Source organism: Theropithecus gelada, chromosome 1, assembly GCF_003255815.1.
Source record: "Theropithecus gelada isolate Dixy chromosome 1, Tgel_1.0, whole genome shotgun sequence".
In the NCBI taxonomy this organism is placed as follows: Eukaryota; Metazoa; Chordata; class Mammalia; order Primates; family Cercopithecidae; genus Theropithecus; species Theropithecus gelada.
In genome coordinates, this window is record NC_037668.1 from 143,520,285 (window position 1) to 143,592,373 (window position 72,089).

Below are 72,089 nucleotides of genomic sequence, written 5' to 3' on the forward strand. Positions count from 1 at the left end.
AATTGAGGTTTTTGCAACTAGAAGTAATGGCAAAAACCGCAATTACTTTTGCACCAACCTAAATTTAATTGCAAACTTAAATACACAGAGGAATTATCCAGGGATCACCTTAAAAGCCATTGATTGCAAAACCTCAACTGCAAAAACTTCAATTACTTTTGCACCAACCTAAATAGTTTGTTTCATAAGTGTAAATGTTATTGACTGTCAGGAAACCTTTTACATTTTGGGGGGAATGGGGAAGTTGCTATATTTGTGTGATGCTGAAATAAGCCGTTGGAAATGAAAAAAATAAAATTACACAAATAAATTGGTTATTTGCCTCTCTGCCGGTAAATGTAGTCTGACTGATTTTTTACTTTTTACTTTCAGCAAGAATTAACTTTTGGTTTTGGTACATGAATATGAAGCTTCACTCTCTCCCTTCTATCCTCAACACACAATAAAAATGGCAAAATCATTGCCACTCCTTTTTTCCAAGGGTTGTTGTAAAATTTGGCAAAATCATGGAAGTACTTCCAAATAAATTACTGTAGTCACCTAAGAATCACTTCAATTTCTTTATCTTCTTTATCATTAACTGAGTTAGAAGCATTAACATTTCCATTATCATCTATGTATATCATCATCTTTGTTTATTTAATCTTTGACTTCCTTGTATCTTCACAGCAGAGAAATTCCAAAGCCAATTTCTTGTACACTTCAGATGTGTTCCTGAAAATCTCTATGAATTAAACCGTTTTCCACATTACTTGACAAGATCATGACAGAGATATCTGTAATTTGTTAAGAGATATCTGTGATGTTAAGTACTCCTTCTTTCTAACATTTAGATTAAAGATCCTCTGATTCTAATCTTATTATCAAGTAATTGATCTGTAAACCAATACTGATGTATATTGTGCCAGTGCTGAAGGAGTGAAGGATGTGCTATCCCAAAATATGCTGAGTTGGTGTATTGATTATTTTGAGTTAAAAACATTGAAGAAATTGTAGTTTCAGAAAGGGCAAGCTGACCTATCTCTTCCAGCAGACATTAAGTCACAGGGATTCCTCTGGAAGGGACCCCCTCCCTGTACCAGGGTGACAAAACAGCCCTTATCACAGAGATTGGGAACTGGGGACTGCAATGAACCATAATAAACATACTTACCAAGGTAGCCCTTATCTTTCACTACTTCTCCACCCCTCATATATCTCCTAGTGAACCCTGAAGAAATTTATTGCCCCTAGCCAGATCCTCTTTGTCCTCTCAAGTTTATTGGTTTTTGTCTAAAAAGTATAAAAGCATCTTGCTCTGGCCACTTCAATTTTCACTCTTGTGAAAATCCCCATGTACATGTAAAATTAATAAAGTTTGAATGATTTTTTTCTTGTTAATCTACTTGATGTCAATTTGGCTCCTAGGTCAAGCCATAGAGCCCACTAAGAGTTAAAAAGGGTTTGGAGGTGACCTCTGGTTCCCGCACACTGCCAAGCAACAAAAACCTGCAGAAAATCTTTTTGACATTTGAATCGTTATCCTTGCATTACTTTTTCAAAGTTTCCATTTTCAGATTCTGGGCCATCCTAAGATTTGGTGGTTTTAAAATGTGTCTGCAAATTCTTTGGTGTGTCTCCCCTAAAACATGTGGAATCTAATTCCCTTCCCCTTAAGCATGGGTTCAGCTTTAGTGGCTTACTTCTGATAAATAGAATATACTCGGAGTGATGTTGTGTGATTTATGAGACTAGGTCATCAACATCATATGGCATCCTTCTCGCTCTCTCTCACTTTCACTCTCTCTCTTTCTCTCTCTCAGATCATTCACTCTAGGAGACACTGACTTCCCTGTTGTGAGGACACTCAAGCAGCCATATTCAGAGGTCCATGTGGTAAGGCATGAAGGCCTCCTGTCAATTCTAGTGAGAAACCTAGTTTTCTTGCCAACAACTGTGTGAGTGAGCCATATTGGAAGCAGATTCTCCCACCCCAGATGAGCCTTCAGATGACTGGAGTTCTGGCTGACATCCTGACTGCAATCTCATCAGAGACTTCAAGCCAAAATTACCCCGCTTCCAAATTCCTGACCCTACAGAAACTGTGCGAGATAATGTATGCTTATTGTTTAAGCCACTAAGTTGTTCTTTTTTGGGGGGAAGGGTGATTTGTTATGCAAAAACAGAAAACTAATACAGAAATTATACCTGCCATTATCAAAGAGTCCTCCAGTGAGGGTTAATGGTATCCTTGAATGTTTAGGGAAACTAGGCATGTTAAGTGTAAATATAGAAACGGTCTTTGTCAAAACTAAATAAAGCAACAGAAATGGAACTTGAGTGGCTGAAAATAAAGATTCAATGAAAACTCTCTAATCCCTTGATCAGAAGCCATGCATAATAAATGACCACTATGTATTTAGGTCAGTGGCTCTTTCTATCATTAACTATTACACGTTTTTCTGCATTTCCCAGAACTGAGTGGGAGATGAGAAGGGAAGGAGTTTTGGAGAGCACGTTTAGAAGAAGAGTATGAGGGGCGGCTGTGACCACTCCTGCCATGTGGACTATAGAGTTTTGTGATCCATTACCCTCACAAAATAGAAATGACACTATATACTTAGTCACCATCTGTTCCTCATTTATACACTCAGGTCCACTGTGGTTTGAGTACATTGCTTTATTTGATTTACATTAGTTCACAAAGCAACAAACGGGGGAAACCTGTTATGAGGACAAAGGGTTCCTGCTAAGCTTTTTTTCTCTCCAATGTCAGAAATGTCCAGTAGTGCAAATGGATCCTGCAGAGTTCAAGGAGAAGAGCCTTTCTTTTGGAAAGTCCTCTTGTGCACTCCATCTCTTTTCATCTGATAGGGCTCTGTGTACTTTTTTAGAGGGGAGGCTGGAGCCCTGGCAAAGGTTCCGAAATAATAACCAGCTCCTGTTTGAGTTCATTAGAGCAAAGTCAATTTTTCTTTTTTCATTATTTTCTTTTTCTCATCTTCTTCCAGTGATGCAACTTGGACCAATTTCCATAGAGCTGAACCTCAGGGACATATTATATAGATGGAGACATATGGTTCTGGGTTTTTTTTTTTTTTTTAATATTTTCGATGTTGAATCATAGACTATTAGAGCTGGAGAATGTCTGTGGAATCCCTTGATCTAGCGGTTTGCAAACTGAGTCCCGCAGAGCCCTGGGGTTCCTCAGAAGTGCTCTGGGGCCAATCCAGTTTTATCTCTTTTCATATACTTGTGTTCTAGCCATATTAAACAGGAAGTTCTGAGGCCTCTGATTTAGTCTATTGCACCCACATTTAAGATGTTTGAACTGAGGTTAAGAGAGAGAAATTGATTTGTGCAGTCATATAGTTTGTGATGGTTGGTTTGAGCTGAGCCTCCAGCCTGGAGTTTCAGACTGCCTGGAGGGTGGTCTTCAAACACAACATACCATTTTCCAAATATCAGGATAAATATTACATATCAGGGTCTCAGCAGTAGAACTGATTCTGATGAAATGGAAGGATATGGCCCATTTTTGATGGCTTTCCTCTCCTCCTTCTCCCCAGTGCATTGATTTACGAAATCGTTCAAAAGATACTTTATCTTGCTAGATTTTTAATTACTAGTGCCTTCTGGCATTTATATATCTAGTCAAATCATTTTTTTAGAAATTATACTGCAGATAGAAAAAATCCCTTTCTTAAAGTCGTGGACTCATTTAATATTCTAAGAATTTTGAATTATTAAAAATATCATACCCCTAGCTCCCCCAAAAGGCCTATCTTTACCTGGGTTGGATCTGGACAATGTGAAAGTGACACAGTAGGTGGCTCCCTTGAGCAAAAGTGAAACCATTTTAATTCACTGTGCTCCTGCAGCTCCTCTAGAATAGATGAGAACACCTGTGGCTTTAGGAATTGGAGATCCCTCAGGCTGCCTGCAGGGGCTGCTTATCAAAGAGAAACAGCATAAGGCATTAAATTCCCTCCAGTCCTGTCCGGCTATAATTCGGAACTCAGCGACTATGGGAAACTCATCTGTAGAGATTTTCCTCTTTCTTTCTTTCTCTCTCTCTCTCTCTTTCTCTCTCTCTCTCTCTCTTTCTTTTCTTTCTTTCTTTCTTTCTTTCTTTCTTTCTTTCTTTCTTTCTTTCTTTCTTTCTTTCTTTTCCTTCCTTCCTTCCTTCCTTCCTTCCTTCCTTCCTTCCTTCCTTCCTTCCTTCCTTCCTTCCTTCCTTCCTTCCTTCTTTCCTTTTCTTTCTCCTTCCTTCCTTCCTTCCTTTTTATTTTTATATTTTTTTGAGACGAAGTCTCGCTCTATCACCCAGGCTGGAGCACAATGGCGTGATCTCGGGTCACTGCAACCTCTGTCTCCCAGTTCAAGCAATTCTCCTGCCTCAGCCTCCCAAGTAGCTGGGATTACAGGCACCCGCCACCATACCCAATTAATTTTTGTATTTTTAGTAGAGATGGGGTTTTGCCATGTTGGCCAGGCTGGTCTCGAACTCCTGGCTTCAAGTAATCCACCCGTCTCAGACTCCCAAAGTGCTGGGATTACAGGCGTGAGCCACTGCACCTGGCAGAGATTTTCAATATAAAAATTTTCCACGAAGTTCTAAAGGAATCAATTTAATTACAAAGCAAATCGTAATTAAAATTATTTCTAATTTTTCCATGTGAAAAACATTTCAAACTTTGGTGGTAGCTTGGGTCAAGTTTATGTTGTGAACTAGCCAGATAAAAGCAAGTGGTGCTTTCTGGATTTTTCTCAGCCCCCATGTCTCTGGTTCTTTATTTCCCTGCCAGCAGATGACAATTCATTTTGATATTTGTAACCGACTGAAAACATTCCTTCTGTGAACCTAAGTTGGATAAAAATGTCCACAGTGAAAGTATTTTTCACCTGATGAAAATGAAAGTAAATTCTGGATAATATTTTTGTCTTTCTTAGTCTGTGAAAAGACTTTATCATGAAACTCTTGAGTTATTTATCAGTATGTAAAATTGAGTCAAACTTATGTTTTGACTGAGCACATCCCACAGTTCTTGAAATACTTCAGGATTCTTATTTACTTGATCAAATTGATCAATGGCTAGCAATGGACCTGTAATTATGTATTTTAATGCGATTGAAACTAATTAAATGTTTTTAAAAGTGGAATGGTATTTATTTAGAAATTTTATTACTAGATACTCCAAATAAATTGTTACAGATGATTTACTTAGAATGAAAAAGGGGCTAAGCTAATCCCAACACTTTGCAAAGCCACGGCAGGCAGATTGCTTGAGCCCAGGAGCTTGAGAGAAGCATGGGCAAGATGGTGAAATCCTTTCTCTACAAAAAATACAAAAATTAGGTGGGCATGGTGGTATGTACCTGTAGTCCCAGCAACTTGGGAGGGTAAGGTGAAAGGATCAATTGAGCCTAGGAAATGGAGGCTGCAGTGAGCTGAGATCATGCCACTGCACTCTAGCCTGAGCAATAGAGTGAGACCCTGTCTCAAAAAAAAAAAAAAAAAAGAGAGAGAAAAAGAAAATGAAAAGAAAAAGGAATGGAAAACAGCAGATTTTACAAAATATTATGCTACTAAGAAAATATTTACAGTTGCTACTATTTATTGAATACTTGTCATGTATTAGATTCTGTATTAACAATACCTAACGTATGTTAGTGATATGTTGCATAGAATATATAGAATATTATTTAATTTTCCTGTTAGCTCTGTGAGGTAGATATTATTAGTGCCATTTTGTGCATGAGGAAACTGAGACTCACAGATGTGGGTCTCCTGACATCACACTGTGGTCACACTGTGTGTGTTTCCACACTGTGGAAAGGTACCCAACTCATCTTCAAACCTATACTTTTAACCATACTACTGTATTGCTTCCCTACTGCATACATGTTGAGTAAATGTACCAGTAATCAAAATTCCTCATTTATTTTTGAAATCACTATCAAAATTGAAATCCATGGAGTTCATGAAATAGAAAATCTCTCTCTTTTAGTAAAAGAAAAGGCAGCATTTCTTTTTAGGATGGCAGTAAGAAATCTGTACCTGATTAACTTCATTCTACTTTTCTACTGAAGCAGCCATGATAATTCAGATGCCAAGTGACAACAACCAGAAATTAAGGCTATCAGTCAATTATTTGCTAATTTCTGGAAAGAATAACACATTAAGAAATACTCAATGGCAAAACAGGTCCTCGACTCAACTCAAATTACTCAAGGATGAGCAAACAGAAAGATAACAACATGAAACCAATAAAAATAGTCTGGTATTTCAGCCGTCTGTATTGTCCAAGAGACATGCCAAACAAACAACCTACAGAATGGGAGAAAATACTTGCATTTGAAACAGGCAAACGGGCAGTTTTAAACATACTTATGACAAAGGTCTAATCACCAGAATCTATAAGGAACTTAAATAAATCAATAATCAACAACAATTATTAAAAAATGGCAGAAGATATAAACAGACACTTCTCAAAAGAAGACATATACACAGTCAACAAGCATATGAAAAAATGCTTAACATCAATAATCATTAGAGAAATTCAAATCAAAACAATAAGATACTATCTCACACCAGTCAGAATGGCTATGATTAAAAAGTTTAAAAAAAAAAAAAAACTGGCTAGGCACCCCTGTAAGTCCAGCATTTTGAGAGGCCAAGTCAGGAGGATTACTTGAGCCCGGAAGTTTGAGACCAGCTTGGGCAACACAGGGACACTACATCTCTAGAAAAAAAATTAAAAATATTAGCTGGATGTGGTGACATGCGCCTATTGTCCTAGCTACTTGGGAGGCTGAGGCAGGAAGATTGCTGGAGTCCGAGAGGTTGAGGCTGCAATGAGCCATGATCATGCCACTGCATGCCAGTCTGGGCGATGAAGTGAGACTCTGACTCAGAAAAACAAAACAAAACAAAACAAACAAAAACAGATGATTGAAAGGTTGTGGAGAAAAGGGAACACATACACATCCTGCTGGGTATGTAAATTAGTTCAGCCACTGTGGAAAGCAGTTTGTAGGTTTCTCAAAGAACTTAAGACAGAACTACCATTTGACCCAGCAGTCCCATTCCAGATACATACCCAAAGGAATATAAATTGTTCTACTATAAAGACACATGTGTACATATGTTCATTGTAGCACAATTCACAACAGCAAAGACATGGAATCAACCTAGATACCCATCAATGGTGGACTGGATAAAGAAAAGGTAGTGCATATATGCCATGGAATACTACACAGTCATGAAAAGAACAAAATTATGTCCTTTGCAACAACGTGGAAGACACTAGAGGCCATGATCTAAGTGAATTAACACAGGAACAGAAAACCAAATACTGCATGTTCTCACTTATAAGTAGTAGCTAAACATCGAGTGCACATGAACATAAAGATGAGAACAATAGACACTGTAGCCTACTTGAAGATGGAGGGTAGGTGGAGCATGAGGATTGAAAAACTGCCTATTGGCTCTATACCTGGATGACAAAATCATTTGTACATCAAACCCCAGCCACATGCAAATTACTCATGTAACAAACCTGCACAGGTACTCCCTGAATCCAAAATAAAAGTTAGAAGAAAAACAAAAAAAAACTAAAATAACATTTTGAGAAAAAAATAAAATAAGTGAAGAAAAATAAACTAGATGATGTTCTCTGTATTTCTCAACGAAAGTGAGGAAGCATGGACTTATGGGACAAGAGTGGAGAGAAGACATAATACTGGCTCTCTGGAAAGCCAGTAGATATCTGAAAGGATTTTATAAGGACAATAAGAGAATTCTGGTAACTTACAAATAGAATAACAGAATTAAAAGGTACCTTGAAGGTAATGAATAGGAGAATAGATACCACAGAAAATCAAGTCAATGACGTAAAAGGCAAGCTACATCTTTCTATAAATGCTAAGGCAATAGGTTTAAAAAACAGAGAGAGAAAGTTGATACGGAGAATAGAAACCAATTTTAAACAGGGAACATTCAGGAGAAATAAACCAAGAGAAAAGAAGGAATAAGAAAAGATATATAGAAGAAAACTTTCCTGAGCTAAAATTGTCTTCATCGTCATCACCATTACTACCACTGTTACTCCCAATGTCATCGTCACTATCACCATCCATCATGATGATCATTTGAGCTGTGATCCAAGGGGCTAAACATCTTCCAGGATAAACTGCTGATAGAGTATCACATTCTTACACTTCTTCAGAAATAATTTTAAACACGTACTTTAGCAAAGAAAAAAACTATACTGCTCACAGGTTTTTCTTCATAATACTACATAAAAACTTCATAAGATAGTTTTTGAAATCTGGAGTTTTTATGCAATATGTTAACTCAAGAATTCTACAGTTTTAACAAGATGTTGTTGTCTTACGTGTTATTCATGTTTAAAGGCAAAAGAAAGGCGTTTTTAATTAGCGAAGGATTTAAAAGAGAAATAGCACTCTTGTATCCTTTAGGAAAAATGCCTGAAGACATCTGTCAGGTGCCCAAAAGATGGGTGAAAAGCTTTTATCCAAGAGTGAACAAATTGAACTCTGAAAAAACTTTAGTGTAAACTGGTAACATTGAACACAAAATGTTAATTCTAAATAATTGTTATAGTTATGGTTTATAACTTGAACGGAAAGTGATATGAAAAAGATATTTAAAGTAAAAATTCAATCAAAATAAAATTTTGATTTTACAAATATTATAAACATTGGAAAATGGGAAGGGAGGCAGCAGAGTTTAAAGTACTCTAATTTCTTTTATTACCTACGGAGTTATTGCAGAGTACTTGATTTTTATATTAAAAAAAGTAACGGCAAAACAGCATCAAAAGTAATAGCAGAAACCGCAATTACTTTTGCACCAACCTAATAATTAAGTGTGTAGTTTCAAATATATTTTTGAAAATTTGAGGTACAGAAGTAAAGACATAGATTAATTAAAAATGTATTCAGTTGCAAGTACACAATAGCCAACTAACAGTAGCTTCAATCAATAGAAATTTAGTTTTCTCTGATAAGAGGAATTCCAGAGGTAGATACTTGTTTATGCTGTTTCAGTAAGTAAATAATGGTGGAAGGTATAACTACAAGTCTTGGTCCTTCCCTCACGCTTACAAAGTGACTGCTATAGCTCCAGCCAGCTGACTGCATCCAATAAGAAGAAAGGAGAAAGGGCCGGCACGGTAGATAACGCCTGTAATCCCAGCATTTTGGAAGGCTGAGGTGGGCAGGTCACTTGAGGTCAGGAATTTGAGACCAGCCTGGCCAACATGGTGAAACCCCATCTTCACTAAAATACAAAAATTAGCCAGGCATGGTGGTGGGAACCTGTAATCCCAGCTACTAGGGAGGCTGAGGCAGGAGAATTGCTTGAACTCTGGAGGCAGGGGTTGCAGTGAGCCGGGATTGCGCCACTGCACTCCAGCCTGGGCAACAGAGCCAAACTCCTTCTCAAAAAAAAAAAAAGAAGCAGTCACTCCAGTGGACTTCTGCCTACACCTTACTGGCCAGAACTCTAGCACATGGCTCTGCCAGCTGATACTGATACAGAGTGAGTACTGAATATTTGCTAAATGACTACATGAATAAAACAAGATGCCTAAAGTAAACCCAGGCATATATTTTAATAAGTTAAAGCCTCTAAAATTTACCTGAAAAACAAAAGAGACACGTAAGATTAGAGAACATAGAGAGGACATGGAAATGAATTGAAGTAAAATTGTTGTAGGAAAATTTACCACATGCCTCTCATACTTTGAAACATTAGGTAGCCAAAAATCAAAGACAAAGATAGATTGACAATATAACTTAACAGAATTAAACTAATAAATACTATTTGACAAGAATGAGTTAATACATCTATTAATAAATAGAATATACATTTAAAATACATACAGATTAAATATATGAAGAAAATCTCAATAAATTTCAAAACACAGATGTAGCATAATTATATTTTCTAACAACTTTGCATTTTCCTCAGATATTAACCATTAAAATTTAAACAAAAACATTAAATCACATGATAATTTCTTCTTTCAGTTTTAAGAGACAGTGTTTTGCTCTGTGGCCTAGAATGGAGCATAGCAACATGATCAAAGCTCACTGCAGCCTCAAACTCTGGGTTAGGACTCAAGTGATCTTCTCAAGTCAGCCTCCGGAGTAGCTGGGACCACAAACATACACGCCGCTACACCCGGCTAATTTTTGCTTGTTTGTTTGTTTGTTTGTTCCGTAAAGATGAAAATCTCCTTGTTGCTCAGGTTGGTCTTGAGCTTCTGGCATCAAGTGATTTTCTTGTACTGGTCTCCCAAAGTGCTGGCTTTATAGGTGTGAGCCACAGTTATGTGGAACAGTTACATGACAATTTATTTAAAATTTGTTAACCACTATGCTAAAAGAAAAGTACAATTATTGCTAGAGACCATGAAATCATATTAAGAGACTTACTTAGAAAATTATGATATGTGGCTAGGATTATACTTATAGTAACATTTAGTACTTTACATGCTTTTAGAATTAAGTAGAAAAGGGTGAAAATGACTGTTTTAAATTGCAAAAAACAATAAAACTAATTTAATTAAAATAGAAATGGAAAGAAATAATAAAGATAAAAGCAGATATTAAATAGGCAACAGGAATAGAATAATTAAATCAAAAAGTTAAAGGGCTAATCAAAAAGTTAAAGGGCTAACTTCTTTAGAAACACTTACAAAATAGAGGATAATAAAGGAAAAATGAAAGGGGTATTCATAAATAAAACTGAGAAATCAGAAAGGGGTTATATAACAGATATGCTAGAGAAGAAAATTGTAGAGATTTAGTTGTTTAACTATGGCATTTGTTTGAAAATCTGGGTACTTTGGGATGAAAACGTAATTGACTCAATGTGATTAAAAAAATAAGTAGAAGACTATAAAATTAGCTTTTGAAGAAAATAAGTAAGGTATCAATGCATTATTTCTACAAAGCCTCTTATTTTATTGGTATTTTTTCCATATTGTCAAGACATTGATAATTCATATGCTATGTAACTTTTCCATATCATAGAAAATCAAGGACAGGTATTATGCTGGCTTCATCTTGGTATTCATATTTGAATGAGATAAAGCAAAATAGCATAGCTACAGAACTGAGATTTTCAGTGTGTTTCCCAACCACCTACGCTGAATTTTCTGGGGATATTTGTAAAAATGTCAGTTTCCTGGGTTCCACATCTCACCTTTTGAATCATTAAGGGTGGAACCTGGGAATATGATATTAAATTTTTATTATAAATTTAATATTAAAAAGTACTTAGAAGCAAACAAACTTTAAAAATGTCAGAAAACCTTTGTTGATATTACATTTTAGTGGAGGTAATATAGAAGATTCAGACAGTGCAGAGAGTACACAATAAAAAGTGTCCTTGACCTCCTTCCGTCTCACGATCTTATTATTATCTTTTTTTTTTTTTTTTTTTTGAGACAAAGTCTCACTCTTGTTGCCCAGGATGGAGTGCAATGGCAGTATCTTGGCTCACTGCAACCTCCAACTCCTGAGTTAAAGCAGTTCTCTTCTGCCTCGACCTCCTGAGTAGCTGGGATTACAGGCACCCACCACCACGCCCAGCTAATGTTTTTGTACTTTTAGTAGAGGTGGGGTGTCACTGTATTGGCCAGGCTGGTCTCGAACTCCTGACTCCAAGTGATCCGCCCGCCTTGGCCTCCCAAAGTGCTGGGATTACATGGTGGCGTGAGCCACCGTGCCTGGCCTTACTGTCTTATTCTTATACCTATTTCCTAGCTAAGAGTGTAGTATGAAGAATAAAAAGATGCACATTACCAGCATCTATATTTGTTGAACATTCAACATATCTACAAAAAGGGTCAGAATATGCTTACTCTTCTGCAATTTGCTTTCCTTGACTTAATAATTTATATTTGAAATTTTTCACATCAGTACACACAGATCTATCTATTCTTTTTCATAGCAACATACTATCCATCAAATAAGTATGTCTTAATTTATTCAATCAGTTTTCTATTAGTGGATATAACAGTTGTTTTGACTTAGTTTTGTACTTTCTATGCATATTTGGTGAATAAATCCTTACTGTAAATTATTAGCTGCAGAATTGCTGGACCTAATGGACATAGATTTTAATTTGATAACTATTGCCAAACCCTTCTCTGGAAACAAGGAATAGGAATTCCCATTTCCCCATACTCTTGCCAGGACTGGGTATCATCGTCAAATTTTGGGAACTTTGCTATTTTTGATAGGCATAAAACAATACCTATTAGAGTTTTGAATTGTAGGTCTTTAATTATCAAAGAGGTGGGCATTGTTCCAAATTATATTGCTCATTTATAATTTTGTTTCTGTAAAATGCCTGTTCATAACCACTGTTCACTTTACTATTAGATTGTTTCTCTTTTCATAATTGATTTCTTGAGCACTTTGTAGAATATGAAATTGATCTCCTGTCAATTTGTTAACACATCACTATTTTTCTTTTAACTACAGAGCATTATTTTCTATTAGAAAATTAAAACTGTTTGAGAATCAAATTCATCTTTCTCTGCTGTTGTGGCTACTGGATTATGTAATCTTCATTTTAAAATTGTTCCCCAGATGATAACATCTGCTCTCACATTTGAGAGCAGTTAATCACTATAGACTGGTCTCAATTATAAATATGTATGTAAAAATCCATATTTCTATAAAGAATAAGTGAAACTTACCCACTACAATGAAATAAAGGATATCGTAAAGTTTAAGAATGTTTTTAATATTAGGGAATGTATGAATAAATTGCATCATAGCAATATTTCAAAGGAGACAAACATATGGTAATTTCAACAAATGTCAAAAAATATAGGATACGATGCAACATATTTCTTACAGATGAAAAAGAAACCCCTAGAAAACTAAGAACAGAATATTTCTATAGATGATTAAAAATAAGCATCATAAAACACCAGCCAGCACAATGCTTAATAGTGGAGCACTAGGGACAATCCCAATTAAAACTGGGAAGCTGACCAGAATTTCTGCCACTGCCATCATTATTTCACATTCTTACCAACGAACATACTGTCCAGCACAATGTGGTGTAAAATGGAAAGAGGATGCATGAATATTTTAAAAGAGGACAAAATATCATTATTTGTAGATGACATAATGAAGTACAAAGAAAAATCAAGATAATTCAACTGAAAGGCTCTTAGAATTAATGTAATTTCAGAAGCGAGGCAATAAAAAGTAAAATTATGAAAGGATTATTTTTTCTATAAGCAAATAATAATCAATTAGGATAATTAGTAGGTAAAAAGCATTCATAGTTTCTTTCAGAATAACAACAAAAATCTAGGTCATTGCAATAACTCTAATGAAATACATGCGGAGCTTTTGTGAAGAAGTTTTAAAACTCACCTAGAGCTGTAAAAGTCAACATCAACAAAGAGATAGACTTACCGTATTCTTAGATGAGATAAATACTTTAAAGATATTAATGTTCCCTGGATTAGCTTTTAGGCATAGTAGTATTTCGAGGGAAATCTCAATTGGGGAGATAATTTGGTAAAATGATTCTGAAGTTCATCTCAAAGAGTAAACAGGTAGGAATAACAAAAAGTATTTTGCAAAAGAATAGCAATGCTAGGGGAGAAGCCTTAACTTATGAGATTTTTAAATGCTTAATGATTTTGCCATCAAAACAGCATATAAATCAAGGTAAATTTCAAAATACATGCCATATAGGCCCACTGTCTTTTGTCTTAAATTCTTGGGGTTATATATGTTTGCAAATTTAAAATTTGAATTTCAGAAAGGTAATCTGGTCGTATCCTAAATATTAGTGAATACTTCATAGACCTCAGAACCCAGTGGGGTTAGGACCAGTACTACATAAGCTAACATACTGATATTTCTGTAATGAAACTCAGTAGGATGCATCAAAACTACAAATAATCTCCAACTGATTCACGTCATATTTTGTTCCCAAGTGAATGTTGGCACAAAACTCATGAAAACAAAATTTGCTTTTCAGAACTTTACCAATTTTGAAATTTTGGATTGCAGATCATGGGCCTTTATGTATGTCATAGGCTGTACTCCCTGGAAGCTGACTCTGATATGGAGATTAGGTTGTAGGACATTGTATTAGTCAGTTCTCACGCGGCTATGAAGAACTATCCGAGACTGGGTAATTTATAAAGAGAAGAGGTTTAATTGACTCACAGTTCTGCCTGACTGGGGAGGCCTCAGGAAACTTACAATCATGGCAGAAGGCACCTCTTCACAGGGTGGCAGGAGAGAGAATGAGTGAAGAGTGAAGTGGGGAAAAGCCCTTTATAAAACCATCGGATATCATGAGAACTTACTCACTATCATGAGAACAGCATGGGGGAACTGCCCCCATGATCTAATCACTTCCCTTGAGGTCCCTCCCTCAACATATAGGGATTACAATTTGGATTACAATTCAAGATGAGATTTGAGTTGGGACACACAGCCAGACCATATCAGACATTCATTAGGGAGTGTGCTTGGGGTGAGCATGGAAGGAGAGGACAGAAGTGAAACTGAGCACAGGGAGAAGCTGAGCTGTGATTCAGTCCCAAGAAAGGCTGCAGCCACACACCACATAGGGAGCTGTGGGACTGAGAAGGTCACTTAGATTTTTTTTCAGGCAGATTTTTTTGTTTTGTTTTGTTTTAGTTTTTTTCCTGTGGAGTCAATCCCCAAAGAGCTGGCAGCTGAGAGCTATCTTCTAGCTGCTGGAGAAACAAGTCCTTCATTCCTGAAAGGGAGTCTGGGGTATTGACCAAGGCACCCATGGTGTGTATGGGGATCTAATACATGATAAGGAAAACCACACACAAATGGATTAGTCAGCAAACAGTTTGGGGATGATCTCCAGTTAAATCTTAACCTCATACTACATGTAAAATAAACACAAGATGAATTATAAAGTTAATTACAAAAAATAAAACATCTCAAAATATGAATAAATAGTCTCCTGTCTTCAAAGTGGAGAAGGAATTATAAACAAAAAAGCATGGAAGAAATTACAAAGTAAAAGCAAAGATTTGAATACAAGTAAATTTAAGGAGTTCTTTTTTGCTTTTTGTTTTTGTTTCTGTTTTTTCAGACGGAGTCCCACTCTGTTGCCCAGGCTGGAGTACAGTGGTGAGATCTCGGCTCACTGCAACCTCTGCTTCCCAGGTTCAAGCAATTCTCCTGCCTCAGACTCCTGAGTATCTGGTATTACAGGCACACATAGTGTGCCCGGTTAATTTTTTTGTACTTCTAGTAGAGATGAGGCTTTGCTATGTCGGCCAGGCTGACCTCAGGTTATGTGCCTGCCTTGGCCTCCCAAAATGCTGGGATTACAGGCGTGAGCCATTGTGCCCAGCCTAAAACTTTTTAATATTGAAATCATCAGCAAATCATCAGCAAAATTAAAAGACAGAAAACGTGTAGAAAAAAATTTGCAGCATAGATAGCAAAGGATTTATATACATATGCGTGTATATATATATCTCTCTCATATGAATAGCTCATATAAATAAATAAGAATATTTCACTAGGAAAGAAAAATGGACAAAGATTATAAATAGAGCATTCTATAAACATATACAACATTTTCAATCACACAAAATAAACTGAAGAAAATTTCAATAACTTTTTGTTATCACTTTTTTTTTTTTGCATATATAAAGTTCCAAACATTATAAAACATGACAGGTTTTGGACAGGTGCAGTGGCTCACTCCTGTAATGCCAGCACTTTGGGAGGCTGAGGTGGGTGGATCACTTGAACTCAGGAGTTGGAGGCCAGCTGGGGCAACATGGCGAAACCCTGTCTCTATGAAAAATACAAAAATTAGCTGGGCATGTTGGCAAGCACCTGTAGTCCCAGCTACTTGGGAGGCAGAGGTGGGAGTATGGCTTGAGCCCAAGGGGTAGAGGCTGCAGTGAGCCATGATTGCTCCACTGTACTCCAGCCTGAGTGACACAGTGCGACTGTCTCAAAACTAAAAAAGTAAAATAAAACAAAACATGACAGTTCTTACTGTTGTGACAGCCAGTAGAAGTATAAATTGTTGCCACTTATCTAGAAAACTATTTGACAATTTATTTAAGAGCCCTAAAAATCTTCGTATACCTTTATCCTGATCCTTCCTGAGGGAAAACTCAGCAGTTCAAAGAACTATTCATGCAAGAGGGTTTTCATTGCTACATTATATAAGATAAGCGAAGAGTTAGAAACACTCTCTCAATAATAAAGAAGTGTTTAATAAATTATTGTACATGGATATAATTAAATTATAATGGAGACATTAATATATAACATTAAAAAAACTAAATGACAAGAACATGCTTACAAAATTGTTAGAAAATGTAAAATATGAAACTATATACAATGACATCTATCTTATCTCTATCTATCTATCTATCTATCTATCTACCATCTATTTATCTGTTTATTAGAAAGACAATAAAAATAATAAGCCAAAGCATTAATAGTGCTTATCTCTGGGTGTTACAGCATAGCAAGTCTACATTTTCTTTTGTATACTTCTACTATGTTTTCCAAATACATGGTGATCATGTTATCTTTACAATAAAAGAGAAATCAAAGTTTGTATAGGCCAGGAGTGGTGGCTCATGCCTATAATCTCAGCATTTTGGGAAGCTAATGTGGGAGGATTGCTTGAGGCCAGGAGTTCAAGACCAGCTTGGGCAAAATAGTGAGATCCCTCCGCTACCAAAAATAAAAATAAAATATTATCATAAAATAAAACATGCAGAATTGCGTGACCTGTAGTCTTATAATGTTCAACCAGTTTTGAACAGAATAAGCTTTGTATTTTATATATATGTGTGTATATATATTTCTGAGACGAAGTCTCTCTCTGTCACCCAGGCTGGAGTGCAATGGCACAATCTAGGCTCACTGCAAACTTCGCCTCCCAGGTTCAAGTGATTCTCCGGCTTCAGCCTCTTGAGTAGCTGGAATACAGGTGTCCCCCACCATGCCTGGCTAATTTTTGTATTTTTAGTAGAGATGGGGTTTTAACATGTTGGCCAGGCTGGTCTCGAACTCTCCTGATCTCAAGTGATCAGCCCACCTTGGCCTCCCACAAACTTTGTATAATATCTTGACTCAGCTCAAATTGACATTTAAACTCACCTGAGACACCCATGCCACATATCTCCACCAACTGATAAGGGGTAATTGAGGATGAGGGGCTTGTTAGAGACCAGGTCACTAGTGGAGTGGCCAAGGAGCAGAGCAGGACATGAGTCCTAGGACAATCGTCACAAATAGCCCTGAAACATCCTCTTCCCCATTTTCATTCCAGAAAAGCTGACCTGGCCAGGCTGCAGAATCAGAGATGCATATGGGCACACAGTGGCTCCCCTAATTCCATATGGTAAATGTCCAAGGGGGTTTCCTTAGTGCAGAGCCACCTGCAGGGTGAATCAATGTGACAGCAGAGTCCAGAGAAGGGGCCTTGCCCTCGTCACTGCTGGCTGAGCCACTCTTGACCCAAGGTACTGTGACCCTTCTTGGTTCTGAGACCCTCAGTCTCCTAAAATCTCTAGCAATTATCTTTTCTTACTGCAGCCTCCACCCCGTCCCTGGGCATGTCCTAAACACTGGCCATTGTAGTATGAATCCCACAAACCAAGCATAGTCTAATTTACAAACAAGCCATTGCTTAGTGGAGGAGACTCGGCCAATGTGCACATCCCAGCCTCAGTCCCTATTCTTCACAAGTTAGTCCAGTTAACCCAGTTAACTTCTCTCTGCCCGTCCTGCTAACTAGATAATGGATACTCAGTGAGTGCAGCCCTAACTAAACATTAGACTGTTAGTCAGACTGGAATGTTCCTCAGTCACATACTTGAACAGTGTTTTCAGTTTGGAGTTATCCACATGATCCATTTCTCATTATCACAGACGACAAAGACCCAACTGTGTTCATCAGCATATGAACATTACTCACACACACTCATTTCATAAGCAAGAAAACACAGAGAAAGGAGGAAAAAAAAGATTAAAATAAGTGCAGTAAGGAGTGGGAGGCTTGGAGAATGAAACAAATAAGAGATTGTTATAACTGGAAGAGACCTTAAAGGGAAGTCTGTTCTTCTAAACCCATCATTTTATGGTTTCTTTGTTTTTGTAATAAAAAGACAAAGCAAATGAGGCTAAGCCAGAGATCTAGTAAGTGGCAGAGAAGGAACCAGAACTCTTCTGACTCTTCTAGGTTATCTAACTCTTAGTGAGCTGTGCATTAACCCTGTTGCCCATCTAAGTTATGGGAGGAAGAATAGGTACTGGGTGAGAGTCAAGCTGAGAAGTGAGTTCTTTGATAGAGGTGAAGATGAGGTCAGTTACTTGGGTCTCAAAATGAACAGGAAACACCATCATGTCCATTTTCTGATCACTTTTAGATTCAGTGCAACTCTAAAAGTCAGTGCAGCTCTAGCAAGCGGGTGTACCATCTCACTCTTTCCACATCCTCTTGGCCTCCATTGGACTCCTTGGGGCTGTAGGATGGCCCTGTGTTGATCTACACCCCAGTGAAAACACCTCTTTGTCACCAACTTCCAGTTTGTCCCTACAGCTTTCCTGACTCCACAGTGGGCTACCTGAATTCAAGCCCTGCCTTCCCTGAGGTCTGTTGTGCTGGAAACTCTCCTGAGCATCATCATTCAAACCATGCAGTATATGAGTCAGCTGATTCTCTTCCCCTTTCAGGCAAGCAGTTGAAGTCTTAGAACCCTGCTCTTTTTCTAACTAGAATTAGAGGCCTGCTTAGGCAAGAACAACTCTTTCTTCCGTTGAGAGGATATATATTCAGGAGGGTCCAGAGACATTTGAATCAAGCTTCCCTAGTTCCTTCCCAAAGGAGATTAGAATCCCCACTGGGCCTTGAAGCTTTGAGGACCAGGTCTGTTTCTGAAGCATTCTCATAAAAATGTACAAACCTTCAGGGCTTGGTTTAGTTTAAAGTCACATCTATTATGTAGCCCCAAGGATCTTGGCTCGAGGGTCACTTTAGGCTTCCTGATAGCTCTTAGAATTCCAAGCACATGCCCTCTGGGCTTTCCTAGGTCTTCTCCATGTAATGAAATGTCAAAGATAGGGAAGCAAGAGGTTGGCTCATGTCCTCATCATCTCTCTTCCTGGCTACTGCTGTCATCTTTTCACTGGTCTCCTTTCCCCAGTATCATTTCATCAGTGCCTGCAAATGAGTAAATGAATGAACACAGTCAAACTCTTCTCTAATTCATCCTTTACACTAGGGGTCTCCAATCCTGGGACCATGGACCAGTGTCAGTCGATGGCCTGTTAGGAACCAGGCCTCACAGTAGGAGGTGAGAGGTGGGCAGTCAAGCAAAGTTTCATCTGTATGTGCAGCTGCTCCTCATTGCTGGTATTACCACCTGAGCTCCACCTCCTGTCAGATCAGTGTTGGCATTGGATTCTAATAGAAACGTGGACCCTACTGTGAACTGTGCATGGAAGGGATCTGGTTTGTGTGCTCCTTATGAGAATCTAATGACTGAGGATCTGTCACTGTCTCCCATCACCCCCAGATCGGATCATCTAATGCAGAAAAACAAGCTCAGGGCTCCCACTGATTATACATTATGGTGAGTTGTAAAATTATTTCATTATATATTACAATGTAATAATAATAGAAATAAAGTGCACAATAAATGTAATGCACTTCCTTCATCCCCCTAACCTGGTCTGTGGAAAAATTGTCTTCCACAAACCTGTCCCTGGTGCCAAAAATGTTGGGCACCACTGCTTTACAACGTTGTTAAAGAAGCAGCTTTAAAGGGCAAAAATCAAGTCGAGTTGTTCCCATTTCCATGGCTCCTCAGTCCCTAGAGCACAGCAGCCTGGAACGGCATCTAGAACATTTGGAGTTACCTGTCTTCCCACCTTATCTCCTGAGACTGCCTGTGTCTGCCTTTACATGTGACCACTAGTGTAATCCAGACTCTCTGATTTTGTCCTTTTAGCTCCCTCTACCTGGAGAAACTTCCCATTCTCTGATGGGAGACGTCTTCGTGATCATTTAGGGTCCAGGTAAAGTTTCACATCTTGAGGAGAAAATGCTGTAGAATCCAGTACACCTCAGCCTGATCACTGCCCCATCATGTGCTAACTCTGTGGACACAAGGGAATGTATTACTCTCTTCATGCCCAACTTTTCTTAGCTTTCTATTGTGGAAAATAATATCTACCTCTTAAGATTAATGTAAGGATTGCTAAAAAATGAACTTAGGCACATTAATATTTTACTGAGTTTGAGCATTCAGCATTTCATGACTTGGGCAGCATTAGACCACAAGTGGCTTGGCACTCCACTGAAGAGGTGCGAAGGGGATACTTTCATAAGGCATTTGTGAAAGAAAGACAGAGGAGGCATTTGATTGGTTAAAATGGGAAGTCCCTAGTTAGAGATTAGTTGGTGGTTTCTGACTGGTAAAGTCCCTAGTTAGAGGCTACTTGGTGGTTTCTGATAGGTTAAGCTTAAGCTTTGTTTCACTGTTTACATTAGTTTGGGATTTGGTTTGCTTAGGAAGAGACCCAGGGTGCTGGAGTTTCTGCAGCCTAGTGGCCTCCCAGTTAAGCATTTTCACAGGATAAATACATTTATGTATGTAAAGCAACTGGCTTTGTACTTGGCAAAATAGGTGAATAAGTGATTTAATTTATTTTCCCAATAAGCCAGAGTTTCCTTTTTCTTCCTTTTTATTCTTTGAAGGCCTTTTCAACCCCTCAGTCAGGGTTAACTCTCCTCTGTGCTGCCATTCTCCAAGGAGCTGTCTCTCTTGCTAAACGGTAAGTGCTTTAATAGGCCAGGACCTTGTCTTATCTTTTGTATTCCCAGTTCTAGCTCAGTCTCTAGCCCAAGGCAAGTAAGAACTCCATTAAAAAACTGAAATAGTAAATAGCTGATGCATGGGACCCTCTCCATGGGAAGGTGGAAAAGACAGTGCAGGTGGAATTGTGATCTCTTAGTAGGAACCGTGAGCTATTTTCTATTTACTTCCGAAAGACTTCACTACTCAGGACTATAGAACCTTGGGGTGTTAACGAGCTGGAAGCAGAGTCAGAGATAATCAGAGCTTTAAACTCAGAGTGGGGCAGGCTCTGGCCCAAGACCTCAAGATGGTAACAGCCAGGCCGAGACTGCTTATATTCAGTCTCCTGGGCCATGACTCTCCTGCACCTGCTTTCTCCTTACCCTACATCTCAGAGGAGATGAGATGTAGGCCTGGCAGGAATGCTTAAAATTTTTTTATTTTCCCAAATGTTTCCAATCTGCAAGCTCCAGATAGGTCAGGATGGGATCTTGACCTGCCTAACTGGCTGGACAGAATCATTGTATAATGCTTGTGAGAAGGTGGAGAAAGAATGTGCATCTCTAGATTCCATATTTATATGATCAGATAGCTCCCCACCTCCAAGTGCTTCTCAAACACTAACTTCTCTGTCATCAGAAGCACCCTGCTAAGAACGGGTTATCTGTCCTCCTTTTAACAAGAGGAAACCCAAGTCCCCGAGAAGTTAAGCCACTTCCCTAGATGCCTCCGTGAGTCAGTAGTGAGGCTTTAAGTAGAACCCACCATTCCTTCCACACCCACTTCCTACCCATTAGACCACACTCTCTTTTGAGCACAGGAATGCAAGCCCTGCGTGTACCTTCTAAAGACAAAATATGCCCTTTAGAATTAGCTACAGGATTCCAGAATGAAAGGCATAAATAAGGGAGGAAGGGGAGTGAGAACCAGGAAGATGAAAGTGACTTTTTTCCCTTATCTACTTAAACTATCTATTTATAGGGAACCTAAGTGTCAGGGCAAGGTGAGAGAATCCAGAGTCTGTATATTTAAGTGGTTTCCCACATGAGCCAAGGCCACACATTTGCAGTCGCCATATGACATTGGTATTAGTGGCCAGTAATGCCTGCATAACTAGTGATTGCTGATAAGGTGAGCTCAGTATTTCTGATCCTATTGAATAAATTCTGATTCTCACAGAGAAGGTTAGAAAGACAATGTCCTATATAACAACAGTACTGCAAGGTTATTATTAACATATTTTTACAACTGAGAAAACCAAGCCCCTCAGGGGGGCAAATAAATTGTTTGGATCACTCAGCTGGTCAGCAGCTAAACTAGAAATGAAGGTTGGCCGAGGTTGGCCCCGATGTCCATTCTTTCCTCACCACCAGTGGTTCTCAAAGTGTGGTCCCTGGACCAGCAACCTTTATATCACCTGGGAATTTGTTAGAAAAGCAAATTCTTGGGATCTAACTCAGATTTAGAAATAGAACCTTGAGGATTGGGGTCCAGCAATCAGTTTTAACATGCCTTCCAAAGGATTCGGGTGCATGCTTAAGTTGGAGAAGCACTGCTCTCCACCATGGTGTCTTGGGAGGCAGGAACATCAGAATGGAAGTGAGCATGGGTGAGGGAGGCAGGAAGAGGGGCAGGGAACAGCCTGGGCAGAAAAGTGTGTCACCAGCAAAGAGAGTCCCTTCACTGCTATACTGTGGGAAACACCAGCAACTAAAGAGCATCACAATGAAGGTGCAGTGGAGGGCCCCTGAGGGAGCCCTGGTGGGAGGGCATTAAAATAGAGCAGTGACAGAAACAACTTCCTTAATATTATGCTGACCAGTCCTGCAAATATCACAGAGGCTAATAGGAAGCAGAGAAAGGGGAAAGAAAATGAATCAAAAACAGAGGGAGGATTAAAGCAAAGCAGGGAAAGAAGAAAGAAAAGAGGGTATTGAGAGTAGGAAAATATTAATGAGTAACATAATGGGTAACATGCAAGCCTCTTGTGGATTGAATGCTCCTGCCCTGCATGGAAGAGTTCTGGATTACTTTAACTTTCTGCTTCTAAACAAACTGGGGGTAGATAGAGATGACTTTGCTGATATTCTTTCACTGGTTCTGCTGCCTGGGGAGTCTCATGAATCGAGGTCTCAAAGAATTGAACTCTTTTTCTGAAGACTTACGTCCAAACCTCTCGACAGAATTATTGAATTAGAACATTTTTGTTTTAGGAATGGATAGAGGAAAGGTCAACTATGTTTAGTTTAGCAAAGCTTTCAAAGTGATTCAACACCATCTTTTACTACCGCTACACACAAACACATGCCCTATACACATACATCACTACTATTTTTATCTTTAAAAACTAAACAAACCACAACTGGAAGCTCCCTGCCAAAAACCCAAGAAGACCTCTCACCCTTCAATTTATACTTCTGTCGAATCCCAGAGCTATGGGGTGAGAGGGAAGAGAAGCACCACCACGCACCCTGGTGCTGAGTACCTGCAGACCCGATTCTCCACAGCATACCCAGGGCTTGGCCACCCGCTTGGTGTGGAGGTGCTGCCTGGTGCTTTGTAGCTTCCCAGGCTTTTTTCTACAATTGTTCTGAAACTCAGACATTTTTCACCAAAATTGGCTGGATTAAACTTAAAAGTTTTTTTTTTTTTCCATTTTTGAGGGGCTTTAGGGTCTTTTCTCCTGGGTTTCCAAGCTGGTGTGTATGCATGTGTATGTGTGTGAACATCTCTCAGAAGCCTCCCCACACCCACCTGTTCATTGTCACGGTGACGGTGGAATCTGTGCTCTCCAGGGGTGGTATTGCCGGATGAGGTAGAGGGAAGGTGGTAGGTGCTTAGAATGGGCTTCTGTGTTACCAAGACAAGAGCAAGGCCTCTAAAACTGTTTTGTTCCTCCACCTTCCCTTTAACTTTCCCTATTACTTCTGAGAGAAAGAGTAGAATTAGATCATAACCAAGACTGTTAAAAGGTGGATCTTCTAGCTAATGGCTTTTGAGTACATGCTACTACATGATTAAAACCTTGTTGAGCACATTATACACATTCTTTCATTGAAACTTTTCATTGACCACCATCTGAGATGGTGGCTGTTATCCCATTGTACAGAGGAGAAAACTGAGGCTAAGTGCATTAATTACCAACAGTCACACATCCAATAAATTGTGAAGTGTAGACTTGAACCCAACCTGGGCCTACTGACAGCTTAGGCACTTTTTAATTAGCATGACACAATGATATAGTTTATAATTTCCAGGGCATTTTCTAATGAATTGTCTTTTTGGGTTTGAGGCAGTTTTTGACACTCAAATAGGCTTCTCTCCTACTGATGAAGGGAAGACAAGAGGAAGGGAAAGAAATCAATATTTGCTGAGCCTGGGTCAGAGAATTTCATTTAAGTCTGTTCATTTAATTATCATGGCAGTCCTTTAAATTGAGTAATATTATTTCTATTTTTACAAAAGATGAGATGGAATTTCAGGGTAGGTAAAGTCTTAGCTTAAGTTTTCAAGGCAGATCTGTGGCAGAGTTGATCCTCAAACCCTGATCTACCTCATCCAAAGCCCAGCAGCCCATGTTTCACTTTCATGTGATAAAGATCTTTATGTAAGCACCTGACATTGATCATTTATCTCTTTGATGTGACATTTCCTGTGGTCCCAGACACTTCTTTGGGATTCTATAGGATGTAAATTCCTGAACCTAGGGAACCAAAATGTATGCCAAGGCAAAGTAAACAAAGGGTATTGTATTTTTGGTTTAAACTGTGAAGATATAACCATGTATCCATTTAAAACACCACTGTGGGCCTCAGTAAGAGTTCAGAGGATGGCTCAGGAATCAGGCTTTATTAATATCTCTTTTTTATCAAGACAAAAATGAAAGTCAGATTTGAGCATTCAGTGTCATCTGGAATGTTTTCTTCTTCTCTAAATATTTTAAATCAGAAAGTTTCAATTTTTTTAGTTCTATGGTCACACACACACACACACACACACACCCTACACCCAGGGCCCTAAAAAGCAAGGTCATCTCAATGCAAATCCATACTGTCTTTAGAGATCCAGTGTGACAGATGTCATGGGTGACTCATACCCATGAATCACTTATCTTAACTCATTGAGGAATGGCATGACACAGCCCACACGACAGGGACCATTTGTTCTTTTTGGTAAATCCCTAAAATTCTAAACAGCTGCTTTATTCCTGACATGTTCAATCATCATAATAGGAAGGAAAAAAAAAAAGGGACTAGTGTGTATTTTGGCTGGTGGTTCAATAGTGCATCGTAGTCCTTTAGTCCTCCATCCACTCTTAGAACATATCTTGCTTTTCCGGGTTCAGGGCTTGTTTGTCATCATCTCCTGCCTTTCCCTTGGGCAACATCAATGTCTGTGTGTGTAACCCATCTAAGACTGGGTTTCACAGGTATTTAAACTCCTCAACTCTGAAGTTCTTCAGCTCCATTTGTGCCAGATAAGCAAACCCATAGCTACACTCTCAAAGCTGTCATGAACCAGAATGACTTAACTTCTGAAAGCTTAAAGTCTTTACCAATTTTCTGTTCATACAGCTCTCACATTCCCTTATTCCCTAAAATTATTCTTTGATTGAATCGAGACCTCCATTTTCTCACTCAAAATCACCCAGCCCTTTTCTGGTTTCTTCCTCCATGTTAGATACTATGCCCCATTAGTAACCAAAACTGCTCTTGTCAAGACCATCTAAGACCTCTATGTATCCAAACCAACGGTTGGTTTTTAGTTGCAACCATACTTGACCTTTTACTAGCATTTGTCACTACTGATCTCTCTCTCCTCTTGGAAATATTTTCTTGGTTTCACTTCTAAGACACCACACCTTCTTGATTTTCCTATTTACTTGTCAACATCTTTAGTCCCCTTTGCTGGATTTTCTTCTTCTCTCAACCTCTTAATGTTGGAGTGTCCTAGAACGCAGAGCTAGTCCTTCTTCTCTTCATTATCTGTACCCATTCCCTAGATGACAGCATCCAATCTAGTGGCTTTAAAATCTACCTATATTCTGAGAACCCCTCAAGTGCAGCTATATCCTGGATCTCAACCCTGAACTCCAGACTCTAACATTCAACTGCTTAGCCCACATCTCCAACTGGATGTCTAATCAACATCTTTAACTTAGTAAGTCCAGACTCTAATCCAAGACTTTTGCTAGTCAAAACAGACTTTAAAAATTAAATAGGGCACAATCACAAGCCACAGATTGAGAAATATATTGGTAACACATATATCTGACAAAGGATATGCATTTAGAATATATAAATCACTCATAACTCAGTAATAAAATGATTAAAACCCAATTAAAATAACAGGCATTCACAAAAGAAGAAAACATGGCCAATAAGTAATGAAAAGTGTTCGACATCATTAATAATCCAGGAAATGCAAATATTTTCCCACAGCTGGTGTCTTGTCTCTTCATTTTTTAAATAGGTGTCTCACACAGAGCAAGTTTTAAATTTTGATAAACTCCTGTTTATCTCTTTTAATGTTTTAACTATTTGGTTAGTACTTTTTGTATTCATCATTACACTTAAGAACCCACTTGCAGAACCTTTGCTTCTTTTTCTGCTATCTGTGAGCTCTGTTTGTTTGGAAGTTTTAGTACCTAGAGAGAAAACATTTCCACCAGGGGATACAACAATAATTGCAATAAATTGGAAGACGAGGTTGTCACCTGGCGACTTTAGGATCCTTATGCTACTGTACCAACAGGCAGAAAAAGAGGTCATCCTACTGGCTGAAAGAACTGGTCCCAATTTACCAAGGGAAACAGGCCACTGCTCACAGCAGAGGCAAGAATTCTTCTGGGTACCTTTTAGTACCATTATGCCCAGTAGTAAAGGTTAATGAAAAGCTATAGCAAAAAAAAAAAAAAAAAAAAGGCAGAAAAAGCAGAACAATAAGTGAGTCCTTAAAGAATGAAGGTTTGGATCACTCTACCAGGTAAAGAAACCCCAAACAGCTGAAGTTCTGACTGAGCTGACTGAGAAAGGTGAAAATATAAAATGGATTATAGAAAAAGAAAATCATAGATATCAATTATGAATAGCGTTTTAACCATAGATATCAATTATGAATAGCAGCTTAACCAAATATAGAAATGAAGACCATGGTCACTTTGCATATTTATCTTGTATATACAAGGAACTTCCAAATTTGTGGAAAAATAAAATTAAAAAATATAAAATATGAACTTTATTTTTCAATATGAGCTCCATTAAGTTCAGGTTACTTTTATAAACAATAACACCAGCCATTTGGTTCATTCATAAAGAACTGAGAGTCCTGGGAATTGAACTATGTCAATGCAATCTTTTTCATATTATCAACTGAAGAAAAATTTGTTTAAGATTAGGAAATCTTAAATAGTTATGTAATTTAACTTAAGGTAAAAAGTTTTTAAGATTAGGAAACAAAAAGAAGTTAGAAGGAACCAAACCAGGACTATAAGGTGGGTGCCTAATGATTTCCCATGGAAAATCTCACAGGATTGCGCTTGTTTGGTGAGAAAATGAGTAGGAACATTGTCATGGTGAAGGACTCTCTGGTGAAACTTTCCTGGGTGTTTTTCTGCTAAAGCTTTGACTGACTTTCTCTAAATACTCTCATAATTAGTAGATGCTATTGTTGTTTGGCCCTCCAGAAAGTCAATAAGCAAAACACCCTGAACATCTCCGGAGAACTTTGCCACGACCTTTGCTCATTGCTCATCTGCTTTTGCTGTGACTTGACCATTTCCACCTCTTGGTAGCCATTGCTTTGATTATGCTTTGTCTTCAGGATCATACTGTAAAGTCATGTTTCATCTCCTGTTACAATTCTTCAAGGAAATGCTACAGGATCTTGATCCCACTTGTTTAAAATTTCAATTGAAAGTTCTGCTGTTATTTGCAGCTAACTTGGGTGCAATAGTTTTGGCACCCGTTGAGTGGAAAGTTTGCTCAATTTTAATTTTTCACACAGAATTGTGTAAGGTGAACCAGCTGAGATGTCTATGGTGTTGGCTACTGTTAGTGCTGTTAATTGTCAGTCTTCCTCAGTTAGGGCAAGAACAAGATGAATTTTTCCCTCCCAAACTGATGTAGATGGTCTGCCATTGCAGGCTTCATCTGCAACATCATCTTGTTTCTTCTTAAAATAAGTTATCCATTTTTAAACTGCTGATTTATTTAGGGTATTGTCCCAATAATTTTTATAAAGCGTCAATAATTTCATCGTTCTTCTACCCAAACTTCGTCATAAATTTGATGTTTGTTCTTGCTTCATTTTAGCAGAACTCATGTTGCAATATAGGAGTCCTTTTTAAATGCATGTCTTATCCTTCTTAGTGCCTCAAATTAGATTCTCTTCAGGCATGTTATAACAAGTTAGTACGAGTTTACTTTTGTGTCAAAAATGTTTGAAATCCACACATCTTTATATATATATATATAAAATACACATTTTCTGTGAACTTTTTGAAGACCCCTCATATAAGCTAACCATTTTCTTCTTCTCATTTTTATTTTGCATATAAGTTATTGGAGGTTAATTTTACAAATTTATTTTTAGGTAACAGAGACTGTGACAGGATTTTAGAAATATTTAATATATAGCCAATGATGGAAATAATGACAACTGAGACTAACTGTGCATCTCCTCATTGTAAAGCAAAGCTGAGGACTTCTTTATATTTTAAGACAGCTGTATCTTTTTAGGTGAAATATAGAGTTGTTTCATTGCTGCACAGAAGTGTAAATATGTATAGAAGGGTGTACGTAGAGACTGTAGAGCCGAATACTTCACTGTGCCAGTTGTCAGCTTATTTTCTTTCAGCTCCAAATCCATCCTTCATTCCCTATTCTGTGGGTAATGCAGCTGGACCCTGCAAATACTTCTTCTAAGTCAGCTGACATAATGTTAAGCTTTGTCAATAGAAGGCATTGGTGGAATACTGCAGGAAGAAGGGGACTCTCTTTCTGATTCCAGTGTATTTGTTTCATCAACCTCCTTCAGCATACCTGGTTTCTCCAGCATCCAATTCTAGCAGCCCAGGAACTTCTCCAGAACGTGGTTTCTACAATACAGGTAGCTTTTCTAGTATACAGATTTCACTGCAAGTGGCAGCCAGCAGCGCCTAGCAGCCAGCAGCACCTAGCAGCCAGCAGCTTTCCCTGGCACCTCTTCAGACAGCTTTGTAGCAAAGTGTCGCCAGCAAGATGCATCCTGCAAACAGTTTCCTGAGTTTGGAATTCCCTACTCTTTGCCTCCAAACATTCCTATCCTTTAATTCCCACCACAAAATCACCTTCCCAAAGTCTTTCCTGATCCTTCCAGTTAGAGTTCATTGCCTTCTTTTCTGAATGGTCACAGCACTCTATCTTTGGCTTTTTCATGTATGTTCACTTTCTACTCTGTGTCATACTTATTTGTGTAGTTATCTGATTGAGCACAGTAAAAACTGAGAATTTAGCAGAATTATTTGGAAATGGCTGGCACCCACCAAATATTGGTTGATGAATGAATCAGTTAATCTGGAATCATGCTGTGTTAGCGCAATAAAGGAGTAGATCTGAATACGGAGGGACTTTTTTGAAATAGTAAGGTATATGAGGACTGGAATAATACAAGAAGTTTTTCTGGGGGAAGGATATATGGGGTTTGGAGAGGCAGAGGGGAGGGAGGCCTGGGATATGATCGCTGGTGTAGACACAGCATGAGCAAAGGCATGGAGGTGGTATGGTAGAGAGCTGTCATGTGTTGCAGGGACAAGAAGGAGACTGGCTTAGCTGGAGTGAACGATCTTTGTTGGGGAAAGTAAAAGTTTAGATATGGGGCAAGTGTACACCTTGGAGGATGATGAGGAATGTTTTATGAGCTAAATAATCCAAATCTTCCCTAGCTGCTCACATATTTTACCTGAAGTGTGCATTCTTTACATCACCCCCCCCCCCCCCCCCCGCCACACACACACACGGAAGGAAAAGGGAGAAGGGGTTGCCACTACTTTACCTACCATTCTCCCATTTCAGGGTAGGGAAAATTTCATAAAATGGATTATCTCTCAGGTTCTTCCAGATGGAAGTGGTCAAAGGCAGATGCTGTGTTTATAGCTCTGTGTTTATAGATCTCGCTGAACAATAATGCAAAAGTCCTGGGCCCTCTTGCAAAGGTCTTCATTCAGGGAGAGAGTTGAAGAAGAATATTGGTTGAGGTCTTCAAACAAAATTTTTAATATTTTTTGCTTATTACATGAGAAAAATATAACTGTAAAGTCATCCAAACCAGTAATCAGGGTCACCATTTTCCACGCACCCATAGAAAGCTGGCTCAAGACTGATCCACCTTGTCCTGTGCTGTAACATCAGGACGGTGGGGTCATCAGTTGACTCATTCCCTAGTGTCAGCAGATGGATAGAGGATGGGAGGTAATGACATTGTCTCATTTGCTTTATCTTATGTGAGATACACACAAATCGAAACAGATACCTCCTAGGATCTTACAGGCCATAGCAGACCCTTCTCTAATTGTTCATACATTGTTTGTAAAATTATATTCAATATCTAACCCTGAACATAATGCTTATGACTTCCTTTTATTTTCCAAGGGGAGAGTCTCATAAGAAAATTCTGTGGAAAATCATCTCCCAACATAGGCAATACCTGCTTCCCCCCTTTTCTCACCCTCTCAAAATGTGAAAATCACAAACATCTTTAGGATATCCCTTTAGGGAGACTGTCCTTAGAAGTTGAGGAGTCCAGAATCAATTATTGGATCACTTGTTTTCAAATTTGTCAGATGGCAGAGAACCTGAGAGTCATGTTAGTATTAGGGATTACTAATGTAGATACTTTTAGTTCCTTATGAAGTGTAAATTTTCTCAGCTAAAAATATGACTATAGTATTCATATATTTATCTAGTAGGAAACTATACACATATGTTTATTAACAAAATAAATAGCTATGATGACAGTGGCAAAAATCCCAAGCTGCCCAGCTAGGTATGATTAATGACTTCTGAGCTTTTCAATTAATTTCAAATATACATATATATATATATTTTTTTCTTATAATGTTATCTGCCAGGACCTGCCACCAATCAGACAATCACAAGTGTAGAAGGCTAAATAAATAAAAGTAGGAGAAAAGCCTAAAATTGATAAGAAATTAGCCATCAATGTAATTTTTCTATGATTTAGAAAAAAATTACTTAATTTTATCAACAGAATACTTCTGCTTTGGGGAAGACAAACATTCCATGAGAGACAAATCTAAGAACCTCTGGAGTATGCAATAGTTATCACAATTTTTTGATTACACAAATTTCAGAACAAATGTGGTATGTTAAAGACAGATTAATTTGGCAGCAGTGTTCAAGATGAATAGGATTTGGTGGAGAAAAATAAGTCATGGTGCACAGGAAGCCATTGCAGTGTCTAAGTGTGAGGAAATAGATTCTGGATGAGGTAGGTGACGGCCTAAGTGGAGGAAAATATGTGTAAGAATCATCACAAAAACAGAAATGTGAGGACTTGAAGAGTCATTCAGTATAAAAGATGATGAAAATGATGGTCAAGTTTCTAGTCTGAGTAAGCAAGATATGAACTAAAAATAAGTAATTTGGGAGAGGAAATTTGAGGAATTAAAGTGAATGCATTCAAAAATACTTTTTATTTGAAGTGATGGTGTTAAAACTAAATATAAAACTATAAAAATATAGTAATGTTTAACAACCACATAAAAAGATGCTCAACATCACTAAGCATTAGGGAAATGCAAATCAAAACCACAGTGAGACACTGCTTCATACTCATTAGGATTGCTACTATTAAAAAAAGAAAAAAAAGAAAAGAAAAGGAAAAGAAAATAACAAGTGCCAGCGGGGGTGAGGAAAAGTTGGAACCCTTGCGCACCATTGGTGGAAATGCAAAATGGCACAGCTTCTACAGAAAAGAGTATGACCATTCCCCAAAACATTAAATGTTGAATTAGTATATAATTCAGCAATCCCACTTCTGGATATATATCCAAAATAATTGAAAGTAGGATCTCAAAGAGATTAGTTCTACTTTTATTTTTTGAGATAGGGTCTCACTGTGTCACCCAGGCTGGAGTGTAGTGGTGTGACCTCTTGCGGCCAAACTATCTTCCCACCTCAGCCTTCCTAGCAATTGCGATATGCCAACATGACAAGCTATTTATTATTATTATTATTATTATTATTATTATTGTAGAGATAGGGTCTCACTTTGTTGCTCAGGCTGGTCTCAAACTCCTGTGCTCAAGGAATCCTTCTACCTGAGCCTCCCAAATTGCTAGAATTACAGGTGTGAGCCACTGCACCTGGCTCAAAGAGGTTTGTACACCCATGTTCATAGCAGCATTATTCACAACAGTCAAAAGATGGAAGCAACCCAAATATCCAATGAGGATGAATGGATGAACAAAATGTGGTCTGTGCATACAGATAGAATATTATTCAGCCTTAAAAAGGAAGGAAATTCTGACACATGCTACATCATGGATGAACCTGGAGGACATTATGCTTAGTGAAATATGTCAGTTACAAAAAGACAAAAGTTATGTAAATTGGCTTACATGAGGTGCCTACAGTAGTCAAATTCATAGAAACAGAAAGTAGAATGGTGGTTGCCAAAGGCTCAGAGTGGGGAGGGGAGAACGGGAAATTGTTATTTTCTTGATATGGAGTTTTAGATATGCAACATGAAAAAGTTCTGGAGCTTGGCTGCTCAACAATGTAAATATACTTGACACTACTGAACTGTACACTTAAAAATGGTTAAGATGGGCCAGGCATGGTGGCTCATGCCTGTAATCCCAGCACTTTGGGATGCCGAGGCAGGAGGATTGCGAGGTCAAGAGATAGAGACCATCCTGGCCAACATGGTGAAACCCCGTCTCTACTAAAAAATAGAAAAATTAGCTGGGCTTGGTGGCACATGCCTAGAGTCCCAGCTACTCGGGAGGCTGAGGCAGGAGAATCGCTTGAACCCAGGAGGCAGAGGTTGCAGTGAGTCAAGATCGCACCACTGCACTCCAGCCTGGTGACAGAGTGAGACTCTGTCTCAAAAAAAAAAAGTTAAGATGGTAAATTTTATGTTATGTTATTTTACCACAGTTAAAAAAGTAAAAATACGATACTGTAGTGTTGTGAAAGGAAGGAAAAATGATACTTAATGTTAGCAAAGGGTTTTAGATGAAGAGATTGAAGGGTCATTGATGCCTAGGGCTCTACTTTATGAAGCAGCCACATGGCAGCAGGAATTTTAGAAGGAATATCTCTAAACTGCATTAAAACTTGTTAAGGTAGGTATTATTTTACTCATTTTAAAAGATGGGACAAGTGACACTCAGAGAGACTAAATAACTTGACTAGGACCCATAGCTGGCCAACGATAACACCAAGCTTTGGGCTCTATAGGATATGGTGTCTCAGAGTACCATGTTGTTTCTACTGAAGGGAAAAAAGGGCTGAAGCCTGAGCTCAGGAAAGCTACAAAAATGTATAGGCACAGGAGGGAGACAAAAGTCAGAAAATATTTAGCAGAAAAGTGGTTAGGGAGAGAGAGGGGTTGGGGAGCAGAAAAGCGCAAGGTAGTGGGAGTCTGAGAAATAATTCTGGGGAAGAAATTTTGGTCTGTATCTGCCTATTTTTGTGTTATTTCTTATCATACTACCTTTGTACTTAATTACTCCAATTTTGTTGAGAAAAGCAAGCTAGATGAGCCTCATTTGCTTTAATTCTGCTTGTACTATGTTGTTGACCTTTTTGAAGTCATGTTTTAAAAAATCACTCTGTGCTGCTTTCTATTTAATTCTTTATTTAACTGTTTGATCCCACTGCAAATACTCACTGTAGGTGTCACTCAATATATGTTCTCACTGAATTATCTGCTGGACTACCCTAGAAAAAAACAAATTTACCCAAGTTGGATTCTGCACCTCTCTGTCCCATGGCCTGCCCCTTCCATTACCCACTAAGTGTGTGTGCATATACTCAACCACCCACACCCCGCAGCACACACACACACCCACACCATGATGTATCAGATGTCTCTATGTCTATTTCTTAGTACTAAAGGACATAAATTCTTCCAAACCCTTGGCTTTCATTTAGAGATTTCAATTGTTACATAGTAGATATTGAATAAGATGCCATCATCATCGTAGGTACTAGTAAAAATGAAAAAAATGCTTCCAATTATAATTATGACATCATCAAGAGATTTTAAAATGTAAGAACTTTGTCTGTAAAGTCAGTTAAATATGCTTGTATGAAACTTTACTGTAATAAAAAATATATTAAAATACATTCACCAAGTGCTTAATACAGATTCACAGATGGACTAAAGGATCCAACGTTGTATTTTGCATTCAAAGAGAGGAGCTTCAGTTTTGCTCTATGCCACAAACCATCCCCGCTCTGCTCTCCTCTCCTCTCCAACCAGTGCTTCCTGATCCTCCACAAAGACGGGGAGAGGCCAGCTCTAGGTGGAAGAGGATATACAGGGTGTTGACCAAAAGAATAGAACTCTTTAATATATTTGAAAAGGTTTATTCTGAGCCAAATATGAGTGACCATGGATGGTGACACAGCTCTCAGGAGGTCCTGAGAACATGTGTCCAAGGTGGTCTGGGTGCAGCTTGGTTTTAGACATTTTAGAGAGGCATGAGACATTAATCAAATGCATTTAAGAAATGCATTGGTTTGGTCCATAAAGGTGGAACAGCTCAAAGGTGGGGGGGCCTCCAGGCTATAGATGAATTTAAGTATTTTCTGGTTGACAATTGATGGAGTTTGTCTGAAGACCTGGGATAGATAGAAAGGGAAAGTTCAGGTTAAGATAAAGACTGTGGAGACTAAAGTCCTTTTGCAGTCTTATAGTGGCTGTCCTTAGAGACAATAGGTTACAGATGTTTCTGTTTCAGATCTTGGTTAATCTCTTTAGGATTGGGAGAGTCTGGAAGAAAAAGATCTAGTTATGTTAATAGAGATTTTTTATAGATGCAAATTTTCCCCTACAAAGAAAAGCTTTGCAGGGCCATTCCAAAATATGGCAAAGAAACATGTTTTGGGGTAAAATATTTTGATTTTATCTTTGTCTCCTAATGTTATGCCAGAGTCAGGTTGGAAAGTAAATCATTATATATATATATATATATACGTGTGTGTGTGTGTGTGTGTATGTGTATATATATATGGTTAAATAAAACTCATCTGTTGAGAATTTATGATTTGTAGGGCATGACTCCCCAGACCCCTTAGACAGGAATTTGGGCAAGATAAAAAAAAAAATCAGAGTTTAGACCTCAAGGGCTAGAGACCACTTACCTTACTCTCACAATCCTGGTTTAGATCAGTGATTTCCAACTACCCACATGGATTTCCAGCAACGTTTACTTAATTCTTCCACAGCACCCTGAACATTTAAGCTCTTTTCTTGCCTGACCATAAACATTTCTGACCCCCTCATCCACGTTAATTTGTGTTGTTAATTTATTTTTCACTTAAGAAGGTAAATTTTACTTTAGATTCAGATGTTTAATGGAGGCACAGAGCCCTGATACTCCCATTGTAAAGCTACTTCTCATTTACACATGACCTCATTTACAAGTTTCATTTATGAATTACAAGGTTTTATTTATAAATTTCCTCCTTTATAAGTTGTCTCATTGTAAAATAAGGTTAATAATAAATAATAATAATAATTCACATTGTAATTACAAGCCTTCAATGAAATGGTGCATGTAAAGCACTCAGCCTAGTGCCAGGTGCATGTGGCTAACACTCAATTAGTGGTAGATATGATTAATAATATTGTTACTCTGAAACTAACAGAACCAAACAGAAAACTGGGGAAACATTTGTAGGGCATTCATGCTTGTGATATCTCCTTGACTGTGTAAAAGATGAAGATGTTTCCTTTGCGTTCCTGGACTGTTGAGGTTTTGTTTTCTGTGCCCCAATAGGAATATTCCCTATTTCTCAATATTCCTATGGTGAAGTCAAAGATTTTGATTCCTTAGGTGGAGTCAAAGATTTTCTGATTGGAGATTGGTTGAGTTTATCTAAAGACTTGGAATCAATAGAAGGAAGTGACTGAGTTAAGATAAGGGGTTGAGGAGACCAAGGTTTTTATTATGCAGATGAAACCTCTAGGTAGCAGACTTCAGAGATAATAGATAGTAAATGCTTCTTACAAGTCTTAAAAAGGTGCCAGACTCTTTATTCTCTCCTGAATCAGGAAAAAGACCTGGAAAGGGAAGGGGATTCTCTATAGAATGTAGATTTTTCCCACAAGAGACAACTTTGCAGGGCCATTTCAAAATATGTCAAAGAAATATATTTTGGGGTAAAATATTTCTATTTATTTCAGGCCTGCTGTCTGTCATGTTCATATCTTACTGCTACAAATAGTCTGTTTTGTCAGTCTTGAGGTTGCTGTTTGAATGTAAATGCTCGTCAGATGTGCCTGAATTCCATAAGGAGGAGAGTGTAATGAGACATGTCTGACCACCTATTCCCATCATGGCCTGAACTAGTGTTTCAGGTTTACTTTAGAAGGCCCTTGGCTGAGAGGAGGGGGCCATTCACTTGGTCGAGGGACTTAGAATTTTATTTTGGTTTAATGATGGCAATTTGATTTCTGTGGCCTAATTTGTTCTCTGAGATGGGGTTTCCACTTGACTTCTAAATAAGACTCACTTAGTAGTCTCTGATTTGGTTGGAGACATTTCTTTCATTTTAGTTCTCAGGGACATTCTTTCTAGACTGCTGGGTATCTCAAATGGCTTAAGATGTCAGGTTTGGGCCACAGGAATGTATTCTTTGTTTTTTTAATCAGAAAGTGAATGACACGTGTTTGCATGTCAGCAAACTCTCATTAAAAAGTTCCCTCTGTCCTTTAGTACTTGACTGTCACGAGCAAGGAGACCTTTGGCCAGGGGAATAAAGATGACTAATGATGGGGCTCAGGACATACTACCCCAAAATACGCCTTTTGCCTAAGGATTATTTTGAGCTATTTTGGGAAATAGCAAACACAGAGAAGCTTTGGAAACAAATTAGCTTTGAAAGCAGAGTTACCATTTCATAAGACAAATTTACACCTTTAAAGAAAACCTCCATTGTAAGGGTGTGTCCTTTTCTGCATCAGAAAGAAAATAACTAATTCCCCAGAGAAGGCATCAACTTAAATCTAGTTATCAAATATTATGCTTCTTTTACGGTGCTTTTCCTGGCCAACTTTTCTTTTTCTTTTTCTATTTCTTTTTTTTGAGACAGAGTCTCACTCTGTCGCCCAGGCCAGAGTGTAGTAACATGATCTCGGCCCACTGCAACCTCTGCCTCCTGGGTTCAAGTGATTCTCCTGCCTCAGCCTCCTGAGTAGCTGGGATTACAGGTGCCCACCACCACACCTGGCTAATTTTTGTATTTTTGGTAGAGATGGGGTTTCACCACGTTGGCCAGACTGGTCTCAAACTCCTGACCTTGTGATCTGCCTGCCTCGGCCTCTCAAAGTGCCGGGATTACAGGTGTGAGCTACTGCGCCTGGCCATGGCCAACTTTTCTTAATTGCATCATTCCCCTCAGTCTTCTCTCCTTGTTTCAGAGAAGGATAGTAGTTAAGGGTGAGGTCTAGGATAATTCTTTGAGATCTGCTGCAGAGATTTACTCATTTCTCTGCGTTGTCTCCCATAGGTACACATTTTATCAGACTTCTGTTTGTTTTTCTCTTGTTAATTTGTCTTTTTTACAGAGAAGCTCAGCAAAAACTCATGCAAGGTGAAAGAAAATTTATTGTTTTCTCCCCTACACTTTCTGGAGCTTGGGCTCTGACGGCTGCTCTGGCTTAATTGGTTGAACATCTGGGTGCTGGCTTCAGATTGTCTGAGTTCAAATCCTGACCCTTCTTGCTGTGCAAGCTTGGGAGAATGATCTCACCAACCTCGCACAGGTACAGCCCGTTTAAGAGGTAGACCATAATCCCTTTATTACAGGATTAAGCGAGTTACTGGATGAAAAGTGCCGAGAACAGTGCCTGTCGCAGAGTAACTATTGTTATTGCAAGTAAAGAATCAGAACAATGCTAAATTCACAGTCAGCCTGGGAAAAATGTCAAAAGGAGTGCCCATGAACGGTCAATGGACCAAAGACCCTTAGATTTGATAAAGATGTGAGCTTTGTAACGGTGTCTTATTTCCTAATGTTAAGTACAAATTATGAAAGGCTATTGTTTTGTATTAGGCCCCCAACAGACCAGACTAAAAATCAAAATGGAATCACCCATGCCAAAGTTCCACATGACCAAACCGAAACTAAGTTGTTATTTCATCTTCCCCAAAATCAGGACAGAGCAATAACAGTCAATGTTCCAAGCAGACCAGTTTCAGTCTTCAATGAGCAGGATAACGAAGTTCCCTCTGTTTTAATCCTTACAACAAAAGTTAACCCGACGTAACCTGATGCTAACAAATCTGTTATTTCTCTATTGTTCTGTTTCCTTGTTCTCACCTTATAAGAGAAGTAACTTTCAAATGACCAGTCCACATTTTGTTCTTTGCTTCTGGTTTCTTCAATCCCCTCTGTCTATAAAACGAATCCCCTCTGCTAAACTCTTTGGGACGCTTATTCTATTTTATGGAATGAGACATTGCCCAATCCTAGAATTGCAATAAAGCCAGTCAAGATCTTCAAACTAAACGTGTAATTTTGTCCTTTGTCAAATCTGCTGACCACAAAGGGAACTGAAGGAGACTGCTGAAAACCCTGAGACCTTCTGAGAAACATAGGAAAAATGCTGTAATTCCTTTTGGTGGGGTGGGAGTAAAGGGGTTCCTCCGTCTTTCTCGTGGAGCTCCAAGAGTCATAATTAAGTTCCTCTCAGGTTGGAGCTCTGTTGTCCTTTGCATTTGAGCTCCCTGATATCTTTGACCTTTGGGGTACAAAGGGTTAGTTTATATAGTGAAAGAGCACTTGACTGTGTGTTACCAAGTGTTACTTTGTGCTGTGGCAGGGCACATGACCTTTCTGTTTGTGGTGACTGATGAGTCACTGACAAAAAAGCTGCAGTTTTTAAGGTAACTGACGGCAGTTACAATAAGTAGTTATTACTGAAGGGGGGCTCTTTATTTTTTTCTCTTGTTATATGCTGAGGTCTTATAGCCAAAGCCATCTCAGCTCTAAGAGACCCAAGATCATACATAAAAATGGGATCCTTAATTTATAACTAGCTGAGTACTTCGCCTTCTGGTGTTCTTGCCTTTTTCATGTCTAAGAACTATGACCTTGGAAGCTGCAAATATTTACAAAAGTGGCAAAATCTTACTAAAGATAATTCAGAATTACAGGGCCATTATACGGAACATTCCAGATGAATAATGTTGCTCATTCAACAAGTATACTTGAATCCCAAGTCTCTCAAATTTAGCAGACAGAATGTCATTCTAAATATTAATATTATTCAGAAGGCTCAAAGAGACAGGATTCTAACTTTTTAAAAAAAATTAATTGTGAAGAGCTAATAAAAAGCTAAAAAGACTGGGAGCGGTGGCTCATGCCTGTAATCCCAGCACTTTGGGAGGCAGAGGCAGGCGGATCACGAGCTCAGGAGTTTGAGACAAGCCTGGCCAAAATGGTGAAACCCTGTCTCTACCAAAAATACAAAAATCAGCTGGGCATGGTGGCGTGCACTTGCAGTCCCAACTACTCAGGAGGCTGAAGCAGAATTGCTTGAACCCGGGAGGCAGAGGTTGCAGTGAGCTGAGATCGCACCACTTCACTCTGGTCTGGGCGACAGAGCGAGACTCCATGACACACACACAAAAATCTAAAAATGCAAGATACCGTCCACATCAAGGACAGTAAAACTGATACAATTCCTACGACTCCCCTCTATCCCGATTTGCCTGAGTATACAGTCTACTAACTCTCAGTCTGACTTGCCTTTCTTCTCTGAAAACAAAACAAAACAAAACACCACAGTTAAACAGTTTGCTTACAAGCACTCAAAAAGTCAGGAAATAATCCTAGAGTGACTTACACTCCCTAGGTGATAATAGAACTCAGAGCCATAGTTAAAAATTTTGTTAAATCTAGGGAAGACTTCAAAAGGTTTCTGCAGAATTCAGGATCTTAATTGAAATTTATGACCTCAAGATATTCGATCTTTACCAACTAATTCACATACTGGTGAAAACCAGGGAAGCCCAGAAATGGATAAAAGAGGCAGAATGGTATTACCGGACAAGCTCCCACCTAGTCCATGTATAGGCCTAGCAAAGCCTGAAAAATCGCAATTGACCATTTGAAAGCTGTTTCCAGCGTGTTTCAGCTCCATGCCAACCAACAACCTAGAATGACCTTGGGCCTACCCAAGAGCACTTCTTTAATAAGCAAACCCTAAAACAGCAGTTGCTATTGGTACAAACAGCCAGGACACTGGAAAAGAGGCTACTCCCAGAGATTTCAGGAAAAGCTCCTAAAAGCAGGCTTTTCACTCCCTGATAATTTCCATGTTAACTATCAGGATTGATGGGCCTTAGAGGGAGCCCTTCTAACCTTCTACCAGTTGTTATCCAATCTAGGTAGACACCAGAGCCACTATTTCCATTTTCAATCCCACTATTACAGGACAACCACTCTTTTGGATAAAGAAGAAAATTTCTGTTGTGGGGAATATGAAATCAAGTTCTATCCTTGAATCCAGGCATAGAAATACCTTTTTGCCATGTTAGTTAAAGGGCTTCATCTTTAAGTCAGTAATCTAACTAACAAGTAAGATAAATTGAAAAGACTACCTATCAACTATATGGTCCAAAAAATTCAACTTTCGACATTTGGCTGGCTATTTTGAAACTTTTTGTAAAAGAGATTTGTATCTATAATGAAAACCTCCATTTGTAAGGGCCTCTCCCTCTATTCACCTAAACCCCTAGAAACTATACAATGGTGAAGACATGGGTATAAAGTTCACATAATAAACCTTACCTTTAAGGTGCTTTTCCTGGCCATTTTGTCTCAACTGGACCTGTGTCTATGTTGTTCTTTGGGCAAATAATGATGTTGACATCTAAGATCTGTGCCTTTGAGATGTAAATTTTCTACTTTGTTTTACCTAAGAGTCATGTCTTCGAAAGTGCAAATTAGGGTTGCCTAGCTATTATTTAGGACAGTGAAACAGATGATTGGGAGATTTATAGTATAAAACGGAGAGAGAAACTATTTTAACATTGACAAATAAATAATCTTATAAAAGCTATAAGACCTGCTTCTGTCTGTGTGTCTATATGTTCATATATGTTATGTGTATGTGGTATTTCTCTCTGAAAATATATCAATGGGCTGTAATTAATTAACCTAAAGAAAAAAGTAAACACTTTAAAATATTTTATCAGAAAAATAGAAATTAACTCAGATGCCTTTTAGTGCATGTGACCTGGGTAAATCTTTGGTAAACACGACTAGATTAATATTTTGGTTTAACAAAAACAGCTGTGTCTTCTGATCAACAAAATAGCCATGTATTTAACTTTAGAGTTCTTGCTTAGGTGGCTACTGCCTAACATTTGCACACTGTAAAAATAGTTAACAGGGAAATTACTTGAGATGATGGCTAGTTTTCTTCAGTGTCTCCTAAAATTTTTATAAACAGTTCAAACATAAATTATAAAAACAAGTAAATTAGATGAATGTGAATGTGGTAAAAGTTTATATGTAAGCTTTTTCAATGATTATGGACTGGGTGTGGTTGCACTTTGGGAGGCCAAGGCAGGAAGATTGCTTGAGCCCAGGAGTTTGAGACCAGCTTGGGCAACATAGTGAGACCCCTTCTCTAAAAAAAGGTTCAAAATTATTTGGGCGTGGTGGTGAACATCTCTGGTCCTAGTTACTCGAGAGGCTGAGATGGGAGGATCACTTAGGCCCAGGAGTTTGAGGCTGCAGTGAGCTGTGATTACACCACTGAACTCCAGCCTAGGTGACATAGCAAGACCCCATCTCAAATAAAAAGAGATTATGTTTTATAAAACATCTCTCTTTAAAAATAGTCTTAAGAATCCCTTTTTTGGATAAATGGAATCTTAAGTGTATGTTATATTGAATTAAGTAGTAAATATTCATTAAATGTCTGAATCATTTCCAAAATAAGGTTAAATACTGAAATGTTAATTGTTAACATAAGTTTATTTTTGGTTTCTTAAATTTATAAAATGACAAAACATATTTGAGCCTGATAGTAAATGTCATGGATATAGAAGACCATATAGAAGACCACCTAAACAGGCTTTGTGTAAGCAACAATGCTGTTTATCCCCTTGGGTGCAAATGGGCTGAGTCCGAACAGAGAGTCAGCAAAGGGAGATAGGAGAGGGACAGCTTCATAGGATTTGGATAGGCAGTGGAAAGTTACAGTTGAAGGTGATTATCTGTTGTCAGCAGGGGAGGGGGTCACAAGGTGCATGTTGGGGAGATCATGAGACCCATTGTCCAGGACAAGAATGTCATAAGGTCGATTGATCAGTTAGGGTAGGACAGGAACAAGTCATAATGGTGGAATGTCGTAAGGTTGGTTAATCAGTAAAGGCAGAAACTGGCTGTTTCACTTCTTTTGTGGTTTTTTGGCTGCTCCAGACTTCTTGGCTCCTGCAGGCCATCTGGATGTATACGTGCAGGTCACAGGGGTTACAGTGGCTTAGCTCCAGCTCAAAGGGTTGACATTCTTGTCTTGTATTTATAAAATATAAAGTCATAAGGAAAGATAAATAGTGTAAGTTCCTTCTGGGTTTTTTTGGAGGGGGTGGGTGTGATGTTTCTCAGGGCTGCTTCAAGCATGACCAGGGATTGCTTGTGGACACCTTAAAGAAAATTCAATTTTATAATGAGTTAGTCCAGTAAGTTCTGGGTCTAAGGCACATTTTTATGTGGCTACGAAGGTACCAGTTACATATTTTTGAGCTTGGAACTGCCCTAATAAAATAAGTTCACTAAAAACAGTAATCAGGCATATTGGCTTTAATGTAGATGGGGATGAGTTTTTAGGCCAGGGAAGGAATAATTTTTTTTTTTTTAAATTATACTTTAAGTTCTAGGGTACATGTGCACTATGTGCATATGTGCAGGTTTGTTATGTAGGTATACATGTGCCATGTTGGTTTGTTGCACCCTGTGTCCAAGAGTTCTCATAGTTCAATTCCCACCTATGAGTGAGAACATGCAGTGTTTGGTTTTCTGTCCTTGTGATCATTTACTGAGAATGATGGTTTCCAGCTTCATCCATGTCACTGCAAAGGACATGAACTTATCCCTTTCTATGGCTGCATAGTATTCCATGGTGCCACATTTTCTTAATCTAGTCTATCATTGAGGGACATTTGGATTGGTCCAAGTTTTTGCTATTGTGAATAGTTCCCCAATAAACATACATGTGTATGTGTCTTTACAGTAGCATGATTTATAATACTTTGGGTATATACCCAGTAATGGGATGGCTGGGTCAAATGGTATTTCTAGTTCTAGATCCTTGAGGAATCACCACACTGTCTTCCACAATGGTTGAAGTAGTTTACAGTCCCACCAACAGTGTAAAAGCATTCCTATTTCTCCACGTCCTCTCCAGCATCTGTTGTTTCCTGATTTTTTAATGATCACCATTCTAACTGGTGTGGGATGGTATCTCATTGTGGTTTTGATTTGTATTTCTTTGATGACCAGTGATGATGAGCATTTTTTCATGTGTCTGTTGGCTGCATAAATGTCTTCTTTTGAGAAGTGTCTGCTCATATCCTTTGCCCACTTTTTGATGGGGTTGTTTGTTTGTTTGTTTGTTTCTGGTAAATTGGTTTAAGTTATTTGTAGATTCTCGATATTAGCCCTTTGTCAGATGGGTAGATTGCAAAATTTTTCTCCCATTCTTTAGGTTGCCTGTTCACTCTGATGGTAGTTTCTTTTGCTATGCAGAAGTTCTTTAGTTTAATTAGACCCCATTTGTCTATTTTGGCTTTTGTTGCCATTGTTTTTGGTGTTTTAGTCATGAAGTCCTTGCCTATGCAAATGTCCTGAATGGTACTGCCTAGGTTTTCTTTTAGGGTTTTTATGGTTTTAGGTCTAATGTTTAAGTATTTAATCCATCTTGAATTAATTTTTGTACAAGGTGTAAGGAAGGGATCCAGTTTCAGCTTTCTACATATGACTAGCCAGTTTTCCCAGCACCATTTATTAAATAGGGAATCCTTTCCCCATTTCTTGTTTTTGTCAGGTTTGTCAAAGATCAGATGGTTGTAGATGTGTGGTGTTATTTCTGAGACCTCTCTTCTGTTCCATTGGTCTATCTCTGTTTTGGTACCAGTACCTTGCTGTTTTGATTATTGTAGCCTTGCAGTATAGTTTGAAGTCAGGTAGGGTGATGCCTCCAGCTTTATTCTTTTTGCTTAGGATTGTCTTGGCAATGTGGGCTCTTTTTTGGTTCCATATGAACTTTAAAGTAGTTTTTTCCGAATCTGTGAAGAAAGTCATTGATAGTTTGATAGGGCTGGCATTGAATCTATAAATTACCTGGGGCAGTATCGCCATTTTCATGATATTGATTCTTCCTATTCATGACCATGGAATGTTTTTCCATTTGTTTGTGTTCTCTTTTATTTCATTGAGCAGTGATTTGTAGTTCTCCTTGAAGAGGTCCTTCACATTCCTTTTAAGTTGAATTCCTAGGTATTTTATTCTCTTTGTAGCAACTGTGAATGGGAGTTCACTCATGATTTGGCTGTCTGTCTGTTATTGATGTATAGGAATGCTTGTAATTTTTGCACATTGATTTTGTATCCTCTAGACTTTGCTGAAGTTGCTTATCAGCCTAAGGAGATTTCGGGCTGAAACAGTGGAGTTTTCTAAATATACAATCATGTCATCTGCAAGCAGGGACAATTTGACTTCCTCTTTTCCAAATTGAATACCCTTTATTTCTTTCTCTTTCCTGATTGCCCTGGTCAGAACTTCCAACACTATAGAAGTGGTGAGAGAGGGCATCCCTGTCTTGTGGCAGTTTTCAAAGTGAATGCTTCCAGTTTTTGCCCATTCAGTATGATATTGGCTGTGGGTCTGTCATAAATAGCTCTTATTATTTTGAGATACGTTCCATCAATACCTAGTTTATTGAGAGTTTTTAGCATGAAGGGCTGTTGAATTTTGTTGAAGGCCTTTTCTGCATCTATTGAGATGATCAAGTGTTTTTTGTCATTAGTTCTCTTTATGTGATGGATTAGGTTTATTGATTTGCATATGTTGAACCAGCCTTGCATCCCAGGGATGAAGCTGACTTGATTGTGGGAGATAAGCTTTTTGATGTGCTGCTGGATTTGATTTGCCAGTATATTATTGAGGATTTTTGCATCGATGTTCATCAGGGATATTGGTCTAAAATTCTCTTTTTTTGTTGTATCTCTGTCAGGCTTTGGTATCAGGATGATGTTGGCCTCGTAAAATGAGTTAGGGAGGATTCCCTCCTTTTCTATTGATTGGAATCATTTCAGAAGGAATGGTACCAGCTCCTTTTTTTTTTTTAACCTCTGGTAGAATTTGGCTGTGAATCCATCTGGTCCTGGACTTTTTTTTGGTTGGTAGGCTATTAATTATTGCCTCAATTTCAGAATGTTTGATTGGTCTATTCAGATATTCAACTTTTTCCTTGTTTACTATTGGGAGGTTGTATGTGTCCAGGAATTTATCAATTTCTTCTAGATTTTCTGGTTTATTTGCATAGAGGTGTTTAAAGTGTTCTCTGATGGTAGTTTGTATTTCTGTGGGATTGGTGGTAATATCCCCTTATCATTTTTTATTGCATCTATTTGATTCTTCTCTCTTTTCTTTTTTATTAGTCTGGCTAGCGGTCTATCAATTTTGTTGATCTTTTAAAAAAAAATCAGCTCCTGGATTCATTGACTTTTTGAAGGGTTTTTTGTGTCTCTATCTCCAGTTCTGCTCTGATCTTAGTTATTTCTTGCCTTCTGCTAGCTTTTGAATGTGTTTGCTCTTGCTTCTCTAGTTCTTTTAATTGTGATTTTAGGGTATTGAGTTTAGATCTTTCCTGATTTCTTTTGTGTACATTTAGTGCTATAAATTTCCCTCTACACACTGCTTTAAATGTGTCCCACAGATTCTGGTACGTTGTGTCTTTGTTCTCATTGGTTTCAAAGAACTTATTTATTTCTGCCTTCATTTCATTATTTACCCAGTAGTCATTCAGGAGCAGGTTGTTCAGTTTCCATGTAGTTGTGCGGTTTTGAGTGTGTTTCTTAGTCCTGAGTTCTAATTTGATTACATTGCAGTCTGAGAGACAGTTTGTTGTGATTTCTGTTCTTTTACATTTGCTGAGGAGTGCTTTATTTCCAACTGTGTGGTCGATTTTGGAATAAGTGCAATGTGTTGCTGAGAGGAATGTATATTCTGTTGATTTGGTGTGGAGAGTTCTGTAGATGTCCATTAGGTTCACTTGGTGCAGAGCTGATTTCAAGTTCTGGATATCCTTGTTAACCTTCTGTCTTGTTGATCTGTCTAATATTGACAGTGGGGTGTTAAAGTCTGCCATTATTTTTATGTGGGAGTCTAAGTCTCTGTGGGTCTTTGAGAACTTGCCTTATGAATCTGGGTGCTCCTGTATTGGATGCATATATATTTAGGATCGTTAGCTCTTCTTGTTGAATTGATCCTTTTACCATTATGTAATGGCCTTCTTTGTCTCTTTTGATCTTTGTTGGTTTAAAGTCTGTTTTATCAGAGACTAGGATTGCAACTCCTACTTTTTTATGCTTTCCATGTACTTGGTAGATCTTCCTCCACCCCTTTATTTTGAGCCTATGTGTGTCTCTGCATGTGAGATGGGTCTCTTGAATACAGCACACTGATGGGTCTTGACTCTTTACCCAAGTTGCCAGTTTGTGTCTTTTAATTGGGGCATTTAGCCCATTTACATTTAAGGTTAATATTGTTATGTGTGAATTTGATCCTGTCATTATGACGCTAGCTGGTTGTTTTGACCGTTAGTGAATGCAGTTTCTTCCTAGCATCGATGGTTTTTACAATTTGGCATGTTTTTGCAGTGGCTGGTACTCGTGGTTCCTTTCCATGTTTAGTGCTTCCTTCAGGAGCTCTTGTAAGGCAGGCCTGGTGATAACAAAATCTCTCAGCATTTGCTTGTCTGTAAAGGATTTTATTTCTCCTTCACTTATGAAACTTAGTTTGGCTGGATATGAAATTCTGGGTTGAAAATTCTTTTCTTTAAGAATGTTGAATATTGGTCCCCACTCTCTTCTGGCTTGTAGAGTTTCTGCCAAGAGATCCACTGTTAGTCTGATGGGCTTCCCTTTGTGGGTATCCCGACCTTTCTCTCTGGCTATCCTTAACACTTTTTCCTTTATTTCAACCTTTGTGAATCTGACAATTATGTGTCTTGGGGTAGCTCTTCTCAAGGAGTATCTTTGTGATGTTCTCTGTATTTCCTGAATTTGAATGTTGGCCTGCCTTTCTAAGTTGGGGAAATTCTTCTGGATAGTATCCTGAAGAGTGTTTTCCAACTTGGTTCCATTCTCCTGATCACTTTCAGATGCACTAATCAATGTAGATTTGGTCTTTTCACATAGTCCCATATTTCTTGAAGGCTTTGTTCATTTCTTTTTACTCTTTTTTCTCTAAACTTCTCCTCTGGCATTACTTCATTAATTTGATCTTCAATCACTGATACCCTTTCTTCCACTTGATAGAATCAGCTATTGAAGTTTGTGCATGCGTCACACAGTTCTCGTGCCATGGTTTTCAGCTCCATCAGGTCATTTAAGGTCTTCTCTACACTGTTTATTCTAGTTAGCTATTCATCTCATCTTTTTTCAAGGTTTTTAGCTTCCTTGTGATGGGTTCAAACATCCTCCTTTAGCCTGGGGAAGTTTGTTATTACCGACCTTCTGAAGCCTACTTCTGTCAGCTCATCAAAGTCATTCTCCATCCAGCTTTGTTCCATTGCTGGCGAGGAGTTGCCATCCTTTGGAAGAGAAGAGGTGCTCTGATTTTTAGAATTTTCAGCTTTTCTGCTCTGATTTCTCCCCATCTTTGTGGTTTTATCTACCTTTGGTCTTTAATGCTGGTGACCTACAGAAGGGGTTTTGGTGTGGATTTCCTTTTTGTTGATGTTGTTGTTATTCCTTTCTGTTTGTTAGTTTTCCTTCTAAGAGTCAGGTCCCTCAGCTGCAGTCTGTTGGAGTTTGCTGGAGGGCCACTCTAGACCCTGTTTGCTGGGTATCACCCGTGAAGGCTCAGTTGGAAATGCAGAAATCACCGTCTTTTGCATTGATCATGCTGGGAGCTGCAGACCAGAGCTTTTCCTATTCAGCCATCTTAGGAATAATGTTTTACATACCAAGCTTTTTGTCCCCATTTCCCATCATATGAATAGGATTTCTTGTTGTCAAGTCAATGATCTATTATATCACCCTTTTCCCACAGGTGTGAGTGGCGGTCTGAATGGAGAAGATCAATAGCTCTGATTGCAGATCCTGTGCAGGAGAGAAAATAAGTAAAATAATCTTTGTCTCCTGGGTTAAGCTGCGGCTTGCAAAGACAGAAATGTCCCAAGCCTTCTAACAACCAATGGCATACTCCATGTTGTCCTGGATTCCGGTCTGGTTGCTGAATATGTGGAACTGGCCCCGTATATGCATACTCTTGTCTATTCCTTTAAGAGTAAGCTTGAGCCCACCATGGGCAATAGTTACTGTGGGGTTTCAATAAAGAGTGAATAGAGCTGGAGGAGTTGACGGGCAGACAATAAGTGTGAAAGGTGTGAGGAGGATATTAACACTTGAAGGTTGTGAGAACTGTAGAGGGTAAGTTGAGCATAGCTTGTGATTTTGAGGGCCTCTAGAAGCATTAAAGTGGCAGCTGCCACTGCTTGCAGACATGAGGGCCACCTAGAACTGTGAGGTCAAGTTGTTTGGATAGAAAGGCTATAGGTTTTGGGCCTGGCTCCTGTGTGAGAACTTCAGCAGCACAGCCTTGTACTTAAGCTGCGTGTAAGGAAAAAGGTTGGGACGAGTCAGGGAGTGCTAGTATGGGAGCTGTTTCTAGGGTCCTTTTGAAAGAATGAATGAAAGAATGAGGAAAGGACTTAGGGTCTTTGGGATCAGCTAAATTGCTTTTAGTGAGCTTGCAAAGTGGTTTGGTTAGGATGGTAAAGCCTGGTATCCAGAGTTGGAAGTATCCAACAATGCCTAAGAAGGAAAGGAGTTGTTGCTTGGTGGTAGGGATTGGGGTCTGGGAGATTAACTGAATGCAGTCTGCAGGAAGAGCAAGTGTGTGTTGATGGAGGACTATGCCAAGATATGTAACACTAGGGGAAGAAATAGGGGCCTTAGAGGGGAACACTCGGTACCCCTTCAAGTAGAGATGCTGAAGAAGTAGGATAGTGTCCTGCTGGGAATATTGGTAAGAGGGGCTGCAAAGAAGAAGGTCATCAACATATTAAATAAGGTAGGAGGCAGATGGGGGAAAAGAAAGTAAGTCATGAGGACAGCCTGACCAAAGTAGTGTGGGCTGTCCCTAAAATCTCAGGGTAGGACAGTCCAGGTGAGTTGCTGGGATTGGTGGGTGTCAGGGTCAGTCCAAGTAAAGATGAAAAATAGTTGGGAGGAGGGATGTAAAGGGATAGTAAAAAAGGTGTCTTAGAGGTCAATAACTGAGTAGTGAGTTGTGGAAGGGGGTATTGAAGACAGGAGAGTGTAAGGGTTTGGCACTATAGGATGGATGGGAATGACAATTTGATTAATAAGGCAAAGATACTGAACCAACCTGTACGACTTGTCTGGTTTTTGGACAGGTAGGATAGAGGAGTTGTAAGGAGAATTTGTAGGCTTTAAAAGGCCGTGTTGTAACAGGTGAGTGATAATAGGCTTCAGTCTTCTTAGAGCCTGCTGTGGGATGGGATACTGGCATTAAGTGGGGTAAAGGTGATTGGGTTTTAATGGAATGGTAAGGGGTGCATAGTCGGTTGCCAAAGAAGGAGTATAGGTATCCCATACTTGTGGATTAAGGTGAGGAGACACAGGAGAGGATGCGAAAGAGGCCTTGAATTGGGCAAAAGTCCAGCAATGAGGTGCGGTTGTAGCCCAGGAATAGTCAGGGAAGCAGATAATTTGGTTAAAATGTCTCAGCCTAATAAGTGAAGTAGGCAGGTGGGGACAATTAAAAAAGAGTGTATAAAAGAATGTTGTCCAAGTTGACCAGAGTCGGGGAGCTTTAAGAGGTTTAGAAGCCTGGCCGTCGATACCCACAACAGTTATGGGGGCAAGGGAAACAGGCCCTTGAAAAGAAGATAATGTGAAATGGGTAGCTCCCATATTGATTAAAAAGGGTTACCCTGGCCGGGCGCAGTGGCTCAAGCATGTAATCCCAGCACTTTGGGAGGCCAAGACGGGCGGATCACGAGGTCAGGAGATCGAGACCATCCTGGCTAACATGGTGAAACCCCGTCTCTACTAAAAAATACAAAAAACTAGCTGGGCGAGGTGGCGGGTGCCTGTAGGTCCAGCTACTCGGGAGGCTGAGGCAGGAGAATGGTGTAAACCCAGGAGGCGGAGCTTGCAGTGAGAGGAGATCGCGCCACTGCCTCCAGCCTGGGCGACAGAGCGAGACTCTGTCTCAAAAAAAAAAAAAAAAAAAGGGTTACCCTCCACTGTAAGAGCTACCCAAAGTTCAGCATCCGTGATGGTCCAGGGGGCTTCTGAGGTGATCAGGTGGTGTCAGTCTTCAGCCGCTAAGCTGAGTAGATCTGGGAAGGAGTCAGTCAGAGAACCTGAGGTTTTTTCCAGCAGGTCTAGGAGTGGCTGTAATCCTAGTTGGACAGTCTGACTTCCAGTGGAGTCCTGCACAGACAGGACAAGTCTTAGGAGGAATCCTGGGCTGTGGCATTCTGAGGCCCAGTGGCTGAGTTTTTGGCATTTGAAGCAAGGTCCATGAGGAGATTTTAAAGGAGACCCTGGAGGCTGTGGGTCTGTTGTTTTGAAGTTTTTGTGTGCCAAAGGCGTGGCCGGGGTTTATCTTACAGCGGAGGCAAGCAGTTGCAGCTCTGAAACACATTGCCGCTTGGCTGCCTCTTCTCTGTTGTTGAACACCTTGAAGGTGAGGTTAACTAAGTCTTGTTGTGGGGTTTGAGGTCTGGAATCTAGTTTTTGCAGTTTTTTCCTAATGTCGGGAGCAGACTGGGTAATAAAGTGCATATTGAGAATGAGACGGCCTTCTGGCCCTTCTGTTTCCAGGGCTGTAAAACGTCTAAAGGTAGTTGCCAAGTGGGTCCTGAACTGGGCTGGGTTTTTATCCTTACCTTGGGTGGCTTCTTTAAGCTTGTCATAATTAACAGCTTTGTATGCTGCCTTTTTTAGCCCTTCAACTAGGCAAGAGACCATATAATCTCACCTAGCTACTCCTCGGGAGCCTGTTTGGTATTGCCATTGGGGATCCTCTCAGGGAACTGCCCTGGTGCCATCTTGGAGACCTGGCTCATGACTCCGGCAGTTATCAGTGTGAGATTGGGCTAGGTTATAAACTCTTTCTCACTCAAATGGGGAGACAGTAGAGGTCAGATTGATGTTTAAGTCACTCCAGATTAAATTGTAGGACTGAGTTAAATATTGGAATTCCTGTATATATTTAGTGGGGTCTGATGAGAAAGAGCCCAAATGCTGACTGATTTGGGAAAGGTCTGATAGAGAAAAAGGTACATGAACCCTTATTCCAGCCACCTCTCTAAGAAGAAATTGTTGGGCAGGTGGGGGAAAGCTAGTCATGGAATGAAACTGTAAGCTGCCAAGTGTGAGGAGGGGAGGTGATAGAAGAATTACAAGGCCAGGGAGCAGAGGCTGAGGAAGAATTGGGACTTGATTCAGCATGCCGAGGAGTGGCTTGGGGAGGGGGAGAAAGGTGAGAGGGGTTTGAAGAAAAGGAGGATTCAGAGGACTCTGAGGTTGGGGTAGAGACTGAAGAAACAGACAGGAGAGAAAGAAGAAAGATTTGGGATGAGTCGCATTGGGAGCAGAGGCTAGGGAGGGAACGAAGTGTAAAAAATGCTTGGACTTAAGGCACCTCAGACCATTTGCCCATTTTTCAATAAAAATTATCTTGGTCTCGTAGGATGGAGAAATCGAAAGTGACGTTTTCTGGCCGTTTGAAACTATTTTTGAGTTTGTATTGGGGCCAAGTGGTATTGCAGAAGTAAAAAAGATGTTTGGGTTTTAGGTCAGGTGTTAGTTGAGGAGGTTTTAAGTTTTTAAGAACACAGGCTAATGGGGAAGAGGGAGGAATGGTGGGCAGAAGGTTGCCCATAGTGAAGGAGGTAAATTTGAAGAGAAAGGTAAAGACAGAGAAAGGGAAGTGGTCAGCTATCAGGCTATCAGTAGGCATCCCTGACTGAGTCCTGAGCTGCAATGTGGGTGAGCAGCCAAAGCAGGTGTCCCTGCAATCAACTCGCCACCAGGGGAGTACAGGTGAATGATCAAGGCAGACATCCCCACAGTGATCAGACACTAATGGAATGTGGGTGAATGATCAAAGCAGGTGTCCCCACAATGACCAGACACCAAGAGAAGACTGTCTTCCTGGGTCCATGGCCAATGTTGGAGTTTTTGAATCCACAGACAAAAATGTGTCTCCCTTGTCTTTACTAGAGAGGGAAAGGAGCTGAAATTGAAAGGAGAGAGAGATTGGAGGATAGCAAGAGAGCCTGGAGAAGAGAGTGAAAAAGACCAATTACCTGATTTGAAATTGGTGAGATGTTCCTTGGGTGGGTCTGAAGACCCAAGGTCATAGGTGGATCTCCTCATGGAGAGAAGGCAAGGACAGGGGATTGGTCTCCTGATGGAGTCCCCCTGTCCTGGGTTTCGGCGCCAAGTGTCATGCCTGTCCATATAGAAGACTACCTAAACAGGCTTTGTGTGAGCAACAAGACTGTTTATTCACTTGGGTGTGAATGGGCTGAGTCCAAACAGAGAATCAGCAAAGGGAGATAGGAGAGGGACCGTTTTATAGGATTTGGATAGGCAGTAGAAAGTTACAGTTGAAGGTGGTTATCTGTTGTCAGCAGGGGAGGGGGTCACAAGGTGCATGTTGGGGAGATCATGAGACCCATTGTCCAGGACAAGAATGTCATAAGGTCGATTGATCAGTTAGGGTAGGGCAGGAACAAGTCATAATGGTAGACTGTCGTAAGGTTGGTTAATCAGTAAAGGCAGAAACTGGCTGTTTCACTTCTTTCGTGGTTTCTTGGCTGCCCCAGACTTCTTGGCTCCTGCAGGCCATCTGGATGTATACGTGCAGGTCACAGGGGTTACAATGGCTGAGCTCTGGCTCAGAGGCCTGACAGTAACTATTGCTCTTTTATATTAATTAATTGTTCTATGAAGAAGCATATATTACCAAAACCTATGAAATGTATTTTGTAAAATGTTGTAGATGACAGTTCAAAATCTTTTTAGATTTTCACTAAAAAGGCTACTAAGAGTTACATATTTTAATTAATATATGTAATTCCGCATGCAATGTGCACAGAAAAGTAAGACATGCTTTGGTGATAAAAAATTTAAAAACCTTAAAGACATATTTTTGTTGGAAAAAGTAATTTTGCTTAATTTTGAGGTTATTTAAAGTTATTTCAAAATTTAAATATAAGAAGGAAATAGAAAAGCACAAAGAAAACAGTAAGTAGAAGAAAGAGATGCAAAAAGGTATGTATGAGGGTGTATTTTAGGAAAAAAATGAAAAGTGAAAAAGGGCATTTTTTTGGTATGAAATAAGTTTTTGTGGTCAAAATAGTAAGGGAAAAAGAGAAGTAAGTTTTTGTCCTAATGTAGAATGATTTGTTGCCCCAATAGGATAATAAAAGGAAATAGAGGACAAAACTGAAGGTCTAAGCAAATTGTAGAAGGTTTGTGAAGAATGAATCATATAAAAAAAAAAATCTTGTGTGATTAAGTTGACTAAAATTAAGAGAGATTTCCAAGGCAGAACAAGATGGCAAAGTAGAAGGCTCCACCGATTGTCCCTCCACAAGGACAAGTAAACAAATATCTACACAGAAAAAATACCTTCATTAAAACCAAAAGTTGGGTGAGCAGTATCACTGAAAGAGGCAATGAAGAGATAGAAAAAACAGTCGGTAATTGCCGACATCACTTCGCTCCACCTGCAGCAGCAGTGTGGTGTGGAGAGCCTCTCAGGGTCCTGGGGGAGGTAGGATACAACAATTGTGAGGCATTGAACTCAGGTTCTGTCTTGTTACAGCAGAAAGTAAAACTGGGCCAAACCTAGCTGACACCTCCCCATGGAGGGAACATTTAAGCCAGCTCTAGCCAAAGTGGAATCATGGATCCCAGCAGTGAGAACTCGAGTGCCTGCAAACCTCACCACAGAGGGCTACAGCACTGTGTCTCCAAGTAAACTTGAAAGGCACTCTAGGCCATAAGGAATGTAACTCTTAGGCAAGCCCTAGTGCTAAGCTAGGCCCAGAGACAATGGACAGGGGGTGCACAAGACATACTGAGATACCAGTTGTGGCAATCTAGGGACTGCTGGCCTTTTCCCTCCCCTCCCCCAGGCTGCACAGCTCAAGGCTTCAAAAGAGACCCCTTCCTTTCACTTGAGGAGAGAAAAGGCAAGAGAGAGGAAGGACTTTGCCTTACATCTTGGATACTAGTTCAACCATGGCAGGGTAGGGCACCAGACAAAGTTGTGAGGCCCCTGTTTTAGGGCCTTGTTCCCAGGTGACATTTCTAGACACAACTTGGCCAGAAGGGAACCTACTGCCTTTAAGGACAGTATCTAGTCCTGGCAGCATTCATTATTTGCTAACTGAAGAGCCCTTGGGCCCTGAATAACAAGCAGCAATACCCAGGTACTACATCAAATGCCTTGAGTGAGCCTCTGAAACTTGCTGGCTTCAGGTGAGACTCAGCACATTCCCAGCTTTGGTGGCTACAGGGAAACACTTGAGAAAAGCAAAGGAAAATATAAAGGGGACTTTGTCTTGCACCTTTGGTACCATCATGGCCATGGGGGCAGAAAACCAAGCAAGTTCTTAGGGTCCCCGATTTCAGAACTTGACTCTTGGATGGCATTTCTGGACTTGCCCTGCAATAGAAAGGAGACAACAGCCCTGAAGAATGAGTCCCAGGCCAGGTAGTATTCACCACAAGCTGGCTGAAGAGCCCTTGGGCCTTACGGAACATTGGCTGGTAGTCTGGTAGTAGTCCTTGTGGCCTGGGTGGCACTGGTTACAGGGTGAGGCTCCTCTGCCTTCAGAAAGAAGTGGGAAGAGTGGGAAGGACTGCACCTTTTGGTTTGAGTGCTAGATCAGCCATATTAAAATAGAGCACAAGGTAGATTTCTAAGGTATTTGACTGTTGTCTCTGACTCTCAGATAGCACCTCTGAAACCACCTTGGGCCTAGGGGAACTTGCTACCCTGAAGAGGAGGATACGGGCATGACTGACATTGTCACCTGCTGATTACAGGGCCTCAGGGCTTTGAGCAAACATAGACAGTAGCCAAGGAATTGTTTTAGCAGACCTTGGGTTTCAGGTCTGACCCACTGCAGTCACAGTGGTGGTTGCCACAGGGGTGCTTGTGACATTTCACCCACAGCTTTATGTGACTCAGAATGGAAAGAAGACTCTATTTGTTTGAGAGAAAGTAGGAGAAGAGAACAGAGTCTCTTCCTGGTAATCCAGAGAATTCTTCCAGATCTGGTCTAAAACCAAGGTGGTACCTCTACAAGCCTGGAAGAACCACAGTAATACTGGGCTTGGGGTGCCCCATGAAGCAGACACAGCTGAGATCACAACACCCAAGTCCTTTCAAATATCTAGAAAACCTTTGTAAGAAGGATGGCTACAAACAAGCCTAGATAGTAAGACTACAATAAATACCTAACTCCTGAATGCTCAGTCACTAAAGAACATCTGTTAACATCAACATCATCCAGGAAAACATGACCTCACCAAATGAACTAAATAAGATACCAGGGACCAATCCTGGAGAAACAGATATGTGACCTTTCAGGTAGAGATTTCAAAATAGCTGTGTCAAGGCAATGCAAAGGAAATCAAGATTCCACAAGGAAGGAATTCAGAATTCTATCAGATATATTTAACAAAGAGATGAAATAATTAGAATCAGGCCAAAATTCTGGAGCTGAAAAATGCAATTGCCATACTGAAGAATACATCAGAGTCCTTTTGTAGGAGAATTGATCAAGGAGAAGAAAAGGATCCTAAAAGCAGCAAGAAAAAAAGAAAACAAATAATGTAAAACGGAGCTCCGACAGGCTGACTGCCAAAAGTCTGACAGCAGATTTCTCGATGGAAACCATACAGACCAGGAGAGAGTAGCCTGACATATTTAAAGTGCTAAAGAAAAAAACTTTTACCCTAGAATAATGGTATATCCAGTGAAAATGCCCTTCAAACATGAAGGATAAATATTTTCCCAGACAAATAAAAGCTGAAGGATTTCATCAACACCAGACCTGTTCTATTTTTCTCTGATATAAATATAGTGATTTCTGCTCTTTTTTGGTTTCCATTGGCACAGAATATCTTTTTCCATCTCTTTAGCTTCAGTCTATGTGTGTCTTTACAGGTGAAGTATGTTTCTTGTAGGCAACAAATCGATGGATCTTGTTTTTTCACCCATTCAGCCTGTCTACGTCTTTTGATTAGACAGTTTAGTCCATTTACATTCAATGTTATTATCAATAAGTAGGAACTTACTCCTGTGATTTTGTTATTTGTTTTCTGGTTATTTTGCGGTCTTCTCTTCCTTCTTTCTTTCCTTCCTGTCTTCCTCTAGAGAAGGTGATTTTCTCTGGTGATATGATTTAACTTCTTGCTTTTTATTTTTGTGTGTGTGTCCATCGTATGATTTTTGGTTTGAGGTTGCCATGAGGCTTACAAATACTCTTATAACCCATTATTTTAATATGATAACAACTTTACATTATTTGCATAAATAAAGAAGCAAGCAACCAAAAAGAAAATGAATAAAAACTCTACACCTTACTTTTGTCCTCCTGCTTTTTAACTCTTTATTGTTTCTATTTAGATCTTGTACTGGTTATGCCTTGACAAAATACACTGATGCAAAATGACTAGTGATTCTATTTTAATCAAATGTTTTTAGTCTTTGATATTTTTAACAAACTTCCCAAAATCAAATTCTAAAATTAAGTAGTTTTGACCTCAAATTAATTTTTAGACATTCTAGAAAAACTCCTAAATGTCCAAAAGAGAGATATTAAACCAATTAGGCTCCTTCAATTATGTTAAATTATATAGAAAACATTATCAAAGAAGAAATAACATTTATACTTATTTGAGTTATATTTGTATGGCTATTAATATGTTTTCCTAATTTGTATGATATTTCTATAGATCAATTGTGTTATCAATCTTGTTTACTTATTATGTTAACATATTGTATGCCTCAGAACTAAACAAATTTCTTTGTCAATTGCATCATTATTATAATAAACTCTCATCAGCTTGTTAACCATGGCCAGTTGAAGTTATGTTGCCCATAATTAACGGCTTTATTCCAGTAGCTTTCTGAAAGCTTTCTGCAAATAATTCTAATCCTCAGATGTGTGTCTTTAGGAGGTTTATAGAAAGAATGGAAAGAACACTAACAAGTGCAGGTGTCTGATTGCTTTGAGATACCACTGGACTGAGTAACAATTTTGAGAACTTTAATAAAGAAACCAATGAATTTGTGAAACTGTTAACTGAGATCAAACACAGCAAGAATTAATTACATGAGATGGAATGAACTGACGAGGAAGAATTACGGGTTTTTACAACTTTTTAATTTAAAACATTGCTAGTTCTCTTAATGTTTTGTTTTCCAGGCTTCAGGAAACTATTGTTTTTTTTCTTTTAAACTACCAATGGCTTACAGCAGTGTGGTAAATAATACTTTTTCAAATAAAAATGAGACATTTGCTTTTCTTTCTTACCCAATCCCTCCAATGTGCAATGGCATGATCTTGGCTCACTGCAACCTCTGCCTCCTGGGTTAAAGTGATTCTCCTGACTCAGCCTCCCAAGTAGCTGGGTTTACAGGCATGCACCACCACACCCACCTAATTTTTTGTATCTTTGGTAGAGACAGGGTTTCACCATGTTGTCCAGGCTGGTCTCAAACTTCTGACCTTGTGATCTGCCCACCTCAGCCTCCCAAAGTGCTGGGATACAGGCATGAGCCACTATGCCCGGCCACTTCCAAAATTTTTAAATTATTTGTTAATATTCTTACTATTATGGCAATATGGCTATATATATAAGTTCACAAAAATTTCCTCTCTTTATAAGAGGATGCAATTGGAAACATTGGTTATATCATCAAGGTTTTGACTGGAATGTCATATTTGAAAATGTACATAAAATGCCTAGCTTCAAGTGTTCCCACCATTACAATGAGTGAACAAAAAGTTGTCACTTTCTGGCAGGCCCAGGAACCTCAAGATATTAGATACTTCAGGCAAGGTCTGATCTGCTTTGGTTTGGCTTCCTAGTGTCAAGAGATTTTTAGAAGTTTAATTTGAGATTCCTTGTCAAAATTTCCAGCAAAGAAAATTTAAAAGGAAACTATGTGATTATGCATGCTGCACTTAGGTGAATAAATAGGCCAAGTTTAATGGAACTAAACTTAATTTGCAAACAAATTAGTCTTACTCTGATTATCTTTTATAGAAATGGTAGTGACTATAGAGAGAAAAATTACATTTTAGAAGAAAACTATATTACATCTTTTATTCAATTGTAGCCCAGTTCATTGCTTTCAAGTTTTTATTTTCTACCTGTAGACTGAACTTGATTCTGAATTCTTCCAGTTTCTTCTAATATCTGGCTATGATATTCCAACTAAGAACAAAAACTACTCTGCTTATAAAACCCATAAGGCCAACTTAATAAATTTCAAGAGGCAAAGCTCATGCCTGATGTGTGGGCCACACAGAGAATTCACCAAAATGCCTGATGCCATAATCAGAAACATACAAACTGCAAACCAGAACAAGAAGTTGCTGACTTCATGCAGTTTTTCCCAAGACTGTCAGAACAAGACTCCATGATATGAGACTTTTAACCCTCTTAATTTTCCCTTGTTTATGCCTTTCTCTTTCAGTTGGCAGGATAATGCTGTAGCTAAACTTTGACAATCATTAGCTTCTACAGGTAACCTGCACATCACCCCTCCCTACTTTAACCAAGTCATGTAATGCTAGATAAAAGAATTGATGCCTCTGGCTACATAGGGAGAAATCTGTGCAGTTGCTAACATTTCTTGTTGTTCAGGAAAAAAATATGTGGGGTAATTTAGAGATCCAATTACAAAAATTAACGAACTGGTTATTTGGTTAAAATGGGTCCACCCCTCATCTGGCTCATTCTTTGATCTATTCAAATTTAGTTGGTTTGACTTACTGGTACCCTAGCTAAGGAGTATATTTCAAAATCTTGATAGTATTCTCCAGATAGTCATAATACTAGTTTCCCTGGTGCATTGTGTCCTCTAAAAATTTTTTAAATGTTTGCACAGCCATCAGTCAAACATCAAATGGCCTCTCTTCTGTTGGAATGACAAAAACTCCGGGAAATATGTGATCATGAGTACATCATAACCTATGAATGATGTGAGACCAGAAACCTGGAATGATGGTAACTGAGAGTAGCGCTAAGGCCTTTAGTTTTGTTCACGCTCTCACGTAGGTGAAAGCTTGACCAGAAAGGGAAAATTGTTTGACACTCTGCAGCTGTAGACTAGCTGTCTGCCTCCAGCCACTGGAACAGAGTCTCTGAGTTTCAAGAAAACATGGCAGATAGGGATGTTTGGGACATATCAGACAGGAGTGGCTTGCCTCCGGAGTGAATTGCCTCCTGAGGTTAGTGTTGCAGGTAAAACAGGCAGTGAATTGCCTCCTGAGGTTAGTGTTGCGGGTAAAAGAGGGATGGAGGTTGTGGGTTCTCACACGAGCTTGCCCAGTAGTATGTGGTGCCTTGGCTCCAGGCAGATGACTAAGAGCTCAAGGGGTAAGTTTGCCCATGCTCTTCTCTTGAGGTCCTGATTTGCTCTTGGGTCGTGTTTTCTCTCATGGTTGACAAGACTGAGGGTCCCACTCCCTCTCTAATCAAGCCATTTATATTAAATTAATTAATCAATTAATTTTGAGACACGGTTTTTCTCTGTAACCTAGGAGTGCACCTAGAGTGGTAGAATCACAGTTCACTGCAGCCTTGACCTCCTGACCTCTTACCTCAGCCTCTTGAGTAGCTGGGGCCACAGGTGTACACTACCAAGCCTGGCTAATTTTTGCATTTTTCACAGAGATGGGGTATTGCCATGTTGACCAGACTGGTTTCGAACTCCTGGGCTCAAACAATTCTCCTGCCTCGACCTCCCAAAGCATTGAGACTATGATTAGGAGTCACTGCACCTGGCTACCATTCCGATTTAATAAAGAGGGATAGCATTTTCACTGGGAATGTTGCTCAGAATTGAACCACATGCAGAAACTCATTTTGGACTGGGCTTAGGGCCTGTGCTCAAGAATATGATTTAATTTAGGGTGAGTCCTACTCTGGAGAAACCCACATCTTCCAGCACCATGCTTCTAACTGTAGGAATGCCAACTTCAGAAATACTGAGAACATATTTTGATTTCTGGCTAAATATCATGATACTGAGGACTTGTGAGGAGCAAACCAAATAAACCACAAGTAGAAAGCTTAACATACATCACTCTTTCCTTGGTCTTGCCCTTATTAAGCAATTAAATATGTGTTTATACACCTTATCTATCAATGGCCAATGGGGATCAACTCCAGAAGCCTGGAGAAAAAAAATATTGTTCGACCATTACATTAACATGCATTATTGATATCAGTTATCTGTAATAAGGCATGTGGGATTTTGGGAGGAATGAAGGAGAACTTTTTCTTGTTATTCTCTTTAATCCTGTATTTTCCCTTGTATTATGCAGTCCTTATTTATTAAAAACTGTAGGAAGAGACTATGAAGAAATGTCATTGTTGAGATGAAGGGGCAAGTGTGTATTTTATCAATGGCGATGTGGTAAAGGAGATCTACTCATAAATAAAGCAGTATTTTATGAAAAGAAAGTCATAGCAGTGTGCTGGCAGGCAGACTGCACAGATGGGGAGGGGGCTGGGAACTGGGCTGAGGCTAAGTGGCAATCCTAGTTGACAACAGAGAAGAGTCTGGGGGAAAGCAACTAGCTCTCATAGTGGTTTATGACAACAGTCACCACCAGCAGTGCTGCCAGCTGGTGCAATACCAGGGACCCCAGCAGGTGGGTGAAGCCAGTAATGAGAAAGCATGCAGGAGACACTTGCAAATTCAGACCACAGGCTGGCAGCTCTTGGGTAGTGAAGCCTGGCCACTGGGCTGATATTCAGAACAAGAATTTAGAAGGCAGAATTAACACCTAAAACTGAAGCATGTGGAAGGATTTGGCGAAAGAAGTGCTGTTTGCAAAGAGGCTAAACTGTAGCTGGAAACTTGGCATGGAAGCCCAAAGGCCCTGGGTCTCATCTGTGTAACTTGGAGGTGGGCTGAGATGGTTTCAACACCTTCCGCTTCAAAGTCCCATTTGCTGGTAACTAGGAAGGCTGTGCTATAGGAAAATTGAAGAGGACAGCTGCAGGTGACAAGAGGTGGGGCCAGTACAGATTGTGGTGGAAATCTATGTTTACCATTAAACAGAGGCTGGAACTAGTTAACTCTGATGAAAAGTCAGGAAGTGACCACCACACTTAGTCTGCATAGTTGCTGTGTTCAGATTGTTTTGGAGTGAACATAAGGCACCAAGATTTAGTGAATGAAAGGCAAGACAAAGAGTCAAAATGCTGGAACTTAACAGACTCATTTCTATCAGTGACCTGGGCATGGACAAGGCACTGAATCTCTCTAAGAGGCAGTGTCATTATCTATAAAAGTGTATCTGCCTTGTTCTCCTCAATTCCCCAAATGTTAATCTGTGCCAAATGTGATGCTAGGGACAGACAAAGATGAGGAATGAGTGGCCCCTACCCTGGGGAGGCCACAGTCTCCCAGTCTCCCAGGAGAGAGCAGGAGAAATAGAAACGGATGAGGCATTGACATGTACTGTGCTCCAGACTCGGTGCTTCACACACGTGATCTCATTTAAACATTTTATGAAAGTGACTGGGTAGGTATTATTATTTCCCCTCTCAAGGATGAAGTGATGAAGGCTTAAAGAAGGGTAAGATAGGCTGTCCAAGGTCATCGTTTTGCTAAATGGAGAAGCCACGTCTTGAGCCCCAGGTATGTCATCCCTCAAATCCCATGATTTTCCCAACATCTCCACTGTTCAGGAGAGAGAGCTGGATAAAAAACTCACCTTATATGTTTGAAGGCCAGCATCGATTGGAACCCAGGGAGGAGGCAGAAATGTTTTATCTGAGTTTAAAAAATGTTGACATGTGGGGGAAGATGAAAAAGGGCATTTAGGAAATTCAGGCAGTATGATTTGTGTGATTTTCTTTGGCTGCAGACAGAATCTGAGGGTATGAAATTGCAAAGGTAACCTTCTCATCCTATAGCCTTTCCCACTAAGGAGTCTGGGCACATGCAAGCTGTGTGCAAAAGCATCATCTATCCCTGGGGAGATGGAAGGGTGGCCCTAATGGGACAGGATGAAAATCAATAATGTATCACTTTGGAGCAAGGAGCTGGATGACCAAGCACAAAATGTCAGCAGCCTGACAAGGCAAAGGCAGTCTTGTCCTGGGGCAACTGATATTGATTGTAATTATCCCAAAGCAATTAGCTCATGAATTTGCCTCCCAACTACTTTGCCTTCCTTCACAAAATATGTACTTTTAGATCCACAATGAACCACTGCCCCCTGGAAGGCTGGTTCTGCTATTTGGAAGGACATGAAGAGTCATGCCACATGGCCGTTAGCTCGTCATCATACAGGGTTTGGCAAAAGGAGGAAGGGGTTTTAGAATATCTGAGGCCTGCAGGATCACAAGCAGGGTCATACAAATGACAAACAACATCGCACTGGCATTGAATTTAAATTCTAGAGTCCTGAGTGTTAGTTCTAGAGAAGTCATTAATTTGATGTGTAACTTTGAGAAAGTCACTTTACCTCTCTGGGCCTGTTTCCTTGCCTTTAAAACGAAAGGAATAAGCTAAAAGTGTTCTTTCTATGGCTTGTTTTGGTAGATGCATACTTTTGGAGTGTGTGTATGGGTGTGTTTGCATGTATGTTCTCTTTGAGGGATCAAAACTAAGAATCATTGACTGTGTGTCCCTCCTTGGCTCATAGAATGTCCCTTGCACAATTTTGTGCCTAGGAATGTGCTGGATGTCTGGGATACAATATGCATGTGATAGTTAATGTTATGTGCCAATTTGATTGGGTGACAAGTGCGCAGATATTTGGTCAAGCATTATTCTAAGTGTGTCTGTGAGGGTGTTTCTGGATGAGATTAGTACTGGAATCAGTAGATTGAGTGAAGTAGATGGGCTGTCTGTGCGTGTAGGCCACATCTAATCACTTAAAGGCCTGATGAGAACATAAAACTTGACCTCTTTTTGAGTAAAAGAGAACTCCTACTTGACTACCTTCTGGCTGGGACATTATTTTTTTTTCAGCCTTCAAACTGGCACTGCACCATTGAACATTCTAATTCTCAGACCTTCAAACTCAGACTGAAACTATACCATTGGCTTTTCTCCAGCTTGCCAACTGCAGATTTGGGGACTTTTCAGCCTCCAAAATCATGTGAGCCAATTCCTTATAGTAAATCTCTCTCTTTCTATGTGTATATAGATACACACATGTATATATGTGTGTATGTGTCTGTGTGTGCACGTGTGTATTTTACTGGTTCTGTTCCTCTGGAGACCACTGTTTAATACAATAAATAAGACAACATGTCAAGAAGTGTGTCCCCTACTTGCTTCTTGGTCTGCTGCTCTCAGAACCTTCTGTGGAACAGGAGATGGAATTTTGCCATAAACAGTGGTTCCTAAACTTTGTTGCACATAAACATCACCTGGGGAGTTTAAAAAATCTCAGTGCCAAGATTACACCCCAGACCAAAGCAGTCAGAATGTCTGGGGTGGGGCCCAGGCATCAGTATAAAGATTTCCGTGTGATTCAAATGTTCAGCAAAGCTTGGGCACCACTGTCTTGAAATAAAATTTGAAGGTCTGAGGCAACTTTTAATTATTTCAGATATATAATTGAACTTTGACTAAAATCTCACGGAAAAGCTTCATCCTTCCATATATTGAAGTGACTTTAAATAATGATAATTACCATGGATTGAGCACCTGTTATATGCCAGGCTTTAATGTAAGACTTTGAACACATTAGGCCCTTAATACCATTTCATAGATGAGTTAACTGGGACTCAGGGAGATTAAATGACTTTTCTGAATCTACAAACATAGAAAGAATTGGGATTGGAACCAGGTCTGTCAGGAATAGAAGGGCATGACCATAATCATCCACTGTGTCATGGTGTGCTACCCTTCCAGGTCAGGGACCCAGGCTTCACTTCACAGTTTCAGGAATAGAAATGGGGTATTAGGATCAGCTTAGTCCCATTCCTCCATGAAGTGTACCATTACTGCTCTGAAACTTAGGTTTCTCCTTTCTCATCTTGAATCTACAAATTAGGTCTGATTCATATGTTTTATAATATTGGGTAATTACGTGATGTTGTCTTTACTGCAAGCTTAGGACTTCCTTGGGATAGGGGACTGTCTCATTTTTCTCTGATATCCTCCTTTGATGCCTGGAATAGTGATGAATACATAGTAGGCGCTCACTAAATACTTGCGAATTAATTGATATATAAGCATATGGCAGGGAGTCTTCTCAATATTTAGCCATGGAGGACAGGTAAAGTAGGCTAATGGGATTGGAAAAGGGAAGTGTAATGTGGTTAGGAAGAACAGTAATATTTGTGGACATGTTAGTGCCTATTGCTGAGTTCCACTTTGCTGTAGGCCTTCCCAGATACCATCAATTGGGCTTTTTCCTAGCCTAACAGAGTCTCCATCCTCAGCTCTCCTGCAACTGAGGTGTGTGTCCAGTTGCTACAGTCTCTCTCTCTTTAGAGGTGAGGTCTTGCTCTCTAAACTAGGTTGGAGTGCTATGGTATGATCATCTCTCACTGTGCCCCAGTTGTTGCTTTTAAATATTTAGGGCGAATGACACTTAGGTTTGGCACCATAAAGATTTTCATACTTGGAGAACTGGTGACAGCCAGAAATATGTCATTGGGGTGACAGATATTCCACCACTTTTTTTTTACAGGAAAAAATTCAGCATTGTCTGATCATGGTTGGTACTCTTGTTTAGATCATTGTTCACCTGTTTTGCTTTTTACTTTTTTGGTAGGTGCATATATGGGGTACATGAAATATTTTGATACAGGCATACAATGCATAAGAATTACATCAGGGAAGATGGGATATCCATCACCTTAAGCATTTATCCTTTCCTTGGGTTACAAACATACCAATTATACTCTTTTAGTTATTTTAAAATGTACAACAAATTATTGCTAGGTATAGTCACCCTGTTGTGCTATCACAATATAGATAATATTTATCCTATCTAACTAGATACTATACTATTTATTTATACTATACTATTTATACTATCTAACTATATACTATATTATATTTGTACTACCAAACTATATTTTTGTACCCATTAACCATCCCCACTTTACCACCCTTTCACCCTTCCCAGCCTCTGGTAGCCATCATTCCACTCTCTAGCTCCATGAGTTCAACTGTTTTAATTTTTAACTCCTAGAAATGAGTGAGAACTTGTGAAGTTTGTCTTTCTGTGCCTGGCTTATTTCACTTAACATAATGACCTCCAATTCCATCCATGTTGTTGCAAGTGACAGGATCTCATTGTTTTTCATGGCTGAATAGTAAGTACTCTGTTCTGTATGTGTACCACCTTTTTTAATCTATTCATCAGTTGATGGATACTTAGGTTGCTTCCAAATCTTGGCTATTGTGAATAGTGCTGCAGTAAACATGGGACTGCAGATATCTCTTTGGAATACTGATTTCCTTTCTTTTGGGTATATACCTAGCAGTGGATTGTATGGTAGTTTTAGTTTTAGTTTTAGTTTTTTGGAGAACCTCCATACTGTTCTCCATAGTGGCTGCACTAATTTACATTCCCACCAGCAGTGTACAAGAGTTCTATTTTCTACACATCCTCACCAGCATTCTTTGTTGCCTATCTTTTGGTTAAAAGCCATTTTAACTGGGGTGAGGTGATATGTTACTGTAGTTCTGCTTTGCATTTTTCCAATGGTTAATAATGTTGAGCACACTTTTATATACCTGTTTGCGATTTACATCTTCTTTTGGGAGATATCCATTCAGATATTTTGCCCATTTAAAAAAATGTTTTCCTATTGAGTTGTTTAAGCTCCTCATATACACTGGTTATTAGTCTCTTGTCAGATGGATATCTTGCAAATATTTTCTCCTATTTTGTGGGTTATCTCTTCCCTTTATTAATTGTTTTCCTTTGCTTTGCAGAAGCTTTTTAACTTGTGGTGAATCCAGTTGTACATTTTTGCTTTGTCTGCCTGTGCTTGTGGGGTATTACTCAAGAAATCTTTGCCCAGACTAATGTCCTGGAGAGTTTCCCTAAGTTTTCTTTTAGTAGTTTTATAGTTCTAGATCTTAGATCTAAGTATTTAATTAATTTTGATTTGATTTTTATATATAACAAGAGAAAGGAATCTAGTTTCATTTTTCTGCATATGGATGTCTGGTTTTCTCAACACCATTTATTAAAGAGGCTGTCTTTTCCCCAGTGTATGTTCTTGACACCTTTGTCAAAAATGAGTTCACTGTGGGTATCTGGATTTGTTTCTGAGTTTTCTATTCTGTTCCAGTGTTCTATGTATTTGTTTTTATGCCAGTACCATGCTGTTTTGGTTACTATAGCTCTGTAGTATAATTTGAAGCCAGGTAATGTGATTTCTCCAGTATTAATTTATTTATGCTCAGAATGGCTTTGGCTATTTTGGGTCTGTTATGGTTTTATATACATTTTAGGATTATTTTCTCTTTTTCTGTGGAGAATGTCATTGGTATTTTGATAGGAATTGCATTGATTCTGTAGGTTGCTTTGGGTGGTATAGATATTTTAACAATATTGATTCTTTCCATCCATAAGCATGGAATACTTTTCCTTTTTTTTTTTTTTTTTTTTTTTTTTTTGTCCTCTTCAATTCTTACCTCAGTGTTTCATAGTTTTTATGTAGAGATCTTTCACTTTTTTGGTTAAGTTTATTTCTAGGTATTTCATTTTATTTTATTTGTAGCTATTTTAAATGGGATTACTTTCTTGATTTCTTTTTCAGATTGCTTGCTGTTAGCACATAGAAATACACCTGATTTTTGTATGTTGATTTTGTATGCTGCAATACTACTAAATTTCTTTATCAGTTCTGATAGTTTTTGGGTGGAGTCCAAATAAATGAGCATATCATCTGCAAACAAAGATAATTTGACTTCTTCCTCTTAAATTTGGATGCCCTCTATTTCTTTCTCTAGTCTGATTACTTCTTCCTCTTAAATTTGGATGCCCTCTATTTCTTTCTCTAGTCTGATTGCTCCAGCTAGGACTTTCAGTACTATGTTGAATAACATTGTGAATGTGGGCATCCTTGTTGTGTTCCAGATCTTAGAAGAAAGGATTTTAGTTTTACCTATTCAGTATGCTACTAGCTGTGGGTCTGTAGTATATGACTTTTATTTTGTTAAGGCATGTTCTTCTATACTCAGTTTTTGTTTTAGGGTTTTTATCATGAAAGGATGTGGAATTTTATCAAATACTTTTTCAGCATCAATTGAAATGATAATATGAATTTTGTCTTTCATTTTGTTGATATAATGCCTCATTTTGATTCACTTGCATATACTGAATAATCCTTGCATCCCTAGGATAAATCTCACTTGGTCATGATGGAATGATCATTTTAATGTGTTGCTGTGTTCAGTTCGATAGCATTTTGTTGAGAATTTTTGCATCAATATTCACCAGAGATATTGACCTGTAGTTTTCTTTTTTTATTTTTTATGTCTTCATCTGGTTTGGTATCAGGGCAATACTGAACTCGTAGAATGAGTTTGGAATTATTCCCTCCTTCTCTAATTTTCAGAATAGTTCAAGTAGGATTGGTATTAGTTTTTGTGAAATACTTGGTAAAATCCATCAGTTCCCAGGCTTTTGTTTTACTTATAATTGGCCTATTTAAGTTTTGGATTTCTTCATGGTTCAATCTTGGTAGTTTTATGTGTTTAGGAATGTATTCATTTCTTCTATAATAGCTGGAGACTTCAACACTCTACTTTCAGTATTGGACAGATCATTCTGACAGAAGATCAACAAAGAAACAGCAGACTTAATCTGCACTATAGACCAAATGGACCTATCAGATATTTACAGAACATTTCGTCCAAGAGCGGATTTCTATAGGTTTTCCAGCATCATGACATACAGTTGTTCACAGTAGCCTCTAATAAGCCTTTGAATTTCTGCAGTATCAGTTGTCATGTCTTCTTTTTCACCTCTGATTTATTTGGGTCTTCTCTCTTTTTTCCTTAGTCTTGCTAAAGATTTATCAATTTTGCTTATCTTCTCAAAAAACAACTTTTCATTTTGTGGATCTTTTGTATTTTTTTTTTGTTTCAGTCTCATTTCTGCTCTGATTTTTATTATTTCCTGTATCCTTTAGATTTTGGTATTATATATTGTGTTTCGATTTCCATTTGATTCAATAAAATTTTCTTTTTTATTATGAAAATCTATTTTTGAAGATTGTGACTAGCAGGTAAGGTACAGTTGGGGATTTAAAAAATATATATTTTACTTTAAGTTCCAGGATACATGTGCAGGTTTGTTACATAGGTATATGTGCACCATGGTGGTTTGCTGCACCTATTGACCTGTCCTCTAAATTCCCTCCCCTCGACCCCACCCCACAACAGGCCCTGGTGTGTGTTGTTCCCCTCCCTGTGTCTATGTGTTCTCACTGTTCCCACTTATGGATCAGAACATGCAGTGTTTGGTTTTATGTTCCTGAGTTACTTTGCTGAGGATGATGGCTTCCAGCTTCATGCATGTCCCTGCAAAGGACATGACCTCATTCCTTTTTATGTCTGCATAGTATTCCATGGTATATATGTACCACATTTTCTTTATCCAGTCTATCATTGATGGGCATTGTTTCAATAAAATTTACACTTTATTTCTTAATTATTTCTTGATCCACTGGTCATTCAGGGAAATATTGTGTAATTTCCATGTGTTACTATAGTTTCCACAGTTTCTCTTGTCATTGATTTCTAGTTTTACTTCATTGTAGTCACAGAAGGTATTTAATATAATTTATTTATTTATTTATTTTTTAAGGCTAGTTTTGTGGCTTAACATATGGTTTATTCTTGGCAATGATTCATGTGCTGAGGAGAAGAATCTGTATTCTGCTGCTCTTGGATGAAATGTTCTGTAAATATCTGATAGGTCCATTTGGTCTATAGTGCAGATTAAGTCTGCTGTTTCTTTGTTGATCTTCTGTCAGAATGATCTGTCCAATACTGAAAGCAGAGTGTTGAAGTCTCCAGCTATTATTGTATTGGGGTTTATCTCTCTCTTTAGCTCCAATAATATTTGTTTTACATATCTGAGTGCTCCAGTGTTGAGTGCATATATATTTACTGTGGGGAAAAGAAAGAGATCAGCCTGTTACTGTGTCTATATAGAAAGAAGTAGACATAAGAGACTCCATTTTGTTCTGTATTTGAGATGCTGTTAATCTGTGACCCTACCCCCAACCTTGTCCTTGCAAGAGACATGTGCTGTGGTAACCCAAGGTTTAATGGATTTTGGGCGTGCAGGGTGTGTCTTTGTTCCTAGAAAAGCTAGGTATTGTCCAAGGTTTATCCCCATGTGATAGGATGAAACAATGTTGCTAAAAGGTTTATCTCAAGGCACAGGATTTTCCTTTAAACTTATTCATGTCACAGAGATCCTTGTTCTTATGTCTTACTGCTAATTTCCTCCCTAAAAACGATCCTATTGTCCTGCCACTCCCTTATCTTTAAGATGGTAAAGATAATTATCTATAAATACTAAGGGAACTCAGAGGCCGGTGCCGGCGTGGGTCCTCTGTGAGCTGAGCGCTGGTCCCCTGGGCCCCCGCTTTCCTTTCTCTATACTTTGTCTCTGTGTCTTATTTCTTTTCTCAAGTCTCTCGTTCCACCTAACGAGAAACACCCACAGGTGTGGAGGGGCAGGCCACCCCTTCATTTACAGTTATTATATCCTATTGCTGAATTGACCCTTTTACCATTATAAAATGACCTTTGTCTCTTTTTATGGTTTTTGTCTTGAAATCTATTTTGTCTGACATAAGTAGAGCTAGTCTTGCTCTTTTTTGGTTTTCCATGGAATACTTTTTTCTATCTTTTTATTTTCACTCTATATATGCCTTTATAGTTGAGATGTGTTTCTTGTAATCAACAGATCATCAATACATCCTATGTCTTTTTATTGGAGAGCTTAGTCCCTTTACATTCAATATTATTATTGATAAGTAGGGATTTACTCCTGCCCTTTGTTATTTGTTTTTTCATTGTCATTCTCTTCCTTCTTTTCTTTCTTCTTGTCTTTTTTTAGTGAAGGTAATTTTATCTAGTGCTAAGGTTTACTTTTTTGCTTTTTATTTTTTATATATTTGTAACAGGTTTTTTTAATTTGAGTTTTCCATGAGGATGGCAAATAACATCTTATCTTGCAAATAACATGATTTCAAATTGATGACAACTTGACACTATTTGCAAAAATGAATTAATAAGGGGGCGGAGCAAGATGGCCGAATAGGAACAGCTCCAGTCTCCAACTCCCAGCGCGAGTGACACAGAAGACTGGTGATTTCTGCATTTTCAACTGAGGTACTGGGTTCATCTCACTAGGGAGTGCCGGACAATTGGTGCTGGTCAGCTGCTGCAGCCCGACCAGCGAGAGCTGAAGCAGGGCGAGGCATCGCCTCACCTGGGAAGCGCAAGGGGGAAGGGAATCCCTTTTCCTAGCCAGGGGAACTGAGACACACAACACCTGGAAAATCAGGTAACTCCCACCCCAATACTGCGCTTTAAGCAGACGGGCACACCAGGAGATTATATCCCACACATGGCCGGGAGGGTCCCATACCCACGGAGCCTCCCTCATTGCTAGCACAGCAGTCTGTGATCTAACCGCAAGGCAGCAGTGAGGCTGGGGGAGGGGCACCCACCATTGCTGAGGCTTAAGTAGGTAAACAAAGCCGCTGGGAAGCTCGAACTGGGTGGAGCTCACAGCAGCCCAAGGAAACCTGCCTGTCTCTGTAGACTCCACCTCTGGGGACAGGGCACAGTAAACAACAACAAAAGCAGCAGAAACCTCTGCAGACGCAAACAACTCTGTCTGACAGCTTTGAAGAGAGCAGTGGATCTCCCAACATGGAGATTGAGATCTGAGAAGAGACTGACTGCCTGCTCAAGTGGGTCCCTGACCCCTGAGTAGCCTAACTGGGAGACATCGCCCACTAGGGGCAGTCTGACACACCACACCTCACAGGGTGGAGTACACCCTTGAGAGGAAGCTTCCAAAGTAAGAATCAGACAGGTACACTCGCTGTTCAGAAATATTCTATCTTCTGCAGCCTCTGCTGCTGACACTGAGGCAAACAGGGTCTGTAGTGGACCTCAAGCAATCTCCAACAGACCTACAGCTGAGGGTCCTGACTGTTAGAAGGAAAACTATCAAACAGGAAGGACACCTACACCAAAACCCCATCAGTACATCACCATCATCAAAGACCAGAGGCAGATAAAACCACAAAGATGGGGAAAAGGCAGAGCAGAAAAGCGGGAAATTTAAAAAATAAGAGCCCATCTCCCCCTGCAAAGGAGCGCAGCTCATCACTAGCAACAGATCAAAGCTGGACGGAGAATGACTTTGACAAGATGAGAGAAGAAGGCTTCAGTCCAT